The sequence below is a fragment of the Magnolia sinica genome, chromosome 18, assembly GCF_029962835.1.
Source record: "Magnolia sinica isolate HGM2019 chromosome 18, MsV1, whole genome shotgun sequence".
Lineage (NCBI taxonomy): Eukaryota > Viridiplantae > Streptophyta > Magnoliopsida > Magnoliales > Magnoliaceae > Magnolia > Magnolia sinica.
The window spans coordinates 17,690,912-17,763,000 of NC_080590.1; the positions used below are offsets into that span (position 1 = coordinate 17,690,912).

The window sequence follows — 72,089 nt, forward strand, 5'->3', positions numbered from 1 at the left end:
GGCTGTCATTTGACTGCAAAAATATCGTTACTTAAATAGGGATCGTGAGATATTTATTTATGGTAGTAACAAGAATATGGACGGTTCATATTATCAGACCCTCTCAGTATGTGGGCCTCTGTGGGTGGGACACATGCTGGATCCTAAGTCGCGAAAGTGGCAAAAAGTCTCCTTTCGGATAAGATCCAACACTATCAGCGCTGTCTCATTGCCCCGCTGTAGGGTATAGATAATAACAAGGTCGATTCAGAAGAACCGGAATGCGGTAGAGCCATCTCTCTATGTTACAGGCGATGTTTCAATCGGGAGTGTCCATCAGGTGGGACTCATAACGTAGGGCCTACGTTTTGAAAATCAAGTCTATCTGACAATCTAACGCACCAATTTTCATCATTTTCAGGCATTTAATTTTGATAGTCGATCATTTTCCTTTGCTAGCATCACTCTGAATTCCTACTTTTAGAAGGTTAGGATCATCAGACCTATGTGTAGCTTGAACCATCTTCCATCCATACTAAGTTCCGCTAAATGGACAGTCCTGATTGATGCATCAACCTGCCATACGTAGTTTGGAGTCATGGATCTACCACATTCAGGTTCCACCAGCTCTGCTGCAAGTCTCCCATTGTAATGGGAATGTCCTAAAGACAGGAGAATCTTTCGAGTTAGATATGCAAGGAAAAAGGTGCTTGGCGTGCTTGGAACCGGTGCGCGTTGGGTGTAATTTGATAAACTGCGGCGACACACACCTACACGTACAGATGGCATCTATCTAAGATCCCAGACACAAGGAATAGTGGGTCCCATTATGTATGGTGCGTATCCGAAGAAACAAACTGATCGGACAAATCTCAATCATTTGACTTCAATTTTTATTACGGCCCCATTCTCTCCATAACAGTCTATTTTATTGCCACCGGATGCCCAAGTTCGTATTTTGATCAAAATCCTCCATATAAGGTGGGCCCCACAATTTTTATTGCCTAGGTTGAAACAAATGCGCGCACCGTAGTTTAGCACGGGTGGTTTAACACGTAATTTCCACGTAAACGACTATCCTAGCTATTTTTATTTCCAGGAAAGAGAAATCCACGTATTTTGATTTCTTGTCCTGCTCTGTTGGGTAGGAGTGAAGGAGAAACTATTTCGAATTTGGGAAACGTATGGCATCACATTCCCTCTCTGGGAACACTTCACGTGTCCTTTGTTTTTCTTTTTCGCAAGCTCATAATCAACGGTTGTGCATGGTAGACCAGAAAGCATCAAAAACTGTATACTACAGGAGGGAAATGTCCAATGATCGGAATGAAAATAAAAAAAATAAATGCACGGATGATTCTATTGTGTGAACGTCTTTGAAGGGTAATAAATCCACAGGCTGCATGCTACAGGTGTATTCAGACTATTTCTAAACTTGTTATGCTTGCTTCCACACCTCATTACAGATAAGTCCAAATTTGAAAGAGATGCAAGAAAATTCTCAAGAAAAGAGATACAAAATAAGCTTGAATTCAATTTCATGGCTTCCATATTTTCATCGTGCATTCTTCTCCATATGTCACAACCAAATTCCTGTGAGGGTGATGGGTAATGCCAATCGCATCCTTCTCATGGACCTGCGCAAAAGAAAGCCAACAGCAGAAAGACAGGATGGTGACTTCAGCAAGTTATCTAACCTTGAACAGAAACCGGTACTAATCATGGGAAACAAAGCTGTTAAATCTGCAACAAAACAAGCTAACGGCACACAGAAGACACGTAGAGAGAGAGAGAGAGAGAGAGAGAGAGAGAGAGAGAGAGCATATTTAGGAATGGAGGAGAGAGAGAGAGAGAGAGAGAGAGAGAGAGAGAGAGAGAGAGAGAGAGAGAGAGAGAGAGAGAGAGGTTAGGTTCAACCATATTTGGAAAAATGATTGAGAAGGGCAAGACTTAAGACTTATTTGGATCCATAGTTCTGCCCATGATCCATCCGTATCCAACCAGATTTAGCAGGGTATTGAAAGACGAGGGGACACCAAATTAGTTCTTTGCAGACATGCAGGAATGAGATAATCAGGCAAAGTGGAAATAATGGTAGGGCCCTTCAGAAAATATTAAGAATCTTTCTCTTCTTTTCGTGGAAGATAAAGAGTGGAGGATTCGCAAAACACAATCATTAGTGGAGGATTCGCAAAACACAATCATGCCAGCATCATTGTACCAGGCGGAACCTTGAAGACTTTCAACAACTCAGGGGTGGCAATGGGCTGGGATGGCAAGTCAGGGTTCCTAGCCCCAGCACATTACAGGTCACGCTTGGGTGTGTAATAGAGACCCGTGGGTTCAATGTGGGCCAGATTTCAAGGGCTGATTACTAAAAAGGTCAGGCCCAGACCTACATTCTGCAAGTTTTCTAAGCCCCAACCCAGGTCCAAGAGCAGGCCCATCTATGATGCTGATGTATGGTTTCGGCTTGCAATCAAAGGACCAATTACTAAATAGGCCAGGCCCACACCTGATTAATAATCAGGTTAAGCTTGGCCGTACCATGGCCTCCTACCTTTTTTTTTGTTTTTTTTTTCTTTATTTTTTTTTTTTTACATGAACACACACCCCCACACACTCACACTAGTGGAATTTCACCACCTATGGGTACTCGAACCCTTGACCAGGAGTTGAAACTCCTGGGAGTCTACCACCCGAACAAGAGCAAGGACCCTACCATGGCCTCCTACTTAATAGTGGATGAAGTTAGAGCTAACTATAACAGATAGGAGGCATTTCAACTCGTTCAACAAGCTAGAAAAGAATCAGTCAAGACTCTTGACAAGTAAGAAAATATGACCCAATTATTGCAATTTCAAAACCTTATGCACCACAAGTTAGCCAGGACCACCTACCTTGATTACATGCTCAAGAGCACCGGATTGGTGGCTGTAGCAATGCAAATAACTGCATAATAGTAAATAAACCTATCAGGATTTGACACGCAAGAGGGAAAACTTCAAAAAAAAAAAAAAAAAAAAAAAGGACTACAATTAGCCAGTACTTGTCTTCAGCAACGCAGTAAATCCATTCTCCTTTCGGGGAAATACAAGCTGCAACATAATCTCCACCTTCTCTCCTACCAGTGGAGAAGCTCTTTACAACCTACAACCAGAAGCAATCAGGAAACCATTATAATCAAGAAACCACAAGAGCATTGATCAACCAAATGCAATGCCTCATGACTGATGTGATACAGCAAAAAAAAAAAAAAAATCTGGAGAACAGAAAATGTGGAGCCCAGTGCAACAAACAGTAAAGAAATCAGATACTGATCAAAGGAAAATAGTAAGGAAATCAAACTACATCTATGAGCAAACCACTGGAATATTCAACATTTAAATAAAACAAAGTCACAAATTATTGCATTTTAACAAACATTGATAAAGTCCAACCAAATGTCACATGAAAAGCAAGTAAAGTTGACTTGTTCAAGTCTGCTGAGAACACAATTACCTGCCCTTGAAGCGTCATGAGGTATATTGTTGATGATTTGTTACATACTATTATGTGGTCTGTATTTTTCGGGAACAGATGGACAGAGTTCACAGATGCATCAGCTCCCTGATAATCCAAAGAGAAAAATGTCTTCAATAAGGTTTCAGGATCAACAAATATGTCCCAACCACATGGAAATAGAACAGTGGATGGACAAAAAATAGAGGCAGCCAAATGTGAAGAAAGATGTGTTAAAGTCTAACCCTTAAATTTGGTGGTGGTTTAAATGTCTGTAAACAGTCTGTAGTCTTCGTATCCCAGACCTGCACCAAGTAACCAATTTGAGCACAGATGCAAATTGTGTTGGGTAATGCAAGAATACCGTATTAGATATGAAGATGACAAGAAAGTTAAAGGAGGTCATAATGTAACCAACCTTTACAGTGCAATCACTGGAAGCAGTAATAACACGATTTCCATCATTTGTAAAGATTGCATCATTCACATATGATGTGTGGCCGCGGAACTCTTTCAACATCTTCCCAGACTTGAGGCCATGGATTCTGACATTAATGATCATCAAACACTTAGAGATCAAATAAATTCCTAGCTTAGATATCCTGCTGAATAATAAATGTTGTGAGTCGTATTGATGGCAGATAGAAAAGGAATGATCAAGTCAACTGCTGTAAAACTTCCATATTTTATTATATAAATAATAAACATCCACTAGGAAAATCAATGAAGAGCAATAGAAAAGAATAAAGGGAAAATGGGATTATGGGAACAAACAATGGCAGATAATAATAAGATATTATTCCAGAACAAGATTGTTAGATCTGATAAGGATACTGTCAAATTAGTTGTGAGTCACACCCAGGAAATTGAACTCATGACATATCACTGACTTCCATCCCCGTGTGTTCGATGGTGGAGCTTATGATTGGTTGGAATGGTGGCATTTCAGACCAACAAGAGGCAAAGTGATTTGGAAATCTCCCAATCATGATCATGTGAGGCATATGGAAACAGTGCAACAGGAGAATTTTATATTATCGCAATTCCCTTCACATCAAGCAAAGGTCAAAATGAAGTTTATGCTGTGGAGATATGATATCATTGCTAAGGAATTCAAGGGTATGGTTGCATCTAATATGGAGAGAAGTATGGATCTTTTCTTTCAAAACTACCCGAGTCCTGACGAGCAATGTTTGCAGTATCGGTCGAATGTGTCGTACCTTGGGATATGGAAACATATCGGGTATCTCATGAGAAATATCAGATGTATCGCGTAATGTATTGCTGTTTTTGAGAAACAATGGGGAACATTGGGAAATTGGTTGAATTTTTCAAAGAAACTTCAAGGGATGTTTTTAAAAAAAAGACATCATTACACACTTAGAACTTAAAAGACTAAAAAAAATCAAGACACAAAATAAGTTTTCTTTGTATAGAGTACTAAACTATGTGCCGTTAGATGGAAGTGATGCAATTGCGTTAAAAATCAATTCATATAAAATAATAAATAAAGAAATCAGTAATATTTCTATAATTTGTATCACTAATTAGAACATTCAATGTACTAAATATATCCAACAATATATGGTGCATTTATTTTTTTTAAAATATTTTTTAATTATATTTTTATAATGTTTTAAAAAATTGATTAACTTTTAAAAAAATAAACAAGTATGGTCGATGCTCAGATCAGTATACACACATAAATACAAATATTATGCATACAAAACATCTTATCAATCTAATTATTTTTAATAAATTTTCAACATTTTTAATTAAGAATTCTTTTTAAAAAATTTAAGAAGTTTCGTCAATCTGTAGATCAGCCTCCAAGCACTCTAATGTGATTTTTTTCAAACTCTAATTGCAAGTTAAATGGGGAAAATTGAGAAAATTTTGGATTTCCCCAAGGTCAAAACCTTGATTGAGCATGCAAAATCATGAATTATGAACTTCATTCCCATGATTATTCCAAGGAATTAAGGAAAAAAAAAATTGTTCAAATCACAAAAACTCACCAATTTGGATCGAATACCAAACACTCTTCAATTTTGATTCCAACCACCAAATCCCCTTTCCTCTCCAAACAATCAAAAAGGAATGGTCAATTTTATTTTTTTTTAATGATAATGAGTGGTCAAATTTTCCTTAGGAATGTAATAAAAAGCAAAAAAAAATTAAAAATTAAAAAAAAAAAAAACATTTTTTGGAATTTTTGCCGATTTTTCCAATTTTCTCACAAAGACAACTAACACACTTATGGCATCGTCGATACATTATGATACATTATGATACATAGCAATACATTGCGATACATACCGATCAATGTTATCAAATGGCATACATGATCCCATGTGACCCAAGGGGGTGGTGCGCTTATCTGATGGCACAGCCCTGGGCGCCCTAAACTTTTTGTTTTTTTTGAAAAATAAAAAAAGAAGGAAAATTGATATATATATATATATATATGAAAATTTATGTAAAAAGACTACAAGTGTAGGGAATTGTTTTTATAGCTTTATTAGAGTATTGGACCATAACAAATTAACTAACTACTCAAATGAATGCATATATTAAAACATGTGTAAAAAAAAAACAACATATAAATTTTATTGATGTCATTTTAAGAAAAAATGAGAGTAGTAGCGTGTGAGAGAGAGTAAGAGAGTTAAGAGACTAGAGAGACTAAGAGAGAGAGTAATAGAGTTGTGAAAATAAGGGGGTGAGAGTGACCATCTATAGGCTAAAAGTAAGAGAATGAAGCAAAAAATAAGTCTCAATAGTCAAAAATCTAACCTTTAGGAGGTTATGCCATTGCATACTGTGTGCACAGAAGCATAACCGGATAACAATGTCTTATGTAGTTGCATTCTTTGCTGTGCGACCGATAAGCCCCAATGGCACAGTAACTGCATATGCAGTCCACTCGTCCCAAATGGCATATGTAATGGCCTAAGCGCTTATGCGATTACATATGACAATACTTACAGCAATACATTATGATACATTGCGATATATCAACCGATACTAGGAAGTTTCCCATCTAAACCCAGCAATATATCGCTGCTGTGCAATACCGTTCATATTGGCCAAAATACTGCAATCATTACTGACAAGAATATTGAACAGCAACTGCCTGTCTGAGTGGTGGAAATCGAACGAAGTTGGAAGATCCCTTTGAACTCTAGCATCTCAAGTACTGGTGTGATACACGATTGTAGAGGTATCATTTCTTTGGTGATGGAGGGAATTGAGATTCTAATCCGTTGAAATTATTGGCCGTTAAAGTCAGGTATCTCATCATTTCAAGATTTTTTGTCTGACTGTCGATACTGAAAGGTGATTCAAAGACACTATTGCATGGTTGGCCAGTTGGTGCCAGGCCCCTTGGAAGCAAGCTTTTCTTGTCGACGAAATTGGGAATAGTGTCAATTCCCTACCTACTATCTTTAGGAATGTGACAGAGTGGTGATTTCCCTGACAGATGTTTTAGCCAAAGGGGATGTTAAGATCCATGCTTTAGATTGGATCCAACTATCATTGCCTTGATTGATAATCATTTCTTTTCATTAAAACTTTGTATTATCTAATTCCAAAAAAAATAATAAATAATAAATAAATAACTCTAGCGTGTCACTATTGAGGTTCTATCCTCATAAGACCTCAATTACTCAGTGAAAACTGCAATTTGGAACACCGTACGAAAATGATTGAATGGTTAACTGATTAACACATCCTTTAAACAAGATCTTTCATATTTGTCAACACTAGGGAGTCAAGAATAACTTCTGCACTTTGACTGCTATCCTCTTTCTACAAATAAGAAATCAGAAAATACCAAAGGATACTTACATGGACCAATGATGCCTACAAAGAGAAGATCTCAGCGACATATAAAAGTTAGCAAGTTAAAATGAGGGATACTCCAAACCATTGTTCGGAGTATCCCCGATATTATCGATAATATCCCTGATATCATTCATATCTCCAGCTCGGAGATACCAATAACACTAGTAGTATCCGAAATTCCGGGCATTGGCGATATATGAATAAGTATTGCCAATGTACTGCCAATATTTTTCGACTATGGAATCGCCGACACCAAGTGTCGCTTGTATCACCAATATTTTTCACTATGTAAATTCCAGATGTCGCTTGTATCGCTGAACGCATCAATGATATTTGGATAAAATCACCAATGTATCGAAGTCGCCAAAAATTTGTTTAGTAAAAAAAATTCATTTCAAATTTTTTTATGGGTACATGGTTGTATGATGAAATGCATGTTTGTATGGATGGATGGATGGATGTGTGTGTATCTTTGTGTGTGTGTGTGCATGTGTGTATGCACGCATGCATGGATGGATGGATGGATCATGCATATGTGTTTGTATGTATGTGCATGCATGGATGGATGGATGGATCCACCATTTTCCCCATGTTTCCCAAATGCTTCCCTAAGTCAACGATATATGCTTTTAGGCCCTATTAATGGGAAACTTATTATTTGACTCCTAAATATGCAAATGTACGTCTTTTTTGCTATTATTTTATTCTTAAATATGCAAATATGTGTATTTTAGCATCTCCTAAAGTAACAATGAAACATTCCACTCCCTGAGTCAGCGTTGCATGTTTTTAGACCCCCATTAAAGAGAAACTTATTATGTATGTGTTTATTTGTTTTTCTTTTTTTGCAATTATTTGAGTTGTAAATGTGCAAATATGTGTATTTTAGCATCTCCTGAAGTTTCATTGAGAAATTCCACCATTTCTTCATGTTTCCCCAATGTTTTTCTCAGTCAGTAATACACTTACAAATATCGGTGATATCGATACATGTTTCTGTATCCCCAGCTAGCGATACATGTAATGATACCAATACTACAAACATTGCTCCAAACCTACTGCAGAGTTATCCTTTTCATTGGTCATTATTAAACCTCTGCTTATTGGGTTGCAAATTACATCCGTGCATTCCGTTTAGGCCAAAATTTTCAACCTAAATAGTGCTCCAACATCAGGAAGGTCATTCCACCCTAAAATAAGCTCACTTAGAATTGGTATAATCATAAAAGGATAGTCTACACCTAATAAGATGGAAGTTTCAAATACATAGACCTAATAGAATGGAAGTTCCAAATATTTCTCAATAGATAGACAAGTGTCCAGAAAAATAAATAAAACACACACGTACGCACAAGCACGCACAGAGACGTAGGATCAATCAAAACAATCCAACTTTTACAGACAGAAGCAACACACATGAAATGGTTTAAGTTAGACATGTGGCCCAAAAATGGAGAAGCCCAGAAATTCTAAAATGAGTACAAAAGAAATATGTGAAATTATCATCATAGTCCAAAGTTAGCTAAGAGCAATAGATGAAACATTGGTAGTTATAGATAAAAGAGACGTGAATTTGTTCGGCAGAAAATAGTTAAGAGCAACTGTAATTTCAACAAAAAGGCTGCCAATTTATTATTATAGGTACTGAAATGCCCTTGATTTTAAGAAAACCTTGCAGTACTGTCAAAGGATGTACTTAGTAGCTGGCTTCCATCTCGAGAGAATACAATACTAGTGACACCCTGTGAATGCGCACGCTCAAGCCGCCGCAAGCACTGTCCTGTCCTTAAGCGCCAAACCTGAAAAGTTATCTAGATATTATCATCCCAACATGTACCGATGTATAAGCAGTAAAACCAACCCATCGAATTCATAAGTGATGCATCCATGACCATATAAGATCTCAATCAAAGGATGCATCCACATCCAAACCCAAGTGGATCAAGAAAGAAGTTCCCTGTAAGCCATTAAACTTAAGAAAAGACTATGTAAATTGCCTACTTACCTTAATCTTTCCATCCTGTGACCCAGATGCAAGCATCTCTGAATCTCTACTAAAATCAACACAGAGGACAGCATCATCATGCATCATAAAAGCATCCTGCAAAGTTCCTGGTGTGTAAGTCCACACAACAAGTTTGAATCCCACGAACCTAAAACAAACAAGATGAGAAGCTAGCAAAGACCACTATTTTTTAATTGGAACAGGCAAGTGTTTGGATCAAGACACTGCACATCCCACTGAGTACCAAAATATCTGCAAAAAAGATTGCTAAAGAGAGTATAGGTATTAACAATAGTTGCTTAAGTATTTAATCGGCTTCGACTAGAATCAATGGTAGTGATATTGGTGAAGGCATACATATTATACCACCATATTTCCAAATATGTAGTCTTTGGTGAACAGCTTATAGCCCGATTTCTATAATTGGACCTCCCAAAAACAACAAGCATTGATCTGCAGCCGATTACTATGCATAGAAATGTCAACCCATACAAAGCTAGAATCATCACCATCATCTAAGCCTTGTCCCAACTAATTGGGGCTGGCAACATGAACCCTAGTCCGCCGTGCCACTCTATCAAGGTCCATATCCTCAGTTAAACCATAGTTCATCAAATCTTTTCTTACTACCTCCACCTATGTCCTTTCAGGCCTTCCCCTTGCCCTTTGTTAACAAATGTGGAACGTGGGCCGTACCACTTTACAACCTATCTAGACCTTGTTTTTTAGTTATTTCTTATTGTTATTAGTTGTTTATTTTTGTTTGGGATGTGTAGGGTATTTTCGCTTTTTGTTATTAAGGGTATTCTTGTCATATTGACTTTTTTATTATTAATATAAAGGGGAAATGGTGGGAGTCCAACCCTAACTAACCTTCCTCTCTTCTCCCAACTTTCTTTCCTCTCTTTTCTTATCCTCTCTTTAATATGTAATTCTACATGATATCAGAGCATCCTTGTTTCTGATCTAATCCATTTTTCTCCCTTTTATCATATAGTTCTTTTTCCTTCATGTACTTTTGGTATCACCCATCCCTCTTGTGATGAAAATCTTTAAAGAAATCTAGGGTTTCTTTCTTTTTGTTGCGTCGGCCATTGTAATGGTTTGTGCATGAGAAAGGGATGAAGTGTTCGTGAGCATCACCTCTTGTGTTGGGACATGTGGACATGTGGGCCGATTGCCTTCATCGAATGCCATGTTCGTAATCATTGGCCCTTGTGATTGGTTAGAACATGTGGACGCGTGAATTAGTTATCCTCTTCAGGTGTAGTGTACATATCGTGTTAAACATACAAGTTGGGTATTCGATGATCACCAAAGGTCAACCTATGTTCGTATAAACTTGTGGTATATATTCTAGTCCCTTGTCCATATGGAAGAGAAAAGTGATTCAAGAACTAGATTCATAACTCCATTTGATTTTTTAGGCGTCCAAATAAACTCCATTAAACTAAAGGGAACAAACTATCTCCAATGGTCCAAGTCCATCCAAGTCTTTTTAAATGTCAAGGGGAAATTAAAATACTTGACCATTGAAAAGCCCAATGATAGTGCTAGCACATATAATCGATAGATCCAAGCAAATGCTCAGATTATGATGTGGCTGTGGAATAGCATGGAACCTTCCATTAGTGCGAATGTAATGTTTCTGGATATTGCAAAAGAAGTGTGGTAATACATCTCTAAAGCATATCAATTATTTGAGAAAAAAAAATTTTGAGCTTCAACATGAGCATTGGGTGAATACACGAAACTCCTCTCGTTGCTGACGTTGCTTCTCCAAATCAATAGTAAAGGGTTGCTACACATTCAGCTCCCACATTCCTTTTAAGTCTTTTGTCTATTAGCAAGATTACCAGATTTCTTAACTGTTTTATGACATTTTATCCTTCACAGTGTCTTCCAAGATCTAAAGACAGACAAAGATTGGTAGAGGACATGAACACGATAGGTTGTACTATTTTGACCATGAAGTTGTGGGCACAGCAACACAAAAAAACCTCTCCTTATCAGTGACACCATCTCAGTCACCCATCCTTAAAGATTCTCAGAGATGTTATTCCTTATCGTCTATGTCAATTCTGAAGTGTGCAATGTGTGAGCTTGGTAAACATCATCGTGTTCATTTTCCATCACGTGTGGAAAAGCATAGTTCAGTTCATTTTTCTTTAATGCATCCAGATGTTTGGGGACCAGCTAAAATTTCTAATAGATCAAGGTAAAAACATTTAGTTACATTCGTTGATGATTTTTTTAGAATGACTTGGATCTATTCAATAAAAACAAATTTGAATTATTTTTTATTTTTAAGACCTCTCACATGTTTGTGTTTCGTTCAGATAATGCCAATGAATATGTCTCAATCTCGTAGGCTGTATTTTAAAAAAAAAAAAAACAGGTATATTGCATCAAACATCATGTGCACATACCCCATAACAAAACTTTGTTGAAGAACGGACAAAATGACACCTGCTTCTAGTGACTCATGCTTTATTACTTCATATGAATGTTCACAAAAGTATTTGGAGTGACACAATACTCATGAAGCGTTTTTTGATAAATTGAATGCCCTCGACAGTTTTAATGGGTATTGATAAATTGAATGCCCTCAACAGTTTTAATGGGTATTGATAAATTGAATGCCCTCGACAGTTTTAATGGGTAAATTCCATCGTGAAGTTTTACTCCTAGATACCCCGTTGTTTTATTTGGCTCCTAAAATTTTGAATGTGTATGATTCTTTCATCAATTGGAGTTTGAACATGATAAATTAGATCCTAGAGCTATCAAATGTATTTTTCTGAGGCACTCGCAAACACAAAGAGGTTATCATCAATACAGTCCTCTTCAAAGACAATGTGTGTGAGTTACATTTTTCGAGTCAACTCCATTCTTCTTAAAAGAAAGTAAATTTCTTTATGTGAAAGATGCGTCGATACCAGTTGTTGTTGGAGAAGACATAATCCAATCTTCTCCCTCTGTTGACTCCTCCATTCTCATTGTGCCTCTACTAAAAGTCCATTTACGAAGATAGATGGTGTAGCCAACCATGATGTGTCATCCACCATATCCTCTTCCAAGTCTAGTAATTTAGTGACTCTCCAAATAAGTTTGAAGTTCTTATTGCCTCGAGAAAAGGTAAGCGTACGTTTCCTTTCAATGCTTATCTCCTACTTTCCGTAGATTTTCCCTATCCTTGTTTGCTCATTCTTTTTTTTTTTTTTTTTTGGGAAGATTGACAATTTTATTCAAAAAAGGTCATAGCCTAAAGAATACAAAGAATGAAAGGGGGGAAAAACAACTACATCTCAAGCCAACTGACAAGGAATTGAGCAATAACCCTCAATGAAATTGCTCAATCCATTACATTCATTTTAGCCCAACTAAAGACCTCTGAAACTCGCGTCGCCCGATTCTTGAAGCATTGATTGTTCCTTTCTGTCCAAAGAAAGCAGGTCCCTAACACTAGTCAAACTCGCCAAACTTTTTTCCCCACCTTCCCTATATTGCCATCATGCCATAACAAGGAGAATTGATCAATAGACCTCAGCATGACCCAAACTTATCCAAACAATTTGAAAAGGCAATTCCACAACCTATTTCCAAACAAACAATGAATAAAAAGGTGATCCAATGTTTCCTCATCATGATAACACATTCCACAAACATTCAGAAGAATCATCTCTCTTGTGAAGGTTGTCCACTGTTAGCACCTTATAACATCCCACAAGCCAAGCTAAAACCGCAACCTTTGGAGGAGCACTATACCGCCACACATATGCTGATTGACTAACCCCTTCTCTTCTATCATTGCAACTAAGATTATTGAATAAGTATTTCACCAAGAATATACCAGGTTTTTCTTTTAACCATACCAACGAGTCCTCTTCTTATAACACATAACACAGCTTGGAAAGCAGAACCAACAAATTAACCATTTCCTGAAATTCTTCATCATCTAAATTCCCCCTACAAGGCAGATCCCCAATAACTTCCTCGCCTTGCATACTAAAATACCTTTCAACTAATAAATTATCCTCTAAAGAAATCATTGCCAAACGAGGGAAAAGCACACTCAAATTTTGCTCTCCCACCCAGTGTTCGAGTTGTCGGTATCGCTACAAGTTTCGCTGATATTATATCGTTATCGCCAACAATATCGCTGATAACTGAAAATGCGAGGAAAAATAGGAAAAAATGGGGGAAATGGTAGATTTTTTAGTAAAACTTTAGGACATGCCTAAATACATATGTTTGGATATTTAGGAATAAAAAAATTTACAAAAGAATGTATTACATGATAAGTTTTCATTTAAGGGCCTGTTTGGATTAGCGTATTAGCAGGCATTGTATGGTATTAGGGGTCCTGATTTGACTTGTATCATGTTTAGATTGGAATTGAAATGCTAAGAATACCACGTGCGCGAATACATACAAAATCTAAAAATTTCAAATGGCAGTAGTGTTGTCATACGGCTCTGTTGCCAGGCGTACTCTCTCTTCAATGCAATGTAATATCGTGCGAGAGAATTCCGAGAAACACGGAAGCTTTATCTCCAGGGGGAGAATGGCGAGTAGTCTACACCAGCAGCTCCTACACTCATCACCGCCATTGTGCATGCCGCCATCCAGTGACTGTTTCTTCCCTTCCGAAGGTACTGTTCTAGTAACAGCGGCCAGGATAACCTCCTTAAGGAGGTTGCAGGTTGCAAATCGGTCATTCGCACCACCTACCTCCAAGGCGGAAGGGAGATCATACAGGTATCCTCATCTCTCTTCCGGTTGGATCTGCAATCGGTTTGGAAGTGTAACCATGAGCCGATTCATGGTTCAATGTTGCATCACCCTCTTCGTTTGCAAAAGCCCCTTTTGCGCTGATGGCGTGTATACGATCAGGCGTATACACCCCTATCTGTCAACCCCCTATTCCCTATCCAGTTATGCCTATACCGCTGATGGGTAGAAATTGAGGAAAATATCAAGTCGTCGAATCCAACTGGGGATTTTGCAAAATCCGTCTTGGAGGGGTGGAGTATTGGAAAGGACGGGTGCATGCGACCTAGAATCAGGTAGTCGATTCTGTCTGTGGGTTGCAGAAATTTTGAAATTTGGAATGCTTCATGTTTATAAAAACCCACAGTCGTATAATCTTTGCAAAACATTCTGTATTTGGAAATATTTCTATTCTCCTAAGGCTCTCCATCTACCGGCTCGATATGTCTTTGAGGTATTACTCTTCTAAAACCCTTTTTCTGTTAAAATGCACTCTTTCGTATATGTCTACCATTTTCAGCAACAAAGTCCTTGTTAACTGTTATGCGAGACCAGTGTAGGATTTCCCCTGATAACATTGTTATATGCCTAGTTACAATTACAACTGCAAGGTTATATGCGACTATACTGAGATTTTCAGTGGTAGCTTCATGCCTTTCCAGCTTTAAACTTCTGGCTTGTTAAAATAGCTTGATGCCTTTGCATCAGTGTGCGGTAACAGAGGCATGATTCAGAAGGGTGATTGAATAGATGAAAGGTCTTCTGAGAATATATTTTCCTTATTCACTATTGTCTACATTTCTATATCAAGGCATGCGTGCTATCAGAGCACGCATTTTTAATTGTCATCTCCTTAATCAAATGTTTTAATCGTCAAAACAAACCCTAACCCCTAAAACTAATCATGCGTCGATGCAGACATTAGAAGTCTTACAGCTCTCAGTGCAAAATTTCCAACTCTCTACAATATTCACTTCAGAGAACAGGTATGTGAATATTGATTTCGATATTCCCATGTTTATCAGAATGTATGACGTTCATTGACAGGTAATTAAATCAAAATAATTATGTGAATATCAGAAACTTTAGAAGATACATGTAAACAGTAAATCAGGTGCTTCAAGTAATCGATTATGATCAGCTGGTTGGATAAACAACTGTAAACACATATTCAATTTTGCATAAATAACTGTAAACAGATATTCCGATTTGCTTAAATAACTGAAAACACATATTCATGTATGGTTACATAACTGTAAACAGATAGTGACATTATTGCTTAAATATTTGTAAACCAATATTCATGCATCAAAAAAATTCTGTCGTTGTGACTCATGCTAGTAGACCATGAACTTGGAAGTTCATGATTGGATGTGTAAGTGTAAACAGATTCATTTATGTTTACATAACTATAAACAGATATTCATGATTCAATATGTCTACTGTATGTTTGATTCATGTTTCATTTAACTGTATTCAGAGATGCATGCTTCGTTCAACTGTAAGAAGAGATTCATGCTGAATTCAACTGTAAAAAGAGATTCATGCTTCATTCAATTGAAAAAAAAAAAACTGTAAATAGATAATGATTTGGTTTGCATAAAGTAGTTGCATCACATACTTTTCAGCTTCTCTGTTGTGACTGTTAAATATCATTTGCATATTTTTCTATAATTTTTATTATTCATTGTAATGATACAGTTCAGATAAATTTCATCTACAATAATCTTATGGCTTCCGATAGCAGAGAAAATAGTGATGAAAGGTCCTCTGCTAGTGAATGGACTGAGAGTGAAGTAGCTGCAGCATTAATAGTCATTGCAGCCTCTGTGTGTGTAATGGGCGTTGCTGAATATTATCGTCGTTACTGTATTAAGGCAAAGCAGACGGATAGTCACATTGAGAGGGATAGATTTGTCAATTGCATAATAAGAAAAAGTGATGTTGATTGTCTTGCGCAGCTGAGAATGTGCAAGGATGATTTCTTCGAATTATGTTCATTGTTGAGAGATCGCAAAATCCTATCCGATACGAGGTGTAGTATGGAGGAACAGGTTGTAATGTTCTTACATACTGTCGGACACAATGTATGTAATCGTGTGATTGGTCATCGATTTACAAAATTTGGTGAGACTGTAAGCAGACACTTTACTAGGGTGTTGGATGCTATTATCGGTTTATATCCAGAATATGTGAAGTTTCCTAGATTACACACACCCAAAGAAATATCTGACAATCCTCTATGGAGTGCATACTTTCAGGTAATATTATACAAGTGTTGAATGTCGTAGGTAAAAATTATACGTGGTAAAAGGAAGGAACTGACATGTGGCACACGTTTGATTGTAAGACTGCATCGGGGCCTTAGATGATACCCATATCCCGGCTTATTTGCCAAAAGAAACGAGCTCAACTTTCGGAAATAGGAAAGGATTTGTCTCAAAATGTTCTTGTTGCATGTACTTTCGATATGAAATTTGTGTACGTGCTTGCTGTTGGGATGGTTCCGCATCCGATGCACGTGTCTTACAAAATGCATTAACCCATCGCCCTGACTGTTTTCTGATTCCTCATGGTAATCATATATAGGGGGTGTTTCTTTACATTTTAAGAGTTTATTTATGAAACATATCTTGTAATGTGTAGGAAAATATTATGTCGTTGATGCTGGATATACACATTCGCCCGGGTTTATAGCCCCCTATCGAGGTGTGCGATATCATTTGAATGAGTTCCGGACTGGAAGAAAGCCTGCCAATCAAAAGGAACTTTTCCATTATCGCCACGCCCAGTTGCGAAATGTCATAGAACGGTCTTTTGGGCTTTTAAAGGGCCGCTTTCCTATCCTACGTACTCCTCCTCAGTTCAAGTTTAAAACTCAAGTTAAAATTGTCATAGCTTGTTGTGTCCTTCATAATTTCCTTCGTGTTAGTGGTAATGACGAACTGGCTGAGGTAGTAGAGAACAGTGGAGATAGTACAGAGGATGTTTCATCATCCCCTGTAGAGATAACTAGCATGGAGGAAGGACGAGCTTTATCTCGGGTGACGGATCGCGATCGGGAAGAGTGGGCGAGAAAAAGAGACGAGATAGCTGAGAGAATGTGGAATGACAGTCTTCCACGCATCAGACAACGTATTTAGTTTTCACTAATTATGTACTAATCTGCTATGTTTATAGTAAGAATATTTTAACTCATTTTTACTTTTCGTGTGGATGCTATGATGAGATAGACTGTAAACTTTTTATGTTCCCTTATGAATCATTAAATTTGTGCATCTTCCGAATGCTCCTGTCATATTGCTATTAATTTGTTATGCTTGTACGTCAAATGAATTTCCTAAGGAACACCACGAAGGATCCGAGGAATAAAAACGTCAGTCATCACCTTCAAATAGGGGTGGTCATCTAGCCATAAGTCCAAGATCACCAACACAACCTCTTTCAACTCCAAAAAAAAATTGCTACGTCCTCAAGGAAAGAGCCATGACCAAAGGGTATATCTACCCCGAGGCGTAGGATAGCCTCTACTTGTAAAATAAGTAAAATGGTCCGACATTATGGACAATTCGTTGGTAGATGCCTTGGTTAAACAAGTCAATCTCGACCTTAAGAGTGATATCAGGTTTAAACCCGAGGCCTACAAGGGAACCATCAAAGAAATCCATGATAGTTGTGACATTTTACTTGAGAATAGTCACATATCTAATTGTTTGCGGACCTTGAAGAGGTTGTATAGGGCTATAAAGGACCTGCTCAATGCATCTGGTTGTGGGTGGAACGAAGACAAAAAGATGGTTGTAGCTACTGATGATGTCTGGGATGGATATATCGCGGTAGGATTTATGAATTTTTTTTCAGTTCCACAAAGTTCTAGATTTCAATATAAGATGTTTAATATATTGTCTTTGTGTGTACAGTCACACCCCTATGCTGAACAAGTGCATGGAAAGCACATTGACGGATGGGATGACTTGGCGTTTATATTTGGCAATGAATGTGCACATGGTTCATTTGCAAGCACGGCTTACTCGCAGCCGTAACGAATTGAATTCTGATGACGACTCTGATGAGGAAGCTTTTGATATTAAATGACTCTCATCCGATGATGAGGATGATAAGAGGCCTACTCCCCGCACTCGCGGTGTCGATCGATCCACAAAAAGGGCTACGAGATATGAGAAAAGCCCAATGGAGACAACATCAGGATCTCGTCATAGTCGCACAGATACAACTAACAATAGCCGTCATAGGAAGGGTAAGCCGAGCATACAAATAGCGGATAGGATGGGACAAGTGGCAGAAGTTGTAAAGACCCTGACTATAACTATGGCACAAGGCAAGAGCATGACGCATGTGCAGCGGCTCCTGGGATACTTGAGGACGTGGATGGTCTTAGCAATAAGGACCAGATTCGGGCTGCAAGGGTGTTGCAGTCCGATGTAGCAAGTGCTGGGTATTTTATGAAGATGGGACACGAAAGAAGAAATGAATGGATAGAAAAAGTTATCCTTCCTCGGAGTGGCCAGGAGTGAATTTGGGTCACTTATCATATATTTTTTTACGATGGTGTTTTGGACATTACTTTCTTTTTGCTGGATGGGTGTGGTTACTGTTTTATCCAGGCCATACATAGAGCAGTCTTTTGGGATTTAACTTTAAAACTGTGGATGTTTAAATTGTTGTTGGATCAGCAATTCTTATGACAATCTTTACCTTCCTATATTAATTGTGTTGTATATATGAGAATGTTGTAGGTTTTAATGCAAGTCAAATGGGTCATGTTACAGGTTTTAATGCAGGTCGAGTGGATCATGCAAATCGTGCATGGTTTATGTTGGTCAGTAGGAATTATGGCAGTTATGCGTGGCCATTAAACTATTCCAAAGTCTGCTTATAATGTTGCAGGTTTAACATTCTTACTGCTACACTTCTGGCCTGAATCATCTTGCTAGTCAGGGAGTTTTGGTTCTCAGATTTGTTCTGATTAGAAGATAATCCTACCATTTTTTATAATGATACAGTTCTGCTTCTCAGGGACTTTTGGTTCCCAGATTTGTTATGGTAGGCAGATCATCTTAACATATTTGTACTGATATAGTTCTGCTACTCAGGGAGTTATGGTTCCCAGATTTGTTATGGTAGGCAGATAATCTGCACATATTTGTGCTGATACAGTTCTGCTACTCAGGAAGTTATGGTTCCCAGATTTGTTATGGTAGGCAGATAATCTGCACATATTTGTGCTGATACAGTTCTGCTACTCAGGGAGTTATGGTTCCTAGATTTGATGACGTAGACAGATAACTTTCCTATATTGCTATTGATACAGTTCTACTAGTCTGGGAGTTTTGGTTCAGTTGATTTGTTATATGAGACAGATAACCTTGACAGGTTTTGAGTGATACAGTTCTACTAGATAGGAAAATCTGGTTCCCAGATTTGTAATATTGGTTCAGTTGTTTACTACTACTAATAGTTGGTTTGGATAATATTAGCACGTTAATGTTGAATTACTGTTTCTGATTCACAGCATTTCTGATACACTCTTGTTTTGAATCTTTCGGTAAGTACTATTGACTTAATATCACTGAATTAGAGCGCTTTGAATTAGTTTCATACTGATATACTTCTGACCTCGTTAATCTAACATACCATCACTCTCATTTGATGATGTAGACAGATAACCTTCATATATATGTATTGATATAGTTCTACTCATCTGGGAGTTTTGGTTCAGTTGATTTGTTATGCGAGACAGAGAACCTTGACAAGTTTTGAGTAATACAGTTCTACTGGACAGGAAAATCTGGTTCCCAGATTTGTAATATTGGTTCAGTTGTTTACTACTACTAATAGTTGGTTTGGATAATATTGGCAGGTTAATGTTGAATTACTGTTTCTGATTCACAGGATTTCCGGTGCACTCTTGTTTTGAATCTTTCGATAGGTACTATTGACATCATATCACTGAATCAGAGCTATTTGAATTAGTTTCATACTGATATACTTCTAACCTCGTTAATCTAACATACCATCACTTTCATTTTGCCTGCTTCTTATTCAATTTGTCAAGATATTTGCTAGACATCAATCTCCTTTTGCGCTGACAAACTGTATGTTTACCAGTTCCAGGGAAAATGAAGAAGAAGTTTTACGTGGTGTTCATGGGAAGGAAACCCGGTATATACGAGTCGTGGGAAGAATGCAGTGCACAAGTTCACGGATTTGTGGGTGCAAACATAAGTCCTTCACGTGTTGTGAAGATGTCATGATTTCATGGAATCAATACAAGGTTGGTTGATACACTGCTAAACAATCATAAGTTTTAAGATTTGATAGTTAAAGCAATGATTATTAAATCTTACCAGTATCGTATTAACAGAGAATATGCTTTGTTTACTATATCATTTAGGCCATGGCCATCGATAGAGTAGCCGAAGAAACACCTGGAGGTCGGCATGTTCGTGCATCAACTCGTCCCACGACGATGGACAGTGGGACGTGTGTAGCTGCACCCATAGAGCGAACCGTAACAGGCGACATTGGTTCAGAAGATGACAGGCATGAAAGAGTGGCAGCTGATGGTGTAGGAAACGAACCAGTCATCGATCGTCCGCTTGTTGGTTTGCTGCTTGGTCTGTTCATATTGTTTGCGGCTGGTAGGGAGTTTATTTTGTCGTTGTTTACGTAACTGTCCAGAGAAGCCGATTTCAGTTTGAGTCTGAATCTTTTTAAGTTTTGGAAGACTGTTTTAAAGTAGTTTGTTAAGGATCATAATGGCGTTTTATATATATATTGGCAACATACTGTATGTACGATTTTTCCAATTACTTTCATTTTTGTATGAAAATTCTGATCAAATGTGTGATGTGCATTTCATTTATTTCCATTGCATATTTTGCTGTGAATTTTATTTTAAAATTATCCTTCAATTTTTTCCAATAGACGGTGTGGATGAGCGCTGACCTCATCGTGGGGTCCACAACTAGCCCCCTATTTTTCGGACGGATGATTCTCACAAGATGTTCCTGCGCTGGTAACCCAGGTGGGCCTTACTATCATGTTACTTCGTAGATCAGAGCCCTCCATCGGTTGCGGCGATTTTGTAACACTCAATATCGGTAGGTGGCCCTCACTAACATGAACCCTATTGATGGTTGGATAGGATTACTCAATATCGAACATGTTGGACGGCTAGGATTAATGATATCAACTGACAGTGGGCACCAGCTCTTCTGAAATGGATGTCGAATTTCAAAAAAATCATTCCGTACAGAAGCTATTGTATGTTATACGACGATACAATACGCAGGCCTAATACGTCGTATCCAAACATTGAATAGTACAAGAAATTGTATATTTTCCCGAACAATACGTCCTATACAAACATTGAATAATGGTATGCTGATTAGGATGTATTCTGAAAATCTTTCAAAGTATACATGAACAGTGCCCGAATACAATACAATACACCCTAATACGTGAATCCAAACAGGCCCTAATAGGACCGAAAAAGCATGCGTTGCCGTAAGAAATTACTTCAACAATAACCAAAATGAGTTTATATAATACAAATGCAACTATTGTACAATAATTAAGATATGTAAAATTAAATGAACTCACAAAGCATACCTTTTTTGCCATCCCTCATCCCTACATGGAGTGATGAGGTGGCTTGTAGTCATCGTCTAAATCTTGATCGTAGGACCCACCTCAATGTATGCATTGTATATCCACGACGTTCATCTATTTTGCCAGCTTATTTTAGGGTGTGGACTCAAAAATAAAGTAGATACAAATTTTGTGTGGACCACGCCATAGGAAACAGTGGTTAATGACCATTAAAAACCTTTTGTGGGCCACATAAGTTTTGGATCAAGCTGATATTTGTTTGTTTTTTTTCCTTTTCATTCAGGTCTATTTGGCCTTATCAACAGGTTAGATGGTCAAAAAATATTACCATGGACCGTAGGAAATTTATAACGGTGGGCATTCAACCACTATTTCCTGTAGTGTGAAAGACCTGTAATTTATATCTTCTTAATTTTTTTGATCACGCCTTAACAAGTGGGCCCTACAGGCACCCACGCCACTGGTTCCGGGGTCACACCCAAGTCACACTCTAACGAGGATTAGGTGCAAACTCACACAAGACGGTGCAACCCTTAGTGTGGGGACTACCTTGATGTATGTCTTCTATATCCATGCTGTCCATCCAATTTTTAAGATTATTTTAGGGCATGACCCCAAAAAATGAAGTAGATCCAATTCTCAATTAGACCCTACCTTAGGAAGAAGTGGCGATTGTCCATTAATGGGCCACAAAAGTTTTGAATCAAGCTGATATTTATTTTTTTCCTTCATCTACGTTCATGTGACCTTGTCAACATGTTGTATGTCAAATAAACATCACAGAAACATTATGGTGGACCCAAGGATCACGTGACCTTATCAACAGTTGTGTACCTTATCAACACGTTGGATGTCAAATAAACATCACGTGACCTTATCAACAGTTGTGTACCTTATCAACATGTTGGATGTCAAATAAACATCACATGACCTTATCAACAGCTGTGTATCTATACCGTCCATTCATTTTGGCAGATCATTTTAAGGCATCGGACAAAAAATGAGACATCCAAATTTAAGGTGGACCACATGGCAGGAAAGAGTGGTCATTGAATGGCCACCATTAAAAACTCATCAGGAGCCACAGAAGTTTCAATCAAGCTGATATTTGTGTTTTCCCTTCATCCAAATCTGTGTGACTTAATCAAATAGTTAGATGGCAAATAACCATTACAGTGGGCCTTAAAAAAAAATTAATGGTAAGCGTTCAATCACCGCTGTTTCCTTTGATGTGGTCCACCTGAAATGTGGATCTAACTCATTTAACGACTCATGACCTAAAATGATCTTTCAAAATAAATGGATGGCGTAAATGAAACACATTACATCAGTGGGCCCTAGAGCTGTACACGAGTCGAGTCGAGTCGAGTATCGCCCTACTCGTACTCGGCTCTTAACGCCCGAGTGCTGCTCGTACTCGGCTCTACTCGGCCGACGAGCATGGACTCCCTGCTCGTACTCTACTCGCCCGAGTACGAGCCGAGTACGAGTATTAAACGAGTCGAGTCGAGTCCGAGTTTTCGAGGCGAGTTCGAGTACGAGTAGAAATCGAGTCGAGTAGAGTGCGAGTTTTTGAGGCGAGTTCGAGTCAATTGGAATTCGAAGTTAAACTAAACAATAAAAGATATAAAATGCACATAATTTATGATTAAAAAACTTTGATAATTACATTAACATATTTACATTACATTGTTCACTTCAAAATGACAATTTATAACTAATAACCTCCATAAGAGGAGTGTCTTCCTGTATTGTCATCTGATCCATCGGAACTGCTATCTATTTTTTCATATACAAATTGGTTCACTTCCTCTGAGTCAGAAGGCGAAGAGATTTTTCCTTCGTGCTCTTTTACACTTTGAACTAGATTTTTCAAACTTGCTTTATGTGAAGAATTGTATGTAGTACCCAATGCCCTATAAAATTCACCGAGAGAGTCAGAAATTTGAATTTGTTACTCTTTTTCTTTTTCTTGTTTGTCGTACTCGAGTAACTCGACCCTGTTTCAACATCGTATTGTCTTTGACTCAAAAATCGCTGAAATCTAGAAACATCTTTCATACTGCATTTTAAGGCGAGTTAGAATTGTTCTTCCTCCAAAGCTTTTAATCTGGCTTCCTCCTCTGCATCTTCTGTGAATGTCATTCGTGTACTAGATCCAGAAGCAGAAAGTTTGGATGGAGTGGAAGGTTTTCTATTCGAATCTAACAGAGCTTGAAAAAGAATTTGGACATCCTTAGGGGCATTGGGGCATGGTTTTGCATCACCACCTCGACATGACAAGTGTAAGCGAAAGCGATTAGTCTTGTTTACAAACTTTACGCCACACAAACCACACTTAATCTTTATTTTTCCAGACCTTGGTGGTGATTCAACTAGAGAAGCATAGTCCCAAATGTTTGTCGATGGCTCAGATGACGACATATCTACATTCAATTTTTTATTTAAAAATCAGAATATTGATAAATAAATTGAACTTGATATAGGAACAAAAGAAAGCAATATAAATGTATCAAAAGTAAAAAATAAAAGCAAATGAACAAGCATATGTAAATAAATATCAAAGATTAAAAGTTTTCCAAACCACATTCCAAAAGGACCAACACTTTCGTGTTTGCAATTACAATGAAATAATATTACAGATCATTCAACATTCAACCAAAAAAAATTGCAAAACCAAAAATAATTACTGATCTGTAGGTAGAGACTCGTCACGAATCTCAATCTCCTCGTCTTCATCATCATCATCATTCATATCTCCTCCCCATATTGGGCGCAACCAATCTTGCGTACAAATCAACGCCTCAACTGTATTTGGCGAAAGTGAGCTTCGATACTTGCTCACAACCCCGCTGATTCTGATGCCACTGTTGAAATTAGTATAGATAATATGTCCCGTGCCATCACAGATAATGTAGGGTATTTTGATTCACTAACCCTCATCTTCCACTATTCCAACACATCAAATTCGGATCGCACTACGATTGGCTCCTTGAGGTACATTTCTAACTCTGATTCTTTAGTATCAACTCTCATTCGTGCTTGTGCCAAGTATGATATGTATTCATTTAGCACATCCGGATTACCAGGTACAAAAATATCCGCATCTCTAATTTCTTCAACACCCGCTGCAGGGAAAGTATTAACATACAATTTGTACAAATCTTCAAGGGCTTGACGAACCTTAGACGTCTCTGCTGCCGCTCTTTCAGTAGGATAAAGCTTCATGAAAATAAAGCTAACCAACCCCATATTACAACGAGGATCAAGAACAACTGCCAACGACATCAACAGATGACATTCGTCCCAGTATTTATCGAACTTCGTCTTCATACCAACTGCCATTTGGCGTATGAAATCTGGACCCGCACTGGCATTTTTCTGTAGAGCATCCTTAATTTTCCAAAGAGACGGAAGAAACAGATTCGCAGTTGGATACTGATTCCCAGAAAAAATCTTCGTGCAATCGTAGAAAACTTTGAGAAATGTGTGAACTTGTTGTGCTTTGGCCCAATCATCTGTGCTCGGCAACCAAGAATACATTCTGTCACGTGTCGCGTATTCAGGAAATGCAAGCTGTAATTCCATTGCCGCATCTAACATTTCATAGGTCGAGTTCCAACGTGTACAGATATCCAACTTCAACGTTTTTTTAGATGGCACATTCAAACGTTGGATGATGTCATTCCATACACTCAGTCTCGATGGTGACCCCCTTATATATTTCACACTTTCTCTTATGTTCTCTATAGTGTTGTCAATTGCTTTCAGCCCTTCTTGTACAATCAAATTTACAATATGGGCACAACATCTGACCTGGAATATTTTTCCTTCAAAAAATAAATTTCCTGTAGCCTTGAACTGGTTACGTAAGCATGAAATGACACTGTCATTTGCTGAAGCATTGTCTAAAGTTATTGCTGAAATTTGCTTCTCTAGACAACTGTAGATGCAATCTGAAATAAGTAAACCAGTATGTGGAGGAGGAAGGTGTTTGAAGTTCAAAATTCTCTTGCATATTTTCCAATCTTGATCAACATAGTGAGCAGTTAATGAAATGTATCATTTTCTTTGATTGGATGCCGTCCATAAATCAGAAGTCAAAGCTATTCTGGTCACTAAAGCCAAAACTTCTTTCAGTTTCATCTTCTCCTTTGCGTACATCTTCATGCTGTCTCTCTGCACTGTGACGCGGGAGACATTCTTGGCCCGAGGGTTAAGGAATTGACAGAAAGCCCTAAACCCTTTACTTTCTATCATTCTGAAAGGTTTTTCTTCCAGAATCACTAATCTAGCATACCACTTATTTAGCTTCTCTTTGTTAAACTTATGAATGGACACTATGCCTTGGGAGTCGTCCCCTTCTGACTTCGTAAATGACAGCATCTGTTGGCCGGGAGGAGGGAGTCTTGCTTTCTTAGGACACGTCTTCACATGTCTAATTAGATGTGTCATAAATCCTCCTGGAATCTTACTGAATAACCCTTTGCAGTGATTACACTTTATCTTCTGTACACTGTTAACTGTCATATCTTCAAAATCATCCCACACTGCTGATCTCTTCTTCTTCCCTTTGCATGCGGTTGACGTGTCTGTCTCCCTCTACTATTAGAGGAGATGTGGCCGATGCACCCATTCCAGGGGTATTTGGGCTTTCGTCTTGACTAGCCATCTATAAAATAAAGTTCTCGATATGTTATACGACTATACCTAGGGGCTAGGGTCCTAGATGGCTAGACCGACCGCTAGACGGGCATAATTACTTAACTGTCTAAATCAATCCAAAGTTAGATAGATTGTAATGCTTCATTTTCCAATTTAAATGCTACGCTGAAATTTCGGCAGCATCTCCCCTTATCTCTTCAGAATATTTTAATCTTGTATTTGATTCCCATGTCAATCATCAACATAAAGTGTGGACATTTGACAACGGAAATAAATACATGAAATATATCCAGAGAGAAAGAAGAGACGAAACCAGAACAGGCATATGCATTTAAATTGGAATAAATGAAGACATTACAATCTATCTAACCCTGAATTGTCCAAAAGGGACAATTTGAGAATTTCTATGCATCCAAGAACACACTGAATCTATGTCTGGCAACATAGAAATCCTCAAATGGGCAACCGATTATCTTATACTACAAGTCTACAACTAAAACAATACAAATAATTCATATCTATGCAAACAATAGAGCATGCTGAAATTGACATTTATCATCTAGCTAACTAATAACAAAATGTCAAATAAAAAACCAAAGGCATCTTAAAGTGGTAGCATTCAACACTAACAGTTTCATTAATTGTTAGCCCTATCCACTTATTAAGTGGATCACATTTAAAGATCTTTATAAACAAAAGCTACTCTGACTTTGATAGGCCCACCATGATATTAATTGAAGACCCACGATAGGCTTAGAAATAAACAAACAAACAAAATGATGACTTGTAAGTTGTAATTGAGGTGGGCCACACACTAAAGTAAATAATTGGGAGTGAGATGTTCACCTTTGATTAAAAAATTTCTATATTAACAATTTCTAACATATGTTAAACAATTTCTATATTAACATATCAGGTTAATCCCAAAACTATATTTTAACCATACAGGATCAAATTGAATATTTTGACCTGGGCCCACATGGCCAATTTGAGACCGAGGGCAGGCTAGGAATTTTGATGGCCAACTTGGTTTGACTCATATACAATTTTAATTCTACCTAATGAAATTCAATACCATTTAATCTGCATTCCTATCAGTATGGATCCGGACTGTCCTGGGTTTGCACTCTCACGTACATCAAGTGATAGGACTGTGTAATTTACCTTTTCAAATCCACAACCCTGCCCTGTGTACAATGATGAACGGCGATAATCAAGAGTGGGCTACCGCCTACCGCGATGAACTGAGGTTGTTGCAATATATTTCGTACCATAGAAAACCAAGTACATGTAATGTAAATTATAGTTGGAGAAAAGGAAAATCAACAATGAGACCAATACAGTCAATGATACAACATGTATGCACGAACTCTACGTGCATCGTTGTCTGAGCTTTTGGAGTGAGTCCCACGTTCATGATTCAGACAATTGATCTAATGGCTAAAACATGAATGGTGGATGCACAAGCATCTTCTATCGTGGAAAATCCTAACCCTTAGATCTGTGATCCATTTTCAGTCAATTTAAAATGCCCCACTTTTATATTTGTACGCTAGAGCTGTACATGAACTGAGTTAGCTTGGTTAATTCGGTCAACTCGACTCGGCTTAGAACTTAACTCGAACTTGAGTAGGCTTAGAACTTGACTGAAACTTGACTCGATTCAAATCAGTTCAACTCGGATCACATTCACTTAATATAAATATTTACAAAATATTTACATTCACTCAATGATACAACATGTATGCAAATGGAAACTGAACTTAGCAATTCACCATGATATCAAGAGAAAACACAAATATCAGGTTAATTTCAAACTATATTAACAATTTCTAACATATATTAGCAATTAAAAATTAAAAAAATAAACCCCATACGGCCACACCTTACCGGGCGAGCAGAAGAGGGACGACCGGCAGCTGCGTGCAGGGCAGGGCGATGACGGACGACGGGACGAGTGGCAGCCTGGCAGGGACGAGCTGCGGCACACCGGACGAGTGGAGAGAGAGGGAAGAAAAGGGACCGCCGGCCGGGCGCTGGGAGAGGGAGAGGAGAGAGAGAGAGTTTTTTTCGAACCAAGCACCGCCGGACAGGGGATAGGGGCGACTGGCGAGTGAGAGAGAGAGAGAGGGAAGAAGGGGGGCGGCCGGACGGGCGCTGGCCGCTGGGAGAGGGAGAGGAGAGAGAGAGAGAGATTTTTTTGAATGCTGGCTGGGAGGGAAGGGTGGCGCTGCTTGAAAAGGACGGGTGGGGCCGTGGGGCGGTGGGGTTAGGGTTTGGGGCCTGGGCGCTGTGGAAAATGACGGGCGGGTAGGGCTTATATACACAGGTACCGAGTCGAGTACCGAGTCGAGTACTTCTAGACTCGTACTCTACTCATAATCTAAACGAGTCGTGGAAACCCGTTCGTACTCGGCTCTAACTCAGACGAGTCGAGTACGAGTCGAGCATTCCGAGTCGAGTCGAGCGAGTACTCGAGCCTTAGTCTGCTCGTGTACAGCTCTAGTGGGCCCACAGAGCAACAAGCACTTCACGTCTCATGTGCGGTCATCCCGTAAAAGGGAGCTTCGGATGCGAGAAACCATTTTGGGGAAACCATCTTCCGAAGCCCTCGAATCCCTCAAATCCCTGAAATTTCTCAAATTCTCTCCAAAATTTAGGAAATATCCACCCATCTATGTAAGATTCTTTGCCAAAAATGCCGCTCCTTTGAAATCTTTCATTTATTTGAAGAAAAAATAAAAAGGAAAAATAGAGGTTTTTTTTTTACATACGGAAGAACAACGCACGGATTTCGACAATCGATCGACTGGTGTGCTACCTCCAAATTCTGAATCCTCTTTTAAAGGTATCGAAAATATTCTCTTACATGGATCGGAATGATTTTTCATTTTCTTCATTTTTTTCAATTTTTTTCATATTTACGCACTCCCGAAATTTTCGGTGGGTTAGCTACAGCAAATTTATCGCCGATAACTTTATTTATCGCCGACAATTGGAAGAGATACGAAACTAGGGGGTTTCGGTATCGCCATCTTGGCGACACCGATAATATCGGCGTTATTATCGATTTTTTGCCGACAATTTGAACACTGCTCCCACTCATATATCCTCCCAAAACCTAAATCTTCTTACCATTACCCAAGGAAAAACCTATCCCTTCCTATATTTTATTTTTTAACATCGCAACCAACTTCCAGAGAGATGAACCCTATACAACAAAGAGGACCAAGTCCACCTACTCCATTCTTCCACCCATATTTCCTATCAACCACCACCACTCTCCACAGACTATGAAACTATCCTCTTCCACCCCCAAATCTCCAAACCCATTTGCCTAACAACGTGAGATTCAGTACCTCCAATATCCTAAGACCGGCTCCACCCCATTTTCTCATTCTATTCCCAAGTCATACTATGAACATTGTTACATACGAGGTGAAAGCATGCAATGGAAGTGGAAATGGTTACTCATTATCAAAATGAGACTTGGGAACTCAACAATCTACCAATCAATAAACATGTTATTGGTTGTTTGTAGGTGTATTGTGTACACCATCAATTTTCACACTAATGGTACAGTAGAACGTTTGAAGGCTCACTTGGTTGCAAAGGGATATACTCGGACCATTTGTGTTGATTATACTGAAACCTTCTCTCATATTGCCAAGTTGAACTCTAATCATGTTATCCTCTCCATGGTCATTAATCATGGTTAGCCTCTCTTCCAACTAAACATCAAACATTACCTCTTCATAGTGATCTCGCAGAGGAGGTCTTATATGAAACAACCACCTAAGTTTATTGCTCAAAGGGCGTCGGGCAAGGTGTGTAAACTTAACAAGATGATTTATGGGCTAAAGTAATCACCAAATAAATGGTTTGACGCATTCGGTAAGGTTGCATTAAACTATGGTTTTTTTCAAATTTATGTTGATCATTCCGTCTTTGTCTGAAAAGGCACCTCAGGTCTTGTTGTGTTAGTGGTGTATGTTGAAAATATTGTTGTTATAGGAAGTGACAATAAGGGAATTAAGGAGCTTAAGAAGTATCTTCATATGAATTTGCTCACAAAAAAAAAAAAAAAAGATTCTTAATCATCTTCGATACTTTCTTGGTATAGAAGTTTCCAGATCCAAATAAGGAATTACTCTATCTCAATGGAACTATGTTCTGGATCTACTCGCAGAAACAGGTGTTCTTGGTACTAAGCCAGTTAATACACCAATGAACCCGAATCACAAACTAGTTGGTGATCAAGGTGATATACTTAAAAACCCAGGGAGGTAAAAGATTGATTGGGAAACTCATCTATTTAACCATCACTTGACTGGCCATGTTTTATGTTGTGAGTGTGGTGAGCAAGTTTATGAGCTCTCCAAGTGTACCTCACATAGATATCTTAAAGAAGCATCAGGACAAAATTCTATACAGATAAATCAATCATCTTCAGATCATAGGGTACTCTAATATAAATAGGCATGTTCTTTAACAGATAGATGGTCTTATAGTTGTCTTATTGAATCTCCGCTTCAGTTTAATTTATATGCAGCAATCACACAAAACTCCACGGGTGCATCTACACTTCATCCACCTAGCTCTAATTCTACAAGCAATATCCTTCTCAATCCCTCCATTGTATGAATGATCAACCCAAGATATTGACAACGGTCATTTTGGCGTACTTCTTGGTTAGGAATCATAATTATTTCCTCATTTCCACTCCTATATTTGCTAAAGTTGCATTCCATATACTCTGTTTTAGATAATTTATTTTAAAACTTTTATGTTCTAAAGCATCCCTCCATAGTTCTAACTTTACAGTTCCCCATCTCACCAATCAAAGCTATCTTATTCACAAACAACATACACGACAGGATTTATTCCTGTGAATGCTTCTTTAACTCATTCATGACTAATGCAAAATGATAAAGGCTCAATGTTAATTCTTGATGTGAGCCTATAGTAATTGGAAACTCACTTGTCTCTAATAGTGGTCATCACATTTGTTATTGCTTCCTCGTACATATCCTTAATCATGTCACATATCCTCTCTGGTGATTCCTTTCTTTCCCAACACCCACCAGATTATCTCTTTGGGGATCCTATCGTTTGCTTTTTCTAATCAATAAAGACTATAGAGATCCTTCCTCCTCTCCAGCTTTCCCCATATTTCTCCATCAATTGTCGTAAGAAAATAGCCTCAATGTTTGCCCTTCCTGGCATAAATCCAAATTGATTTCATCATACTTTTGTATCATGCCTTAATTCTTTGCTCAATCACTCTCTCCTGAAGTTTCATAGTATGACCCACAGGTTCAATCCCATGACAGTTAGCGGCTCAATTTATCTCCTTTATTCTTTAAATGGGCACCACAGTACCTTTCCTCCATTCATCTAGCATTTTCTTCAATCTGATAATCTTATTGAATAACTTTGTTAACCAAAATAAACCAATAGCTCTCATGCACTTTCACAGGTCATTTCATGTCTACATCTTTCGCAAAGCTTCTTTCACCTTTTTGTTTTTTTTTTTTTTTCCTGAAGATTAAAGCTTCTTTCACTTCAAATATCATAATCCTACAAAAGGATCTAGTTTCCAGCCTCATTTGAATTTATGATTCCTTCTATTCCTAAGCTCTTAGAGTGATCATCATTTAACGAGTTTTGGAGATGGCTTCTCCACCTTTCACTGAACTCATTGTGTCCTTTAACCAATAGCATCTGACCAACACTCTTAGTGAACATGATCTAATTCCCTGCCCTTTCTCCCTCTAATCTTTGCAGTTCGAAAACATTTTCTCACCTTCTCTTGAATTTAATTAAGGTAGAATATGGTGGGAAAAACAAACAATTTCTTATTAACATAGCAAAAGAAAAAGAAAATATACTCAAAGGGGCCAGGAAAATGTTTTAGAACAGAAACATACATGAAAGATTCATAAACAGTTAATCCGATAGTGATTGAAAGCTTTCAATAGACTAGACAGAACAACTTGGGTGAGGTGCAAGACCATAATGATTAAGGTCCAGTGCTCAAGAAACAAAACTGACAACGGCTCAAATACACTATCAGCAAAATTAGTATGATTGACAGATAGTACTTCAAAGCATTACTACAAAAACCAATCAGTATCACTATCCTCTAGAATGATACATGAATCCTCGAACTGCACCTCTCCTGCTTTCAATTCCAGGCAAAGTGTCCCGTATCGGTATCGGTTGGCGTAACGGTGACCTCCAAAACCGATACGGATATGGGGTCGTAACGGCGATACGGGGGCGTAACAGCCCGTAACGGCGTAAAAAAATTTTTTTGCCAAAAAAATATAAAAATATATGTATTAAATCCGGAATATTCTAAGCATTCCAAATATGCATTCATTTATAAATTGGAACATGTTTATGGTGGTGTAACGGTCCACTCTTTGGTGAGAAGCTGTATCGGACTGTCTGATTAATTTTTGAACCAGGTAACCTGAATTTGACTACAAAATGTATATATTTAATTTTCTAAATATCTAATTTATATACTTAACAATTTAATATCTTTCTCCCAGTAGTTCTTTAAAAAAATGAAATTAAATTCAGGTAGATGGCGTTGCCAATTTCGGGCTGACTTGGAGGACTAATCTATGCCCCAAATTAGCCTCAAATTCATGCAATTTATTGTCATTATCCCACTTATGTATTGGTGGACATTTATTGGATAGTGAATCATGAAAAAAAAATCAAAAGGCCCTATTTTAAAAAATAAGAGTACACCAAATAACAATTAAAACTATTCAAATAATTTGATTTTGGCATTGTGAGTTAGCAATTGCAATTTATAATTTAATTGGTAAATTTTAAGTTAATATGTCTTTGGTACAATTTTTTAAGGCCCCAAATTAGGTGGGACTCGGATTGTGAAGTGTAGCACACATGTCAAAGTTTTTTGGGCCCCACGCATGATGAATGTGTTATATCTAAACCGTCCATTCATTTGACGAGATCGTCTTAAGGCTTGACACGAAAAATAATACAGATCTAATTATCAAGTGGACCACACTGCAAAAAGCAGTGGGGGATTGAACGTCTACCATTGAAAACTTTTTTGGGATCACATAACTTTTAGATCAATATGAAATTTGTTTTTCCTCTTCATTCAGGTCTTTTTGACCTTATGAATAGATTGGATGGAAAATAAATGTTATGGTGGGCCTATGAATTATTTAACGGTGAAAATCATCATTTCCGCTGCTATTTTTGGTGTGGTCCATACGATCTTTGGATACGATTCATTTTTTAGCTAATGCTCCAAAATAATATTTAAAAATAGATGAACGGTGTGGATATAATAAATACATCACTGTGGCGCCTATAAAACTTTGATCTCCTTTGAACCGTTCGTACAACTCGGAGCTTGAGGAGTGTCAGCGCTTGTCTCAGCGTGACACGTACCTACTGCAGCTTACACCTGCCCAAAAAAAAAAAAAAAAGGAGAGAGGGAAACCGAAAAGAAAAAAGAGGGAAAGAAGAGAAGAAAAAAGAGGGAAAGAGGGAAAGAACAGAGAGAGAGAGGAGAAGAAGAAGGAGGAGGAGGAGGAGGAGGAGGAGGCCGCAGTCACAGCAGGGCCGCAGCCGCAGCAGGCCGAGAAGAGGAAGAAGAAGAAGAAGAAGAGAGAGAAGAAGAAGAGGAAAAGAAAGGAAAAAGGTAAGGGTTTTTTTATTTATTTTCTTTTTCTTTTTTTTTTCTAAGGCCCGTAACAGCCGTTACGGGTCAGTAACGGCCGTTACGCCCGTAACGGCCGTTACGTGTACAAAAAAGGGACTCGGCCGATACGGCCCCGTATCGCGTAACGAGTACCACCGTTACCGTTACGTATCGGCCGTTACGGCCGATACGTAACCGTTTTGGGACACCCTGATTCCAGGTGCTTCGGAGGACAAAAAAAAAAACTTATTTTTCTCCCTCTGATTTTCATTCAGTGAAATTGTCATCTGCCAAGAAGAATATTTGAATTCATCACCTTCCATGCAGACAATGCCATCTCTTTGCTGGCATCTTAAACATGCGCCTTCAAAGTGTGACAAACTTTTTTAAACCCATCCCTTTTTTTTAAGGAAAAACAAGCATTTTCTCATAATTGACATAAAAAGGGGTTAAAAAAGCCACTCGAAGGACCAGTAAAAGGTTTTGGAACAACCAAAAATTCATGAATCCACTTTTGACTAACAAACTTTTGGATGTCCTACAATAATTAAAGGTTTCAAGAGACTAGATAGAATGACTTCTGGGGCCCAAGACCATGACCAAGAAGCACAGCGCAAATAAGGCGGACAATGAAAATCCAGCTACTCAAGAAACACACCCAGCACAAAGGCTCAAATAACTTTATCATTGATACATTCGTGTCTGACAGTCTATCAGGGTACGTCCGTATGACTGACAGGTAGTACTTCAAGGCATTAGTATCACATCTAATCGTTGTCGCTAGTACTCTATGAAGATACATGAATGCTCTAAATGCACCACTCCCGCTTGCAATTCTAGGTGCTTCTAGAAACAAAACAGCTTATTTTCTATTTCTGATTTTTCACTCAGATCTGTGTCCTCCAAGAAGACATCACTTCTATGCCACAACTCTGTTGGCATCAAGGATTGCATGGAAACATTAAAAAGTGTGACAAAAAAATAATTTCACCCAAACCATATGGTTGCACAAATATTCCTTGATTTGCCAACTCAACAACAATTCAGTTCTCTCTAAGCAATAGAAGCCATGGAGAAATTAGGAGACCGTTCTTCTAAGAACATACATATTATTGAATGCTTATCCAGAAAAGATAAGGGCATATCACTACTGTTCGAAATAGCTACAAATACCTTACAAGGAGAAACAAGAATAGCAGCAGCCACTCCTACAATATTCTACCAACAATAAATCCACATGTTGCATGACTTCTATCCACAACAATCTCATCATTTCACAAAATACTGTGCACTTGTTCTGCAAATAATGGTCTGAGCATCACAAGCCCATGCACATAATCCTTTAGAAAAATTTTAGGAGATTCATGTTAGTGGAAGTTCTAGTTTTATAAAGATAGGTGTAATGTTTTATGGAGACGAGCCCCTGCAATGAAATTTGGTAAAGAAATAACAGGTAGATGTAAAACCAACTAGGATATGACAAGCTTAAAAGAACTCACATCAGCCTGGTACTGAAGATCCTTCTTGAGCTTCCCACTAATGTAGTCCCAAACCTAGCATTGCTCCAAAGTAAGAGAGCATGCAATGAACCCAATACAACCGCATGAATAATAAGCATATTTTCAGTCAACTGTACCTCAATAAATCCATCAACTGAGCACGAAACGAGGTACTGACCATCCGGTGAGAAACGAGCACATTCTGGGTGACTCTTTTTTCCAAACTGCAAAGAGCCATGTCAAACGAAACATGTGAATAAGATAAATTTTCCAAAGGCTGAAGTATGTTTAAGCATGCTCATTGTATATATGAAATATTTATTTTGACATTCTTTAGAAAAGATCATCCAAAGCACCACATAGCAAGATCTTTTTTAATCGATAAAAAATTTATTAAAATGCAAGGCCCAAAAAAGGCAAAGTGCATAGCCCCCCCACCCCCCAAAGCACAAAAGCTTAGATTACCAAATTCCAACAGTAACCATGCCATTCCATGCCAAATTCCTCTACCCCACGAACTCCTCAAGGACAAGCCAAAGAAGAAACTCCGCCCACTCTCAGTCACCTGGCTCAAATTTTCACATTTACAGTTCTATTATTTCTTTCCTTCCAAATGGACCAGATCATTGTTCAAAGGCATAAATTCCACAACTGCAATTAATGAAGTGAAATTGTAAGGGCACATGGATCCCATGTTCCCAGGCCTTAAAATCAAGCATTAGACAGGGATGATCATTGTCATCTGAGCCTTCATCAATTTGGGGTTAGCTTTTAAACAGTAGATGGGCAATAGTTTTATGATTGGCTGCCCACTGGACATCAAGCTTCCTCTTTACCTAGGCTCTGGAAGGGGCCACTAGCGCTGCCAATAGATCAGGTTCGGGTTGGATACTGGTGTACCCATATCCTAACCCAATGAAGGGTATCGGATTCAGGCCCTACTAGGTATGGATCCTGAATCAATTCTTCTTCTTCTTTGAGAGAGAGAGTGAAAAATTCATTAAAAGAAAAAAAAGGAATATTAAGGAATAGGGAACAAATTCCCCATGCAAAGAGAACGACGGCTCACTCCCTCTTTAGCTAGGGTGTCGGCAACATCATTTGCCACTCAACTGACATGGACAAATGAAATGTTTATCCTACACTGTGATGACCACTAATTCCCCAAACTTTTGATACAACCAAACAAATGTCAGCACTATCACACAATTGAACATGCAAGCACTGTCAGTTTATGCTTGTTCCCCAATTTTTTCCGTCTTTTAAAACATTGCGTAGCAGCAGCATGAATCCAAGCAACAATTCTCACATTAGTCAACAGAACTATTGCATTCTATGGCAAAATAGGAGCATGCAGTTGCACCATTTCACATTCTTGGAGAAGATGTTAAAAGGAGTAAAAGGAGACGAATATTACTAGTATGTTACCTTGATAGTGTGCCCAAGAGTGGTCGGGTACATTTCATCTTCATCTTGCTTCATTGCAGCTGTTCCTCGAAAGAGGTCAAACTGTGTGCCTGGGGGCAGCAATCCTGGAAAACCCAAAATCGAGATGCGTCAGAAAAATGGATGAATTCACATTAATCATTCAAACATCGTGAAATGCTAGTCCCAAGAGTGATCAAGGAATTGTAACCTTGGTGCTGCTGCCACTTCAGAGCCTGACCAATCAGAGCCATTAAACGTGATGGTGGCACCACTGTAACTTCAGCGGCCAGAGCTGGAACATTCCAAGGAGAAAGTTTTGATGACAATGCAAATAACAGGAAGACGTCACATACGGAAATGACATATATGAATGTTACCAATATGCCTACTTGATGACAAATCCAGCAGATGTAACAAATAAATCAACCTTGAGGTTCAACACCCATATAAACTCACAAATGTAAAATTACAATTATTGACATACGCAGATAAAAATTTCAGATTAATGATAAAATAAGCAGATATTAATAATTAAAAAAAAAAAAATGTTTTCTATCGAAATTGGATACCAGATTTTCTGTTTCACCATCTAGGTCAGCGTAACCAGCTTATCCAGCATTTTTGAATACAAGAAGAGACTTGTATTCCGAAAAGAGATAAACAACTCAAGCAGGGGACTCTAAATTTTTATGACTTTAGCCTCAGGCCTTAACATCTTAAGACTGGTTGCATACAGTTCATTTACAATCATCCATTTGTTTACTCATTATATAAAAATGTAGCACTACTGGGAAGATTGAGCCTTGGGTCAGCAAAGGACACAAAACACAGAAACAACTGATTTCCCTCATTAGGGAACAACACCCGGAGCAACAACAGCAACAGCTTGGAAGATATACTTCACATAACAATCTGAAAGTTATATAGGTAAAGAGTTTTAGCCATAACCATCTGAAAGATAAATAGAAAAAAGGTTCTAGCAATAACCATCTGGCAAGTGGCAACTGACATCATCTATTGCCAGTATTCTAAATAAAGAAACAATGCTCCGCAACAGAAAAGAATACAGCCATGGAAAGAAGTTGCAACAAAACAAGAATCAACATTTTTAAAGATGAAATGTCAAAGATAATATTTCATTGCTGAGTAATCAATACCACAGATGATGATTGCAGAGAGAAAAATTGAGAAAATAGTGAAATAGAGAAATGAACCTTGAGCAATCTGTGCACGTCGCTTCTCCTTGGATGCTTCTTGATACGCCTGTCATGCGGCTTGCAAGCGTTAACAAAGCCTTACAAACATTATTAGCAATATGTAGTACTACACATCTTGAGTGACTCTTATCAATTTCTGCAAGCACGCAAGGTAGAGCACATTGAACAGTAATGAAACCTCATTTCTCCTGGACAAAACTCAGGGAAAATACTACATTATATCACGGAGATCTTGGTGCCAAAAAGTATACCAAAAAACAAGTCAATATAGAATTACATAGCATGATATATTAACTACAATGGTAGGTTTGAAATAGACATTGAGAAATGAAAATTAAAGCATCAGGCACTAGCAAGTTTAAAAGAACATCACAAGCCCATGCTTTCCTTGATAAAGATCAGGTATTTGGACCCAAAAGCAACCAAAATAGGCTTTCATGTTCAAAATATATATATTTAAGGGGCTGCTTGGTGCCATATTCCCCTATCATCACAATAGCCACATCTACCACAGTTTCTCCAAATGACATATTGGAGTTACTGCAGTATTTCACAGGAAGTAACACCAACCCTGCAACATATTACAATTTGGCCTCAACCTACATGTTATTTCGTTGTGGCACATAGGGGGTGGGGCAATACCACAGTATTCCACTAATGCCCCATACAGCTCCTAAAGTAAACATCCAATAAGAAAAGCACAGAAGAAGCAAAAGAAAGTTTTTTTTCTTATTGAGAGAGAGAGAGAGAGAGAGATGAGAAGAAGCAAAATAGAGTTGGAAAACAAACACAAAAATGTGTACATGAAGAGCTAAATAATACATGATACATGTCTAGTCAAGACCAACAGGCAGAATCCTTCAAAATTGAAAATTGAAAACCAACAAGCAAACCTCGTGCGGGTCAAAGTACGTTCGAACTAGGAGATGTTCAAGACGCAAATATCTCTCAGGCTGCTCCTGTTTCATGACGCCCATTGCCTGAGTCTGTCTTAAAATAGAACGTGCAGTATCCAATTCTCGAAGCTCGATCATTTCTAAAACTATCTGTAAAACAGAAATAGAATACGAAAAATGCTTACAAACACATGCTACTTTGAATAAACGTGCTAGAAGAAGCCCTCCTAAACAAAATACTTATGAAACAGATGCCACGGATTGAAGATGAATGATGAAATCAAAGAAGAAAATAAGCAAAAAAGTAGTAGTCACGAAAATTATTCTTGAGAATCTTCCACAGGTTAATTCCTTTCTATATTTATAAATTTGTTAGTTTTCTCAAAAAAAATAAATAAATAAATAAATAAATAAAATGTAAGTTCAGCATAATGAAAAGGTTAGCATGCTTGTTATCTCATTGAATTCAAGGAATACAAGGAGGCGATAACAGCTTGCTTCAAGCCCTTGATTGAACAAGAAAAGCACTATGGACTTCAATCCATTGTCTCCGGAGTTCCTAAGAATGACATGTTTGAAGCAAGTGTAGCGACTGAAGAGGAATCCACTATTGGCTTGCTTGATGAATGCATGATCAACAACTTGATCAAAAGAAACACCAATGAAAATGGATGATCAACCATCGAATGAGACAGTCGAGAAGATTGTAGGATTAACAAGTATGGATGATTTGATAATCGAAGAAATAGATAATTTCATGATCACCATGGTGCCATCTCAATGTCAATCAAGGCCCACAAATCAAAAGCCAACCATGGCCAAAGGACCACAATCAGCATCTAGAACATGTAGGACCACCAAGATACCAAAAAAAAAAAAGGCAACATATTTTGACGTCATATTATGCACAAGCTGCCTGTCAAGCATATAGGTGTCCACCGTTAATTGTCAGCAAAATCGAAGAAGACGGGCAACAAACAAGGGTCTTTCTTTGTAGGAGATTATGACCACCAATATAAACTGGAGGATGAGTTTCTTCAAAGCTAGGTAGAATTGATGCAACCAAATGGCCATCCAAGCTAATTGATCAAGATTTGAAGAATCCACCCATATCCCACAAGTGTGCACAAGAAAAGGCCCACTTTCCTTTTTTAGCTTATCTCTAATTTCCTTTTCTTTCATATCTCTATGTTAGGAAATAAGTAATCTTAGATTTCTCTTGTTCAAGGACTTTCTTATTTTATAGATTCTATGTTAGGAAATAAGCATTGTTAGATTTTCTTGATTAAAGATTTTTCCTGTTTTCGCAATCTTGGCTAGCTAGGAATCCTAATTTTAGATTCCACAGATTATGTTGAAGATTGTAAGCACTCATTATAAATAAAGCTCTTAGGCCTATGGAATAAGACAGTTGAATGGTTTTCTTTTTGAGTAAATTCTCTTGTTTCTCTACAATAGTTGTTGAAGGAGCAAGTGGTCTCTAGTATAAGACTAGAGGATTGTTGAGCTTGCTCACAATCATTGCATTCCTTTCTTTTGTGATTTAAATTTCCATCTGGTACGTTGAATCTCATCGCAATTTGTTTCTTCCATGATCTAGTTGCATTACACATCATAATAAAAAGTGGAGTTTGTACTCTCAACAGAGACCATTCTCAGTTTCTCACCATTTACAGTATTGGGTATTTTGATCAGTTTCTTAAATCCAATATGGTTGCATTAAAGTTGCTAGTAGGTTAGTAACTTAGCTCAAGATAAATCAGCAAGTGCTTTCAAACAACCCCTTAAAACCCAGACTGAAACCCAGACCATTTTTTTGCGGGCAGTCTGGTTCGGCCACCAGTCCAAGTAGTCAGACCTATTGTGGCCCATTTTGGACTGGAAATCTGCTTCATCTCATAAAATTAAACAAAACAAAAGGAGGAAAAAAAAAAAAAAAAAAAACATAAATAATGATAAATAAATTAAAAAGCACAGAATCAATTAATCTGCTGTTAGCCTAGTGGTTAGAGTGTTTATTTTCAAGTAGTGGGTTCAAAAAGCCTTAACTGATGTCGTTGTTTATATATATATATATATATATATATATATGGGAAAAAGTACTATGTGCTCGAGCTGATGGGACCATCCCATGAGGTAACATTCAGAATCATTTATTGGGCCCATTGAGATGTGATTCACAAATCCAGCCCATCCATTGTGTGTGTTCCACTTGATGAGGGGCAGACCAAGTTTCAGCCACATCCAAAACTCAGGTGGGCCCCACCAAGTGCTTTTATATATTTTAGGCATGTCTTCACATGGTTTTAGATGGTATGGCCCACCTGAATTCCATACATGGCTGATTTTTGGGATATCCCATAACCTAAAGGGGACCTGTCAAATGCATGGTCACACACACACACACACACACACACACACACACACATATAATCCACTTAACTCTCCAGGTTTTAAGGTGGCCCAACCAGTTTCAGTGATCAATTCCGTTCCAAACCAGTCCAACCAAACCCTGCTTCAAACAGATAAGAAGAATAACCAAAAGAAACTAGGGTAATAATGTAAGTACCTGCTCATACAAGTCCTCCAACTTCTTCCTAGGAAGCTTAAGCTGTGCTACTTGAGGCAATATAACATCCCATCTTCCACTATTGATATCTGCAACAAATGTTTCAAGGCTATCCACAGTATTCAAAGATACCTGACACTCGCTTTGCAATATCTGGAATGTTTGGTGCAAAGAATTTTCTTTGCAAAACTGGAGCACAATCTTAATGACACTGCAAGAAAGAAAAGAAGGTATTAAATCCAACTTTCTTACCTTCCCAAAGTTTAAACACATTTATGGAAGATAAAAAACTAAGATCAACATTGCAATATATTAAGAAATTGAGGTAATATGATGACACATCCAACATTTTCTTTATATTTAAGACAGAAGTAAACATTGAGCAAACAATGATATAAGGGTTCTAATGAACCATAAAATAATTCATCATAGATATCATAGCCATACAGAATTGCCCTGGCATAATGCAATTCAAATCAACAAAATAACTGCCCCTCTCAGTGAATATCTAAATCCCCAATCACCAGCACCTACAACTTGGTATGCCTCCAGAAGTACCTTAAGAACCAAGGGTAGGCAGTATGCTTTCCTGCCAAATTAATACTTGAAACAAATGAACTTGTCATTCCAAGGTGGAAAATTGGCAATCACCCATTTGTGTCACACCAATACTCTGTAACCTCAAAACAAAGTAACCCAGGCCCATCTACAAATTCAATCAAATGCCAATTTGGGATACACGTATGAACTACCTCAAGTACCTTCAATGGTTGATAACTTAGAAGTTCAAACATATGAACGAACAATTATTCACAATTAGTCAGGAAGGAGAATGGTGGTGCAAAGACAATGGTGCATATTGTCAGGAAAAACACACTAGCATCACTCGCATAGGTATAGTGGGTGGGTTAGCTTTCGCTAGCCAAAGGCCACGTGGGGATGACTTGCCCAAGACTCCAATGTTAGTTTTCCACCATTTAACAAATGGTGATAACTCTAAGACTCTCTAAATGTGCCCATGGCATAGTTGTACGGCAATCCAAAAAATTGCTGACCCATCTATGAATGGAGCATAATTGAAATTTTCACTCAAAAGACAATAGTAATAGTCTTTCCCTTTAGATTTGGTCCACTCCCTTTTTTCTTTTTCTTTTTTGAGAATTAACGATATTACATTAAAAAGAAGCAAAACTACAAGAAAAGAGATAGAAAAACGGAAACCAAAGAAAAGGCTACGCTGAGATAGCGTAAACCATTAAGCAAAAGAAAAGTAAAATCCACTCCCCTTAAGGAGGCGTGTATCCGCGGGGATTAGTCTCACTTCAAAAATGAGGTGGGGACACCCTGTGTCTTCAAAAAAAAAAAAGGAGGCGTCGTACATGGCCCATTCGATCACCAAATTGAGGGCTTTGAAGGAAACTTTCTCCACGAAGGAGGAGGAGTTGCGAAAAAATCTATCGTTTCTTTCAAGCCAAACTGACCACCAAATGGCAAGTATGACCATTCCCCAAATCTACGTTTTTGTCTTCCCTATCCTGATGTCGTGCCAGGTTTTGAGCAACAGATCAACTGACCCTGAGATGCACCATTGGATGTTGAACCTTCTGGCAAACACTGTCCATATGGAAGATATGAAAGGGCAGTGGATTAGAAGGTAGTCGATCGACTCCGCATCCTTCATGCAGCATAGACAAATGTTGGGCAGGACCATCCCTCTTTTCCTCAGATTGTCGACAGTCAAAATCCTCTTGTTGGCAACTAACCAAGCAAAAGCTAAATTTTTTATTTTTTATTCTAAAGGGGGGCAAGATCACTGTAAAACGATTTGACTGAAAATCGTGAGGACTTGTCCGTTCTCCATATGATTCTGTCTGCAGCGATGGGGTTAGGATTAGCTTTGTAAATGCATTCCAGCTACTTGGCGTAGTCGGAGATCTCCCAGTCTTCAAGATATCTTCTACAGCAGATGTCTCAAACCAACTTTCCTTCTTTTAAGGAGAAACATTCAGCCACGGTGATGTTTGAGTTGGGAGCCAATCTGTATATAGTCGGATAAACGTCTTTGAGGGGTCTGTATCCAACCCAAAGATCCTTCCAGAATCTGATCCTGTTGCCCTTACCGAGCACAAAGCCGACACCTTTAAGGACCTCTTTTTGAAGGTGAGTGATGCTCTTCCAGATAGTCGAAGCCTTGTACTTAGACGACGGATTCATCCACCAGCCCCCGTGCGAACTTCCATATTTACACTTGATAATTGAGTTCCACAGACTGCCATCTTCCGAGCCTAACCTCCAGATCCATTTCCCGAGCAGAGCCCTATTCATGCGCCTGAGATCCTTGGTGCCTGCTCCACCCTCTTGGTGATGCTTGCATACTTGCTTCCAGTTCATCAGATGAAATCTCTTCGAGTCCTCTTTGTTGTGTCATAGGAAGTCACGTCTCAGCTTGTCGATGGCTGACAGAACGAAGCTTGGACATTTAAATAGAGACATGTAATATACCGGCAGATTTGAGAGGGCAGACTTTATAAGAGTCAGGCGACCACCAAGCGAAAGGAAGCGGCACTGCCACTTGGCAAGAAATTTCTCAAATCTGAGAATCACTTTATACCAAGCCGATTTAGGAGGCGCACCTAACCCCAGCGGAAGACACACATATGAAGTCGGGAAGGAATTTGCATAGCAACCGAACCGGGCAACAAAGGCTTGGATTTCTTCTTTGTCCGAATTGACCCCGAAAATCTTGGACTTTGCCATGTTGACTCTCAGGCCCGAGACCACCTCGAAGCAGTGAATGGCGGTGCGGAGGTTGTCCATTTTACCGAAAGAGGCCTCTGAGAAGATGAGAATGTCATCAGCAAACTGAACATGCGAAATCTGATCGGGCTTTCCTTCAATGTTGATGCCATGCCTTCTTCCTGCCCTTTGTGAAGCATCCTAGAAAGGGCCTCGGCAACAATTAGAAAGAGAAATGGGGATAAAGGATCCCCCTACCTGATGCCCCCGTGGCTCTTAATGAAGCCTTTCGGCGAGCCATTGAGGAGAATAGAGAAGAGAGGGGAGCGAATGCATTCAGCAATCCACCTGCACCATCTGTCCCCGAAGCCCATCCGCTTCAGCATGTAGAGAAGAAACTCCCAATCGACGTGATCATATGCTTTCTCGACATCCAAACTGCAGAATATGCTTTTACCCATTTACTTTTACCCATCCATTTGGCAGCTATTAATCGCATGGTTAGGATTGATTGATCAATGTGATTTTAGATATAGGCTCCATCCATAATGGGACCTATAGTTTGGATGGTCTAGATAGCTGTACATTAGTGCCACATGTCAGGAGCATAAGTGTCCACCATTTTTTAATGGATGCAAAACTAACATAGGTAGTCTAGCCCTTATCCATAATGTCGTTCCCCCAAACGATGTCCCATATACCTACATGGCATACGCTGGTGTAGTCCTATTCTTGCAGGGTTCAATAACGCCATAACCAATGAAAGTCCATGTTCTTTTGAAAAAAAAAAACGAAATTTTATTTTTGTCAGCCTTGGGAACAGGGTTGTTTCTAAGGGGATGAATTGTTACGAATCTATGACTCAGGATGAATTATCTACGCTTGGGGTTCTATTAGCAAGTCACTGCGATAGGTTTAGCATAGGCAGAATGGGTTGTTGGTTTTAATGTAAAGGAGGTTAGCCCCACTCAAACTGGCTCTTTTGGTCAATAAAATCTGTTCTCCTTTCCATTTTTATTTTATTTTTTGGGTTCATATTGCATACACCTGGCGGGACACCATGACTTAAAACAGCAGGGAATCATCACCATAGTATGGACATTCTGTGACAGTATAAACAGTCATTTAAAGTTCAATGTGCATGAGTTACATAAACAAAGCATGATGTGAAAATCCGCCTCATGTGTTTGTGAAAATGATTCCTCTCAAAATGCGTAGAAACAAGTGTATATGCTAAAAATACGAAATCATACAGTTTCGACTCTGAAATTAGGGAAATTCGACAAGAAAACGTTAAAAGATGGATAGAAAGAGGGATTTGGGCAGAAGCTTACTCTCGAGCTTCGATTTCTAGGGTAGACATGGTCGTTCTTTGTTGCTTACGGGAAGAGAGGAATCCGTTTGGCGCTCGCAACTTTCCGACTGTCTCTGCAACTCGCTTTCTCCGCCAAAAGAAATTCGAGTAGAAATTGAAAGAGAACAGAGTGGCAGTAAGAGGGACATGGCGCTTAAAAGGGTTGTCGTAGATGGCATGGCGCCCTAGGTGGAGTTAGCCAATAAAGTCCCTGTAGAAGGAAGCTCTGTGGGGCCCACTGTGGTGTCCGTGAGGAATCAATTCCGTCCATCAGTTTTTCAACTGAGAATAGAACGGGAAATGAATATTTTTAGGCAGATCTAGAACTCATACGGGCCACGCGAAAGGAAGCAGTGGGAATGGAAACGCTGACCGTTGAAAACTTCGTGGGGCCAACAAAGTTTTAGTTCAGGATAAAATACATGGTTTCAGTTCATCCCAGTGGGAATAACCTTATGAACGGTTTTGATGACATATGAACATCGTGATGGGCTCCGGGAATGTTTCAACGGTAGACATAATTTTCAAGCTGAGCCTGGGATCTACCTAATTTTCAAGCTTTCAATCTTATTGTGAGCTTAAGAAACTGACGGACATAATGGATTTCTCGTGAAAATCATGATGGGCCCCACAGAGCTTCTGCCCATAGGAACTTCCTGTCCGCGGGAACACAGGAGATTCGTGGCCGACCTTCTCGGCACTTGCCCTTTTTTAACACGTGGTACGAGATCCAAGCCTTTCATTGTGCGGGTCCCACTTGTTGCATCTTGAAACATGAAGAAACTGTCTAGCGCCAAGCAATCCAACCAACCAGTAAATAGGCCACCTTATGGATGGGCCAATAATAAAATATTGAAGGGGTCGGTTGCTTTACAGCCTGCATGCTTTTTTTTTCTAGTGGTGATCTAAACATTTCTTAACCGTCGAATGGTTGATGGCTAAGATGCGAAGTTACTGTGGACTGTTGTTTACCATTGGGGTCGCCGCTAAGAGGGTTTGTGCGGTTTCTCAAATTCACAGCGGTCCATTGAGCATACAATATCACTTGAAATTACCACCAAAGGCTGAAGCGGATTGTGTGCTGACTAAGCGTATGGAGTAAATTCTGTGGGGCCCATGTATTTTATCTGCTCCGTCCATCCATTTTTTACCGGATAATTTTACGGCTTGATCCCAAAAATGAAGCATATCCATAGCTCAAAAGAAACATTGTGAATTGAACATCTACCGTTGAAAATTTCATAAGGGCCACATAAGTTTTTGATCAAGCTGATATTTGTGTTTTGGCAAATAAACACCACTACAGGCTCTAAGAAGGTTCCACTCGAACTTTAGATATGCTTCAATTTTGAGCTCAACTCCTGAAATGAGCTGGAAAAATAGATACCACCCCGTACATTCACAGTGGGGCCAATATAGTTTATTCAATACAATAGCGTGGTAGGCAATTCCATGTCCAATAGTTTTATCCTAATAACGTAAATATGTTAAGTACATGGTGAAAGATTTTTTGTTAAAAGTTGGGTGTAAGTAATTTCAAAATAAAAAAATGTGATTATTGTCCAGGCTACAATTAATATTTAAATTACAAAAAGGCACCAAATAACTTAAATTTTAACTGAAAACAATGTTAAGCCTATTTTATCAGAAAATCACTCCTCACTTCACTTCCTTAGATCAGAGATTTCATGTAACCCTACCTATAGGAAGCTTCATAGGGCACGCTATGATGTCTTGTGACGTCTATTCCATCCATTAATTTCACTAACTAATGTTGGATATAAGTAGGGGTGTACATCGAGTCGAACTAAGTTGAGTTAGTGACGCAGGGGAGGACGTGAGGTCGAGCACTGTCTTCCTCAAGAGGATAACTATTCCAAATCCACGGAACTTCTATGGACTCCTCACAGAGACTTCTCGAATCCACGAGGAAAGAAAGCAGAAAATAGAAGTAAATTCTAATAAATTCCAAATTGATTGATGAATAATTGATAATTCCCTAATGTGTCTCCTTACACCATTAATATAGGGAAAAAAAAATAAACTAAAATTCGTAATTACCAAAAATAGCAAAATTCTAACTCTAATAAAAATCCTAATTCTAATAAAATTCTTCTAAGGCCTAATTTCTAAAAATAAAAATTACAAATAAACTTTCTCTAGAAGAGTCCTAGTATAACTAAAAGTTATTTCTAAAAGGAAAGAAAATCTAAAGCTCTAAAAATATTTAAAAAATCGGAATTACTAAAAATAGTAAAATTTTTCCAAAAATTCGTTTTTGAGCTGAAAGCGCGCCTTTTTTGACAAAACGGACAGATGCGACCCACTTTGTGGGTCGGTTCACCTCGGATGGCCCATTTCAGTAAAGATTGATAGGTTATGCGCCCCGTAACGATACCCGGATCAAAAGTTATAGTCAATTCACGGTCCATCTTCTTTTGGCTCAACCATGCTAGAAACGTGTCTGTGACAGGTTCTACATCAGCTAGCCTCAACTCGACTCGGCTTGAACACGGGCTGACCTCAGCTCGAACTCAGCTTGACTCGGTCCTCGAGCCTGACTAGCTAGCTTGGCTTGGTTCGATCAGCAACTTGGGCCGAGTTCGAGCCGAGTTCGCTATTGAGGCATTTCTACAAACACCTGAACTGCAACTTCAAAATTCTATTGTTTTACAAACAAAGGCAATAATTTTACGGGTATTTAATCAAAAACCTTCAAAGTAACATAAAAACCAAAAAAAAAAAAGAAGGAGAGAGAAAAAAGGTATTTGTTTAATGTACATACCTTGCTTCCACCAACCAAACCTTCCTTCCCGCCAACAACATTTTGTTGAGTCATTTTATCAAACAGTTGGTGAGAACATCAATGGCAAAGTAACCAAGTCACCGAACTAGTTTGATCCAAGTTCGATTCGAGCTGGATTCGATCCGAGTCGAGTCGAGCTGGGGCTTGCTCGAACTCGGTTCGAAGTCATTTTCAAGCTCAAAAAATCAACTCAACTCAGCTCGAACTCAACTTCTAACCGAGTTGAATCGAGCTTTTTTGAGTCGAGTCGAGCGAGCTAACCAAGCTAGCTCGGTACGTGTACACCACTGGATATAAGTCTAAAATTAAGATATTTGAATCTTAAGTTACACAACAAGAATCATTGGGAGTAGGCATAAAAATTTTAGATCAGGTTGATATTTGTTTTCCATTGATCCTGATGAGCAGAACCTTGTGAACAAGTTAGATGATGAAAAAACATAACGGTTGACGCATGATCTATGAGCATTATCATTCCCAATGTTCTCGTGGTGTGCCCCACATAATATTTTGATGCACTTTATTTTCAGGTTAGTCCTAAAATGAATCAGAAAATTTGACAAACAGGGTGGATGTCACATCAACATTGCAACGGGCACCGCAGAGCTTTTGCCTTCTAGGTACATGGGTTTACGGAAAATTCTCGTCATTCTCTCTCCCTTCCTCCCTTCAATCTCTCACCCCCATGTGTCACCCTTCTTCCATCCATTTGTACACTTAGTTTGAATAGTAATATTGGCACAACATATCTTAGGTTTGTCGTGCTAACATGGGGCGGCATACTTATTGGACATGGTGGCACATAAAGTCGTCCATCCACATCAATGAATTGTCATGACCGATGTGACCTCACAGGTATTTATTTAGTCTATAATTTTAATGGGAACAGGCATCTTGGTCATTTAAATGAATTACTTTAGAAAGTTACATGAGATTTTATGATATTCTTATAGCAAGACAAATGATAGTAATAGGTGGCTAACTGTAATTTATTATGATTAAATGTTTGAGTGTAATTTTCTCTAAATAAAGTATTGGTCAAATTGGAAGGGCTAAGCCGAGCTATTCATAATTGTTTTTGCATTGAGGATGGGCCTAGCCCTCATGCCAATTTTATCGGAGTTGTTTACACCCATTTTCGGTGTCCTGACATGGTCCAATAGAAAATAATCACATGTTGACATTATGTGTTTGACATACATACATAGAAGTTGTACTCACACCCAAAAAGATCTTTAGTTGATCTTTTTTCAGCATTATGTGATCTGTTATTAATGTGATGGCACAGACCCTTACGCATGCCAATAAGGGGATGAATCATTGCATGCCACGTACCCATTTATTAAGCAACATACCTGGCATAACTATAAAAGGCCTTATCGAGAATTAGATCTAGCCATGAATTTGACAATGATATTATTAGTGAGGTCATCTCTCATAGTCCTTCGAAAATGGGAGATCTTCGTAGAGACGTTTGGAAAATCAGCAGCATTTGAGAATTTTCTAAATATCATGAGATCAGACCATTGTCCAAGCCAATCTAACCTTGGTTCGGACCTAAGTCGTGAGAGAGAGACAAGTCGGCTCGATCATGACGCTCTCCATCCATTGATTGGAATAAAAGAATGGGCGAGATTAAGTTCTCAATGAGTTGCGATCTGATTGAAATCAAGAGTTCGGGAGATTATGATGTGATGAATCATATTCATTTATCCATTTTAGCACTCCAAACCATCATGCAGTGAATGTCAAAAATGCGGGAGGTAGTTTGATATGGACCGTCCAACACTTCGAAGTTGACAAGATGGGCCATCAACAAAGATGTTGAGTGGTTGTGATTGATATGGGTCTAGCCTTGGCCTAATTGTCTTCATCTGAAGAATCTTGACATTCTCAAGCTTGATCTTTAGTGAGCCACGAATATCTTCGGAAAGGATCAACCATGAGAAGAAGATTCAAGAAGTAGATGATTCTAAATCTAGCTGGAGTCCTTTCTTTTTAATGCAAGGCGTCTATTCTGGATCAATCAATTAGATTCGTATATCCAGAACTGCGACGTGTGCGCGAATGATTCATAAGTAATAAGAAAACCAAGCAAAGGGTTTCACCGCGTCAACAATTTATAAAAGGAACACATGGAGAAGATTTTGAGGCCCCACATCAAACACACATATATACTTTGCATTTATATTTACATAGTTTAATCTAGTTTTAACATAAATAGACACTACATAGTAGCTCCCACTTCAGTGTCTTAGGAGTAGAAGTAAATATCATTAACTTTAAGTTGTAGGATCATGTTCGACTAAATTTCGATTTGGTTCATCATACCAATTCGGTCATATCCTGCTAACCACCCACATCGATCGTCTGTTTCAATAAATGAATTGGGTATTTATCTTTTATTCTATTTTCATTTATTTATCTGATTGATTATTACCATGTCGATCGCAATGGACCATACATTTTAAATATTTATAAAATTGACATTGTTTAGCCTTATTTTGTTTATCTATATATTCTTATTCATTTGAAAGGCATACACACCTAAAGATTACCAAGAAAAAAAAGTCCTTAAATCCATAGACTCGCGCGTATTATCACAAGGCAAAAGGAACTCATTCAGAAAGGCTAATCCCTACCTTTTCACAAATCGCCTAAATGAAACACAAACCGATGGTTGAGTGGATATCCCGGTCCAATCACCAATCTATCCATCTCGACACGGGGGATATCCTTAGAAACCGGAACCGTCTAAACATACAGACAGTTCACATTAGAACCGCGGTTCGTCGATTCAAGCGTATAATTGTGGTTCGTAAACAATGGAACCGCAGTTCTTTTTTTTTTTCATTATTTACCTTTATTTTTTAATAGAAATGGGGTCAATTTTGTCATTATCATAACAATATAATCTCAATCGTCTTCAATAAATCCAAATCTCTCAAGTCATTACTCTCTCTCTCTCTCTCTCACACACATCTCTTAGTCTTGCACTCTTCCTCTTCTCATGTCAACAACAAAAGTATATTATCTACCTTCTTCAGAAATCAAACTTTGGATATACACTACTTTTTTATCGTCAGCATGTCAATTTTGTAAGATGATTAATATGGATGAGGATGGTTGCGAGGGATTGAATTCAATGTTGGTGGAGAATTCAATGTCAGCTCATTTCTTTTGTTTTTTGAACGATTAAAATGATGAAATTGATATACATTTAAATGTTAATTGGTACATGGTAGGATGGATTGTTTTTGTGACTTTATAAGACTATGTTTTTAAATGAATAGATTGATTGTTGGCATATTATGTATTTTTTATTTCTACAAATGTGTATGTGTACACTCCATGCCCACTCCAAACTTTTGGAACTTTTCAAATTTAGCGCTCCACCACTCTCGCTTCTGGTCACCTATGGGAGACCGACAATTCAATCAAAACATTTGAGTCAAGTAGACTCTAGCATGCCAACACTTCTTACCTTCACACAAACAATCAATCCCAGCCCTCGCCTACACATGTGGCCTTGTTTGATATAATTGGCAGCAATATGGGTCATCCATTGTAAGACTCCTATCAGGTGGGCCACACATGATCATCGGTTCAGATATGACCGTTGGATTATTTAGATTGAGCGATTCAGTAGGCCCCACTACAGTTGTGATAATTGTATATAGGTTTGGGGTGGGACGCTTGAACTGCAGTTCTTATACTTGGTTATTAAGTCAGATATAGAAGCCTACAGTGCGGAGACCCTAAAGGGAGAAGTGTGATGGGTAAGCTTCTAGCCCTCTTTCCTGTAAATAGATGTCTTGGTCCACTCACAAACATAAGCGAGAAAATCCTAGTCCCATTGAAGGTTCTCCTAAATGTGTAAGGTGAGGAAGATCAAGATTCCTATTAGCAAGATCAAGATATAAGAATGTCTTCCCAATCAAGTACGCTTTTAAGTTATGGTTTTAAATCTCCATTATTGATGCATAAACAATTCATCAATTCCTAAATACAGGTATAACATTTGGTATCAGAGCATCTATGCATTGATCTTGGAGTTTTTTTATTTACAAGATTGGATCTCTTTATAACCAGAGAGCACCGTCGGAACCCTAAAGAGATCGGAATCCGGCAGTAACTTGATGGGATGAATGAGACTATAAGGGTGGCTATAGCAGTCAGACCTTGCACAAGACGCAGCCCTGTTTATAGCACTTGCAGCCATGCGTTCACAGAGTTAAAACCACATTGTTTTCGGCAGCCATTGCCATTAGATCCGACTGTGGTGGTGAGTACTTCGAAAGGTATGACGAATCTAGGCGTAATCCAATGCCATTTGCTAGATACCTACAAGATTGTGATATCGTCGCCAAGTATACCATGCTTGGTATTCTAGAGCAAAATGGTGTAGCGAAAAAGCGTAATCGCACCCTCAAAGACATGGTGCGGTCTATGATTAGTAATTCAATGTTGCTAGAAAATTTGTAGGGTGATATGTTGAAAACAGCTGTGCATATCCTTAATACAGTCTCAAGTAAGGCTATAATGAAAACTCTATATGAATTGTAGACAAGGCAAAATGCTAGTTTACGATACTTTCGTGCATGGGGTTGCCCTACAGAAGCCAAATTGTATAACCCACATGAGAGAAAGCTTGACCCTAAAACGGTTAGTTGCTTCTTTATTGGATATCCAGAAAGATCCAAAGGATTTAGATTCTATTGTCTATCATATTCCATGAAAGTCACTGACTACGAATGCTAGGTCTATTGAGAATACTGAAAATAGTGGGAGAACGAACTTAAGAAACACTGTGCTTGAGGAAGAACTGATTGTGATTCCTACCACAATCATTCAAAGTAGCGTGGTTGTCTATTCAGCGGCGGACCCTGAGATCCTTATGGATGACCATGTAGAGCCTCAAATACAACCCACTGATGAGGAAACAGAAAACCTAATTCAAAATAATAAGCCTCTAAGAAGATCACATAGAGAGAAGATCTGCGATTCCAGATAATTACATCGTCTATCTGCAGGATCATGACTTTGACATTGGGGCTGAAAAGAATCTCATATCTTTTTTATGAGTTGAATAAAGTGCAAATTCTTCTCAATGGTTTGATGCCATGAAGAATGAATTGAAATCCATGAAGGACAACAAAGTATGGGACCTTGTTGAATTGCCTAAAGGGATTAGGTTAATTGGTTGTGAGTGGGTCTTCAAGACTAAACGAGACTCTAAAGGCAATATCAAAAGGTGTAAAGCCAGACTAGTTGCAAATAATTTCAATTAGCGTGAGGGCATTGATTTTAAGAAGAATTTCTCACCTATATCCAAGAAAAACTCCCTGAGGATCATTATGGTTCTTGTGGCTCATATAGATTTAGAACTACAACAAATGGACGTGAAAACAACGTTTCTCAATGGAGACCTAAGTGAGAACGTATATATGTTGCAATCAGAAGGTTTTAAAGCCAATGACTCAGAATATCTGGTCTGTAAGCTCAAGAAGTCCATTTATGGGTTGAAACAAGTATCACGACAGTGGTACCTAAAGTTTCATGAAGTTGTTTCTTCATATGGTTTCATTGAAAACACTGCGGATGAGTGTATATACGTGAAAATCAATGGGAGTAAGTTTATTATTTTAGTATTGTATGTTGACGACATTTTATTGGCCAGTAGTGATATTGGATTGTTGCATGAGACTAAGAAATTTCTGTCTCAATACTTTGAGATGAAAGATCTTGGTGAAGCATTCAGATTAGCCGGGACAGATCATGTAGACTGCTTGACTTGTCGTGGAGGGCCTATATTGATAGGGTTCTCAAAAGGTTTAACATGCAAGGTTGTGCTCCTGGCCAAGCACCTATTGTAAAAGGTGACATGTTTGACCAATTTCAGTGTCCTAAGAACGACCTAGAGAAGGATAAGATGAAAGATATTCCGTATGTGTCAGCAGTAGGGAGCATCATGTATGCTCAGGTCTGTACGCGCCTGGATATTGCTTTTGTGGTTGGAACGTTGGGCAGGCACCTTAGTAATCCAAGAATTAATCATTAGATAGCTGTTAAGAAAGTATTGCGCTACCTGCAAAGGACAAATAACTTCGCACTCACGTACAAAAGATCTAATCGTTTGAAACTGGTTAGATACACAAATGCAGATTTTGTGGGCTGTCTTGACAGCAGGAAATCCACCTTAGGATATGTATTCATGATGGGTGGAGGATCCATATAATGGAATAGCGTAAAATAGTTGATTACAACATTTTCTACCATGGCAGCAGAGTATGTAACTTGTCATGAAGCCACGAGTTCAGCGATCTGGCTTCAGAGTTTTTTTATCTGGTTCATGGGTTGTGCAGATGATCCCGAAACCATTGAAAATCTATTATGATAGTTCGGCTGCAGTTAACTTCTCCAACAATAGCAAGTATTCATCGAGGTCAAAGCATATTGACATTAGTATCTTATTGTGAAGGAAATAGTTTAGAATCATCATGTGTCTGTAGAACTCATCAGCACGAGGCAGATGATAGCGGATCCTCTCACTAAAGGTTTTCCTATCATGCTTTTTGAGGAATATTTAACATCTATGGGAGTTGTAGATCTCAAGGATGTATTTCAGTAATGGGAGTTTTTCAATTTTGATCCAGTTAAATACAGACATTTCAAAGATCTCTTTTATATGCATTGATGATACCATTATTTAATTTATATCTTACTTCTTCTTCATTGTGCACTTCCAGTTTTGAGTAAGTAAGAAATTGGTTTGTGTCTTGGTGACACATTCAGATGGACCACTTGAAAATAGGCACGTGTGATCACATTAAATGTGCAATCTTCACACCACACCCCATATCTTTGATCCATGTCGTTGAGGCTATTAGTATTCGTGACCATGTTTCGTCGTACTTCGAAATGTATAAATATTATGTTGACTACCACGATTCAATATATGTAATCTTGATGGACCGGATCCGACAAGCGTTGCTCATAACTATCCAACGGTATTGTTTTGAAATTCAACAGAGCGCCCATTAGGAACTTTTAAAAGCAAACACATTTTTCAAAATTATTTTCACAATTAAAATAAAATATTTTGTTTTCCTTCAGATATCAGTGTAGCCCAAGTGGGAGAATGTAAGACTCCCATCAGGTGGGCCACACATGATCATCAATTCAAATATGACCGTTGGATTATTCAGATCGAGTGATTCAGTGGGCCCCACTATAGTTGTGATTATTGTAAATAGGTTTGGGGCGGGACGCTTGAACCACAGTTCCCATACTCGGTTATTAAGCCAGATATGGAAACTTACGGTGTGGAGACCCTAGAGGGAGAAGTGTGATGGGTAAGCTTCTAGCCATCTTTCTTATAAATAGATGTCTTGGTCCCCTCACCAACACAAGCAAGAAAACCCTAGTCCCATTGAAGGTTCTCCTAAAGGTGTAAGGAGCGGAAGATCAAGATTCCTGTTAGCAAGATCGATATATCAGGATGTCTTCCCAATCAAGTACGCTTTTAGGTTATGGTTTTAAATCTCCATTGTTGATGCATAGACGATCCGTCAATTCCGCAATACAGGTATAACATCCATTACCAATGATAGAGGACTCTTCTAGAGGTTAGGTACCTGTCACACATATGAAATTATACATGTGAATCGTGTGATACCATCAAACATATTGATTTTGACATCTTTAATCTCTATAATTTTACATATATTATATTCAATCATATTAACTGTGTTGTCATCACATAATCAATATGTGTAAAACGCCCCAAATCTAAAATCCATCAGTGGTTCAAATTCTCTTGTGAAATCGCAAATGACAACAGTTTCCATCATTGAATAAATTACATTTCTTAAATAGATTTTCGTGGAACCCTTTAAATTTAATGTTTAGTGATGTGAATGAGATTTGAATTTTTTTAGCTTTCCTTCATGGCCTAACTTTTTAAAAAAAATGTAAGTAGCCATTCTTTTTGTAATTGTAATACTTTTTTGTTTAAACTCTTTTAACTTAAATCTTGTCGGATATTTCTTACTAGTACCTTGTTTAATATATCTTTCTCTAATCATCATAACATCACGAGAAGCATTATGAGAAGATCATTTAAGTGTTAAATGACTTTTCAGTAAATATGTGGGCATGAACTGATTCAATATTTAGATTTAGATTGTTGTTGAGATTCATAATCAAAGTATTGCACAAATCTAACAACAAATAGAGCAAAAATGCAACTTTTTTTTTGTCATGAATTTACACGGAAAACACCTTCACATAAATGATACAGGCAAAATAAAAGAACCAAAACAAAATCTTAAAAGCAGAGAGAAGAATAAGAGACAATAATCACAAATATTTATACAATTTTACAATACACCTATAGCAACACGGTAATGAAATGCAGCTTTTTGTTTCATTGATACAAGGAGAAATCAAAAGTACAATATTTACCGTTTGAAACCATCTTCCATCATATAAGGATTATCTTATCAAAGAATCATAGTAAGAATTACCCTCTCTTTACATATTAGGGCTGTTTAGTGAGCCGAGCTAGCCCGATCAGCTTCTACGCCTGGTCCGCCTCAGGCCAGGCTTGGGCTAGAGTATCAGGCCTGAGGGGTGCCGGGTTTGGGCTTAAAAGCCAAGCCCATTTTTCAATTGGGCCGATCTTCGATTTAATTGTCCAAAGCCTGTTAGTCCGGCCTGGTTGATACTTTTTTAAAAAGTCCAAAATAAATAAAAAATAAAATCTTCTCCAACCAAAAGATGAGAAGAAGTTGATTTCTTTCTCTTTTTTGGATTAGTTTTGGAAGACTGCTAGAAGTTGTAGAGATTTTACGCTGAAAAGAAGTTTGCCGATAAGTCTCCAAACATATATACTTGTTCCTATTTTATGAATGCTTAAACCTGAAAGATTTTAAACTAAGGTGACCAATTTGTGCCCGAGTGATGGTTGCTGGATTTTTTTTTTATACCTTTTAATATATATATATATATATATATATATATATATATATATATATATATATATATATATATATATATATATATATATATTTTACACACCCCATACACTCATGCCTTAGTGGGATTTCACCACCCTTGGCCGGGTGTTGAAACTCCTAAGAGCCTACCACCGGAGCTGGAGTAAGGATCCATGGTTGCTGGATTCGCTATCAATGAATATCGAATATCTGATGACTAATAATATTACTGATAATATTGTATCTGATGACTAATATTACTGATAATATTGTATGTGAAAAGGGATTGGGAAACTGCTCGTTAAAATTTCCAAACGATTTCTAGTTTCGGGATTGGGCTCGGCTCAAGCTAGACACTTTTGGTTTGTCATTGGCCCAGGTCGAATTTGGACTTTAGTTGAACAACACTGGCTGAGCTTGGATAGCTTGGCGGAAGTGGATTGGCTGGTGTACGACTCCACCGAACCTGGCTGGTGCGAGCTCCGAGTTTTACGTCAAAGTAAATCAAAGTTACATAGGCCTCCCAATGATGTATTTATTATATCCACACCGTTCATCCATTTGGCAAGATCATTTTAGATTATGATCCCAAAAATGAGCCATATCCAAGCTCAAGTAAACCACACCACAAATATCAGTGGGATAATGATTCTCACTGTCAAAACATTCATGGGGCCCACCATAACGTTTATTTTCCATCCAATCTGTTCATAAGGTCACACCAGCCTGGATGAAGAGGAAAAACAAATATCATATTAATCTAAAACTTCCAATGACCCCCAAAAGTGTTTCAATGGTAGAAGTTTAATCCCCCACTGCTCTTTACAATATGGTCCACTTGATATTTGGATATGCCTTTTTTTTGTCTCCAGCCTTACGACCGGGTCACAAAATGGATGGACGGTTTAGATATAACACATATCTCATGATGGGACCCATAGAACTTGGTGACGTCAACACACCAGCCAATCCTCATCCTAGCTTGGCCCAGCCTTAATCCTGCCGGTCGACACCCCTATCTGCTACCTTTTTAAAAGCATGGTAGTAACGTCTCTTTCTAATCTGCTTCCTTTTTATAAATAATGTGATAACGTAGAGCAATTTCTTAAAATTTTTTAAAAAATAGGTTTCACACGTAAGTAATGGGGGAGACTCTTATCTCGTGTAATCACTTGCCGTCTCAGAATGCTCTACTTCTGGATTGGTTGACGCGGGACCCGCCTTCTAGAATAAAAGCTTATCATACAAACCTTCTAGAAGAGCAGGTAGTGCATGTTTCTCCTCCTTCCTGGAACTGACGTTAGCCAATTTATTGGACCTTATCACCTTCGCTTCACGTGCTTATAAATAGTTATAATCATTCAGCTATCAGATAATGCTCGGTGCAGCGATTGCACAGTACCATTTGGATTTTCAATTCTTACAAATCCAAACCGTTGATCTTATGGCTCAATGTAAGTTATCCATGTACTAAAAAAATCTTCTAACATGGACACACCCCAAGCCCTTGAATATGCGAGCAAAAAGTTAGTGCAGCAACGGTCCCAATCGACTGGCAAATGACAAATATTTATAACCGTTCTCTCAGATCAGAACGTTCTACCACACCTGTTTTAAAACACCCAAGCTCTGCGGGTCACCATGTGATATATGTGAAATCTAATCTGTCTATCGTTTTGATGACTATGATGATTTTCACCGTACATATAAAATATCAGCATAATAAATTTAAAAAACCACAGCAACCGAATACTAACAACGTAGACCTAGAACCTCTGAGTTCATGCCTTGGATCAAGCTGATTTTTATATAGTCCCTTAGTCATGGTGAGTCACACCTAACGAATGGGTTTGATTAAAGATACATGCCACGGTGGCCCCACATACAAACCTATGATTAGCATTTCATCTGCTTTGTTTACTGTGGTATGGCGCACTACAGCAGTGGATTTGGCTGATTTTTGTCCTAGTGACCAATATTCTAACGGCGCACCTGATGGACGGAGTGGATTTTACGTATAAAACATGACGGGCCCACAAGACCAAGGTGTTTTACACTTTGCGTAAATAAGTGATATTGTACATAGGCGTTGGCGTATGGTTCATCCAATGCGAGTGGCATCAGTACCGTATGCATCCCCGGGCCGAGCGTTATACGGTTATGTCATGTTTAAAACATGCGGGGAGCAGTCTCTACCCATTCCACCTACTGCTGCATGGTGACAAAAGCATCAGCAGCGGTTTGTGAATAATAAAAAAAAAAAATAGTCTGCCCCCTGCCCGTCGCGCTGTAGGACTGTGGGGGTCATTCTACAGTCCACGGAACACATGGTTATGCAAATGGTGAATCTGGACCGCCCATCTACCTAGAGGCACTATATTGTTGTGAAAAATGTGTTCGTATACCGAAAAATAAAATAAAATAAAATTATTTCGTTTCATTAGGATGAATCATGTAAAAATATATACCGTCCTTAAAGTGTGATTCACCCCCTTATCAATTGTTGATGGGTTACAGGAGAATTGCTTCCAGGACAAGACAAGCCTGTTTGGATCTGACTTGCAGCAATCACAATGGGTCCACTTAGGAACAATTCAATGTAGCAGATCGTCTAGCAAAATCAAACAGTGGATGTGTTTTAACAGTGTTCTAAAATAAGATGCTATGTTGATAATCTGTTGGAAAGGGGGAGGTTTGTGTTTGAGATGATGAAATTTGGACCAGAATGGTCCGGTTTATATAAGCGTCAAGGAGTGGACTATTGCTAGGTAGCCATCAACGATTCAGAACGTTTGAAAAACGTTTCTGACCGTTGATCATTAATTTCAGCCGTTTCTGGTTGTTGAATCGGAAGGCTTGACCATTGGATGCCCAGTTTATTAGTAGACCCATCAAAGACCAATCTAATTGATTTGTGGGAAGTGAGCTAATAGAGATAAGTAACTTATTTGAGATAAGTAAATTTAGTTTATGATCAATTATAATTAACTTTTTTATTTAAAGTTACTTAATCACATCAGTTAACTTTTTTTTTTTAAATTATTATTAAAAATTACTTAATCACATCAATTTAATAAATAGAAATCAAAATACAGTACTTAAGGTATAAGTAGCTTATCTTAAGTAACTTCCGATCCAAACACATCCTAAAGGAAGGAATACAATGTTCAGAAAACAAAGATAGTTGAGAAAAGAGGAAAGAAGAGAAGGTAATGTTTTCCTTTATCTAATAATGCATTAGGTTGGAGTTTTTGACGCGGGGATGAATATGATGAGGTCGAACATTGTCTTCCTCAAGGATAATTACTCCAAATTTGTAGAGCTTCGACTTCTCATAGGGACTTCTCGAATCCACAAGGAAAAAGCAAGGAAAATAGAAAATAAATTCTCTAAAATTCATAATTTGATTGATGAATAAAATAAACGAGTAATCATTTACGCCAGCCTCAGTGGCGGATACAGCATGTTCCAACAACCAGGTCTGGTTACCTACTAAAATGGAAAAAACATGTGTAATGTGACAACTTGGCTAGGCAGAATCACGTCTCTATCCCTCTCAAGAATGGATGACTTGGATTACATGGTCACCCAAACCTAAAAATTATACTGGGCCCGTTTGAATGGGACCACAAAAGGGGTGTTATGCAAAAATGGCTTTCATCATTATGGTCTGTCCATTTTCGGACCGTTGTAGATTTTAAGGTAGTAGTCATTTTCAAAAATAGCTGACCATTTTGGATTAATGATCCGATCGTTCTCAGTCGCCTATAAAGTCCTGCCTCATTTCAGATCCATCGCACCTAGGTTCCTACTAAACCGCTCGCACCGTCTCGCAACGATTTGCGGAAGGTCGCAAGGGAGCAACCACTTTACAACATGATGCGCACGTATGAAGTGCGCCACTACAGCCACATCGCCCATGCTCGAGCATGTGTGTTTCACTGCTACACACTAAAAACACGCAACGATTTGCGTAAGGTCGCAAGGGAGCAACCACTTTACAACATGATGCGCACGTATGAAGTGCGCCACTACAGCCACATCGCCCGTGCTCGAGCATGTGTGTTTTACTGCTACACACTAAAAACACGCATCAGTGCTACACACTGAAACACGCAACCCGAGCGTCTAAATATCCAAAGCTTCAAGTAAGAATACTACACACATATGTACATATAAACCCCAAATCTTCTTCTATCATTTCCGATGTGGGACAAAAGCATATACCACACTTTTCCATTTAAAATTTCAAAAAATCGTCTTGGCGGCAAAATTCCAAAATTATGAAAAATTTAAAATTTTGAATTATTTTTTAAAAAAACCACAAAATTCAACATATATTGGGCCAACCAGAAAAGATTGATGCAGACTTTGAAATAGAAGACAATTGTTCGGCTAAGAGTAGCACGACAACAATAGTGAAACTCAAGACGGAGTTTGGCACATGGTATTAAAAGATGGAATTGTATTTGGTTCGGTGCAAACTTTGTCTGTCATTTGGAAATGATGGAAAGGGTTGAGATTATATGGGATGGAATTGAAATTGGCTCCTTCTTCCGATTTTGAAACGCACTATATGTAGCCCTATATTGATGCATTTATTTTATCTATGGTATCCATCTTTACCTACTCTTTACACATGGCATTTTAGTTATATATGTGTACAAGTGACTGGCATCCACTGTGAATTTTGGTTAGTTGAATATGATTCCATAGTCCACCAAACAAAATTTTGCTTAATCTAATGTTTTTCACGTAGAATTTATTCCAAACATGGGAATTAGTTGACCCAAATACCATGGTATTTCCATACATGCAATTACTGTGCAATAACAGTTTTAATATCATCTAATATAATTAGATATCATTTAATCCCATGAATCAAACAAACCACTAATAGATAGGCTATATTTGACTTCTATATGGCACAATTTGATTGGTCATTATTGGTCACGTGCTGCCAGACAGGTCACATGCATGCCATGTTTAAAAATGTTTAGTACGGACATGATAGTTGAACGTGGTCCAACCAAATCCCCCTGGGTCACTATGATATTTCTGGTGAGCGAGCGGATTGGGTACTTCCCTACGCATCCCCACTTGCTGTATGGATTTTATCCACACTATCCATGCATTTTATCATATCACTTTAGGTTACGATCCAAAAATGAGGCAAATCCAAGGTTTAAGTAGACCACACCATAGAAAGCAAAGATGCTAATTAATGATGCCTACAGTTGAAACTTTCATACGGCCCACCATGATGTTTATTTGCTATCCAATCTGTTCATAAGGTCATAGAGACTTGGATGAAAGGAAAACACAAATATCAACTTGATCCAAAACTACAGTGGCACCCAAGAGGTTTTCAACTGTAAGAGTTTAATCCCCATTTCGTGGTCCACTTGAACCTTGAATCTGCCTCATTTTTAGGCCCATAACATAAAATAACATTGTAAAATGTATGGACAGTGTGGATAGAATCTATACATCATGGTGGCCCTCATAGCCTTAGCCTGAGTACCCCATCTGCGCCCAATGAATAACAATGCTTTTATATTAACAATAAGTGAAAGGTTGAGAAACTTTGGCCAATTTTTTCACAACCATACATTTGTGTCAATTAATTGTGGCTTACTTGACTAATGGAAAATTTTGATAAGAATTCTATGTAACGGTAGCCTTTTGATGGGTGGCTTGGATATATCACTTATCTACCTGGCATATATGGTGGCGTGTACGCCCTTGTACTTGCGTGTAGAGTTTGCAAAGCTCTACTCAGCCAATAACATGTGAGACTTAAAATGGACCAAGTCTAGCCTGGCATCGACCTGAATTGGACCCACATTTGAGGTCCACCAAATGGATCTAGGATTCTATCGACTCCAAATCGGCGGCAATGAAAAGATGCATTCATTGCTCGCTCAATATCATTCATGGAGCATGGAAGCGCATCTTAAAAAGATGGGGATTGGGTACTACCTTGGCTTTGAATGAGCCCAGCAAAAGTAGGGGGGTATGAGGGCTTACAGCGATGTATAGGGTTTATCTACAAATCTATCAATTTTGTGGTATTATTTTAAGTTATAAAATGAGGTAGATCAAAAGATAAGTATTACACACCTTAGGAAGCAGTTGTGGTAACAGCGTCCACTTTCGAAACTTTCTTAGCATCAATTATAATATTTATTTTCCATCTAATTTGTTCATAATGTCACGCAGGCTTGAATAAAGGGAAAACCCAAACATATGCTTGATCCAAAATTCCTGTGGCCCCTAAGTAATTTTCAACTGTAAGTGTTTGATCCCCATCATATGACTAAGAAATTTTCAATAGTTGGTGTTTAATCCCAATCACTCGGTCCACTTGAGCCTTGGATATGACTCAATTTTAACCATGTAATGTAAAATAATATCATAAAATAGATGAACAGTGTGGATAAAAACCATACATATTTGTGGCCTGCCTGATCTGAACTCAGGGTAGGCAAAGTAGTACCCAACCAGCGGATTAAGTACTGACAGGTTGAGTAACGAGACTGGCCATCGAAGTGATGTCATCAAGTTCTATGGCCCCGACAATGATATATGTTGTATATCCACATCGTCCATCCATTTGGAGAGATCATTTTAGAGCATGAACCAAAGATTGAATCAGATCCAAAGCTCTAGTAGACCCCACCACAGAAAACAGTGGAGATAGTGATGCCCACCATTCAAATTTTCAAAGGGTTACAAAAGTTCTCAATCAAGCTGATGCTTGTGTTTTCCCTTCTTTCATATATGTGTTAACTTATGAACAAGTTAGAACCCAAATAAACATAATGGTGGTCCTTAGTAAGGTTTCAACGGTAGGCATCACTCTCCCCACTATTTTCTGTGGTGGGGTCCACTACAGCTTAGGATCTCCATTTATATTTAGGTAATGCCCTAAAATGATTTGTCAGGTCATGCCCTAAAATGATTTGTCAAAATGGATGGAGGGTGGGATACAATAAATAAATCATTGTGAGCTTAGCGGCGTCATAGCAAGTCTCGCTACTCAACCCGTCGGTAGCTAATCCACGTCCCTTAAAATATTGGAATAAAAATCAAGCGTGCTGATTGGCTACATGTAACAGGACATCACTCACCATCTCACGCCGTCGAACGTGTCGGTGGTTGACAAAATTCCAGAATACCTGTAAGGAGAGCTTTGAACTGGGACCGTGTGGGTGGGCCAGAGCTTGAAAGTGGCACCAATAGGATGACCATGACCATCCAACCGTTGCTACTTTTATAAGGTGAATGTGGAAGATGCTGGTAATTTTTCTATTTTTTATTTTTCGACTATTTCCTTGTAACCGCCCACTTGTACTCCATCATGCTTTCAAACGCATGGCAATTACCATGCGTTCTAGCTGTGTGGTGCCATGCATGGAGTGCATGTAAATTTCAAGCGGTGAGATTTTTAGGGCACCATACACCACGGTAGTTGTCCTGATCAATAACTCAAGTATGACACATCACAAGAACAATATGTTGAAAATTATACAGATTAATATAATTTCTATATAATATGGAAACCGAAAAATAAAATTAGCTTGAATAAGGACAGGCTGAAGCACGTATGAAACGCTGTCCTAAAAGCGTTATTTGCCCCTGCTTAAATGGATTGAGTATGCTGATAGGTTACAGGCAAATCGCTTTTAAGATACGACGAGCCTGGTGTGGGTCTGCGTTCAGCAAACACGAAGGCCCATCAAATAGAACTCTTGTACACACTATCTGACAGAATTACAATATAGAAAAAATTCCAAAAAAGAAAAGAGGAGAGTATATGATTTTAGAAGATCGCTGCATTGGTCAGTTCTTCAGCCACTGGTTCAGTTAAACCGTTGTAGACCATACTGTTGTTCTGTTCTTCAAGCAAAGGTTCAACCCTTGCTCTCTTGTTAGAATCACTAAAGTATAGGAGAAGAGTGATGACTGTCTCAATTCGTATGGGTCTGCTGAAGTGGGTTGAGAGATGGTTTGGAAATCCATCCAGACCTTCATTTTATAGGCTATGGTAGCTGGGAATTTTGGTTCAGAGACATAAATTCCATTAAGTCATTTCTGGCTGTTGGAAAACTAGTCGTTTTATGACCGTTTTTAACTGTTGTGCATGGCCATTAATCTGCTGTATGCTGACTGTTGTGAGACAGCAGCTAGCCGTTTTCTAGCTGTTGGGCTAGCCATGCAGCAGTTACAGCTGATTTCTACACTAATGGCACAACTGTTACAGTTTCTGCTGCAACAGCTCTTTTCAGTTCCTCTATATATACTGAGGGATATCTCTCCCAATCCTCTAATCTCTCTGCCAACCAGTTACCCGTCTTATCCACTTAGTCACACCACGAAGTGCGCCACTAGTGCCTCTACAACCACACTACCTCACATGCCCACGCCCTCGCACCGAGCCTGTGACCGTGATCGAGACCGAGACCATGATCGAGCCCGAGCCCGTGCCCGTGCTCGAGCGCTCGTGCTCGCGCGGGTTTTCACTGGAACACGCAAGTCTATTATCTTTTAGACCATGTGGGTAAATATTATAATACTCTACCATTCTTATATAAACCATTTTTTCTTCTCCTCTTTTTCTAATGTGGGACTATTCCTAAAAACCTACAAAATGATGTTTTTCCAAACAACTTTTTATATATTATATATTATTTTATTATTAAAATATATTTTATTAAAATCAATATTTTTTTGCAACACAATATACAGTATGTTTACATCATTTATTTTTGTAGCCCACCTAAAATTTGAAAGCTTTAGAGCTTTGTTGTGTACCTTAAATTAATGGCGGTCAGGCGCACTTGTTTTTTTAAATTTTTACACACGCACACACACTCACCACTTATGGATACTTGAACCCTCGATGGGGTGAACTCCCAGGAGTCTGTCACCGGAGCAAGAGTAAGGATCCCAGCGATAGACAAAATACTTAATGAGTAAGTTGGATGACATGTAGACAGCATGGAGGACCCCATCTCGAATTTTCTATGGTGGGTGTCTCCTCCCCTGTTGGCCGACGTTGTTCCCGTTGGTGTTGCCTGAAAGTTAAGGGTGTTAATGGGCCGGGCTCGGGCTTGAGTCAGAATTTTGAATAGGGTGGTACCAGAATGGTTCAGAATCCGGGCCGACACCACCGATATCCCTGGCTACCAAACTCCCTGCCCATGTCATCCATCCGTTTTGCCAAACTCATATTAGGGCATGGGCCCAAAATCGAAACATATCCGAATCTCAAGTGGACCACACCATATAAAACAGCCGTTGAAACCTAGCAAGGGGTCCCTTGATGTTTATTTGCCATCCAACATACTCATAGCGTCACACAGACATGAATGAACGTAGAATTCCATATCGGTTTGATCAAAAACTTCAATGAACCTTAAGAAGTTTTCAATGGTAGGAGTTCAATCCCTTTCCTGCAGTGTGATCCACTTCAACTTGAGATATGCTAATTTTGAGCTCATTTTCCAAAATCGGCTAACCAAATAGATGAACAGCATGGATAAAAACATATCATGGTGGGCCCACAAAACCTGGTCCGGTCAACATGGATATCCATGGCGTTAGGGTCACCACGCAGTTGGCTTCCACCTAACATTGGGTGCATCTAATGAATGGTTTCGTTGGAACTGACACATCATGGTGGGGGAGCGGATTGCTTCCGAACCTGGTCCGGCAATAAGCTGTCCCACAAGAGTTCCTGTGAGGCTCACCTTGATGTATCTGTTTATTCAAGCTGTCAATCTATTTTCTCATATGATTTTAAGGTATAAGCTTAAAAATAAGTAGGTCCAATGCTTAAGTGGACCCTATCAAAGATAACTTTTGTATTTAATGCAATCCAAGCTCACTATTTAGTGTGGTCTACTTGAGCATTGTATCTGCTTATTTTTGAGCTCATACCTTAAAATGCTCCGATAAAATGGATAGACAAGTTAGATAAACAGCTACATCATGGTGGGCCTGCAAGAGCTCTGCTCAAACGGCTTATCATCCTGATCGGGGCTCTGATGCAATCTGCTTCCCATATTGGGCCCATTAAGCTCGTCTTAAGTGTGATAATTTACATGCACTCATTCCTCGTCATTCAAAATACTTATATTTACCGGGCCTCTCCCACTTTTTAAAGTTCCCAATACAGCGTTTCATTTGAACTTTCCTTAAAACGCTTTCTTCCCCACTAAGGCATGGCTCGTGTAGAACACTGGAGCCGTCCAAAAGGGATGGAACTGGGTAGAACCCCACTAGGCCCACCATAATATATATATTTTATCCCTGACGTCCATCTATTTTGACAGATCATTTAGACAGATCATTTAAGGGCACGAGTCCATAAGAATCTTGAGAATAATAATATTCAGAATAATCACTAAGTGGACAATATCACAGAGGGAATAATCTCTTGTTGAAAACTTTTTATGCCTACCATAATGTTTATTTGCCATCCAACCTTTTCATTAGGTCACGTGGACTTGGATGTAAACCTGAATGAAAGGAAAAAATAAATATCAGCTCGATCGAAAACTTTTTTAACCCATCCAAAGTTTTCAACAGAAGCCTTTAAAGCCCTGATATTTCTATGGTATGGTCCACTTGAGCCCTCAATATGACTCCTTTTAGGGCCTCATGCATTAAAATGATCTCTCAGATGATGGACAGCGTTAATAAAGCATGTGGGCCCCACAGAACCTTGACAGGACCTTCCCTCTCTAGACAGGTCGTGGTGGAGCTGTACCATGCGGCAGGCAAGCATATTATCTTCAAATACCACCTTGCCTCGGAATAAGGCTGATCTGGTTACCAGGTGGATCACAGCTGTAAAATGAATCGATATCTCTGATCAATCTCCCTTAACCATCTATTTATTTTTATACGAGTACGGCTTACACCACGATGAGACTACCTAATTTTGTAGACAACGAATCTACATGATGGGACACATATGATGAGTGGCTTGGATACTGCATTACTGTCCCACGATGCCCCTTGTGAAACGGGGGTGCCAAAAATTTATATGGGTTGGATTCTCAATCCTAACTATTCCTCCTTTTAATAGTTATAACCTTCGTGGAAAAGTCAGAACGATTTTTGAAATGCGGGCCTTTCCGTTCCATGTATGCTATCAAATCTCTTTATGATTTAATATTTAATTTAATGTTTTAAATGGATACAGTGCCCCGAACCAGACGCGGATTGCGCACACGGATTGCCTGCCGACGCTGCAGCAGCGGAGGCGAATTGCCTACCGGTAACGTGCTTTGTAGGCCCACATGATGTATGTGTTTTATCCCCTCTGCCATATCCATTTTTACGGATAGTTTAAGGCACGCACCAAAATTAAGAAGATACAAATCTCATGTGGACCACGACATTGACAATAGTGGTGATTAAATACCCACCATTTAAAACTTTTCATGGGTACAAAAGCTTTGGGTGAAGCTGAGATTTGTGTTTTCCCTTTATTTATGTGACTTGATCATTAGGTTGGATAGCAAATAAATATTACAGTGGGCTCAAGCAAGTTTTTAATGCTGGGCATTCATTCACCCCTGTTTTCTTGTAGTGTAGTTCACTTGGGAATGAGATCAAATTCATTTTTGGGCTTATATACCCTAAAATGATCTAGAAAAGTAAATGGACGGCATAGATAAAACACATACGTCATGGTGGGTCCATAGAGCATTGCCTCTTGACCACCTCCCACAGTAGGGCGGATTGCCCACTAATGGTGGAGTAGTGAGGTGGTTATTGGATATTGGCATGTGGGCCCACTATAATACATGTGTTTTATTTATGCCGCATATTTATTTGTTTTAGACCATTTTGAGGCATGAGCCAAAAAATGAAACAAATTCAAACCTCAATTGGACAGTGGGTGGCTAACCGTGATGTGTAAACTGACAATGGGTGTACTAACAAGCTAACAAAAAAAATAAAAAAAATAGAAAAATTCAAACCTCCATTGGACTACGTCCTAAGAAAATAATGGTAATTGAATGACTACGATTAAAAACTTAATAGGAACAATGTAATAGTTATTTGTCCTCCATTGTATTGATTAGGCCACACACACATGGACCTAAGGACTGCAGTTTACAATCCACTCAGTTGATAATTTCTAACTTATTAAGTTATTGTGAGATCCAATTGTCTTGATAGGTTAGCTCCACCATGAGGATTGCTTAGTGCAAAATTTAACCTTATCCACTCATCAAGTGAGCCACATGGAAGCAATGTATGACCATTGATAAATAATGTTATTTCACCATTTCACTGTACAAGGAATCCCTACCTATAAATTTTTTGAGAGAATAATCATGACTTCTTTTTGCCTATACTCCTCTTATATAGACCATGACACTAAGAGAGATCATTATATACATCCTAAATAGAACTAGACTTCAACATATACATGTATACATATGTGAAATACGCATGCAGGTGTGATACACCCACCTCAACATAATTCACTAGGATTAAAAGTAGATATAAAAATCAAATGATGGAAAGTTCAAATGAGCCATGTCAGGATTGTACATTGGACAACCAATATTTATGCCTTGGACCTGGCTTGTTATTATAAATTGATTCATTCATTTATCTCAATAACAAGTGTGGAACTTTAATAACATTTGAAATTAAGGAAAGACATGGAAATTCAAAAACTGTCCATACTAGGTTTAACAAGGGAAGTTAATAATCTGAAGATTCCACGTCGTAAAATAGCTGATGTATTGGAAGTAAGATGTTCTTACATGGCAAGTCTTATGGGAAAGAATGGATGAGTGCAGAAGTTCACATACAAGTAGTGTGTGATTATTTCTCATTTATCTACTAAGGATATGTTTGTATATGAGGAGAAGCATGATAATAGAAAAAAAAAATCCATTTACATTACTTTTGTGTTGTATGGATGGATAAGAAATTTCACCATAGTGATGATTATCCTTTTACCTAGTCAAGTTTTCAGGTACCAGATACATGATACATCATGATTGTTATCTCATAAATATAAGACTTTTACTTATTATATAAGCAAAATCTTTAAAAATGAAATCAATGCTTCAATGGAAATAAGTGTAAATTATCGATTAATTCTTGTCTATTTCCTTTCAATTTCATAAACATTTTAGTGCATAAAAAGAAAAGAAAACACATTTCCGAGGAGCTTTATGACACACATGCTACTAATGCACATGCATGAACCTTCTATCCCGTGGTAATCATTGGGTTTGGATCTTAGCTTGACCCTAACTAAACCCATTGGGTTTGGATCCTCCATAACTTATTTTGACTTAAGACGCTAGCTAAACCCATTGGGTTTGAATCCTCTATAACTTATTTTGACTTGGATCATGTCCAGACCGGACCCCTGTTCAATGGGTTGGATGTAGGGCTAAATTGTGGACATGAATGCTAAGTGGGTCAGCTCATGGTGATGTGTACCGGTTGAAAAACAAATATCAGCCTGATCCAAAACTTTCAAATATTTCTTGTGGTGTGGCCCACCTGAAGATCTGCTCGTGTTTATGTACTAAAATGAGCCAGCCAAACAAGTGGACGGAGTTGATACAACACAAACTCACGGTAGGCCCCACAGATCAGATTGCAATTACAACCACTTCACATGGGTGGTATGTCCAAACAAACCCTAATCAGAAAATTCCCAATTCGCATCCCTACCTACTATAACCATCCTCTCTATGCCCTTCCCATTCCAACACATCACCAACATATCTCTCTCTAAAGCAACTCTCATGGCATCTGCTTCTCCCCTGGAATTCACCACACACCTATCTTCCATTTCGAAAAGATGCAACATACTCGTCCCACCGTCTTCACCGTCCAAAATGATCAGACGACGATCTGTGGCTTTCGCCGCGATTAACGGCACCGCGCATCGCAAAATTGCCGAATGTCTGAGAATCGCCTATCAAGGGGCCCCCGGCGCATACAGCGAATTCGCTGCGAAAACTGCCTTCCCCGATTGCACGACCGTCTCCTGTAGGGGCTATGCCGATGCGATCATGGCGGTTGAGTCTGGCCAGGCCGATCGAGCCGTCCTTCCCGTCGAGAACACCATGGGAGGGAACACGGTCCGGAATTACGATCTTCTGCTACGCCACGACCTGCGAATTGTACAGGAGATAAATCTCTTCGTCCATTACTGCCTCCTGGTGATGCCTGGCGTGAGGAAGGGGGAGCTGAAGCGGGTGATCAGCCATCCGATGGCGCTGGCCCACTGCGGCCGGCACCTGGCCCAGCTCGGACTCGACCGGGAGCCGGTCGAGGACACGGCTGGCGCGGTCGAGCTGCTTTCATCCCGTCGGATGCTCGACACCGCCGCAATTGCCAGCTCACGTGCCGCGCTCCTATACGGATTAGACGTCTTAGCCCAGGGCTTGCAGGATGAGTCGTGGAACGTGACCCGGTTCTTGAT

The 72,089-nt window shown here is 38.7% G+C and overlaps 2 protein-coding genes across 2 annotated transcripts in view; one reads left to right on the top strand and one right to left on the bottom strand.

Annotated features, from left to right (window-relative positions):
* Positions 1-1,320: 1,320 nt before the first annotated feature.
* Positions 1,321-45,942, bottom strand: LOC131233747 (suppressor of mec-8 and unc-52 protein homolog 1). The gene is made up of 16 exons (XM_058230529.1): positions 45,783-45,942; positions 41,713-41,923; positions 39,141-39,293; positions 38,245-38,293; positions 37,239-37,322; positions 37,031-37,134; positions 35,740-35,826; positions 35,603-35,656; positions 9,335-9,430; positions 9,001-9,128; positions 3,899-4,025; positions 3,726-3,785; positions 3,481-3,588; positions 3,029-3,129; positions 2,880-2,931; positions 1,321-1,616 (listed from the first exon to the last, which is right to left on the bottom strand). Exons 1-16 carry the CDS (start codon positions 45,809-45,811, stop codon positions 1,518-1,520), a joined length of 1,542 nt encoding a protein of 513 aa, XP_058086512.1. The 5' UTR covers positions 45,812-45,942; the 3' UTR covers positions 1,321-1,517.
* Positions 45,943-71,406: 25,464 nt separating this feature from the next.
* Positions 71,407-72,089, top strand: part of LOC131232291 (arogenate dehydratase 3-like) — a 1,050-nt gene continuing 367 nt past the window's right edge. The window contains exon 1 of the mRNA XM_058228530.1: positions 71,407-72,089. This exon is cut by the window's right edge and continues 367 nt beyond it. Coding sequence (XP_058084513.1) covers positions 71,407-72,089 — 683 coding nt within the window.

Excerpts from the sequence above, each read along its gene's own strand:
- LOC131233747 (XM_058230529.1), bottom strand. The coding sequence starts at position 45,811 with ATGTCTACCCTAGAAATCGAAGCTCGAGA. Across the intron at positions 38,294-39,140 it reads CGTACTTTGACCCGCACGAG|GCGTATCAAGAAGCATCCAA; the intron begins GTTTGCTTGTTG and ends GCCGCATGACAG. Across the intron at positions 9,431-35,602 it reads ATCTTCAGTACCAGGCTGAT|GATGCTTTTATGATGCATGA; the intron begins GTGAGTTCTTTT and ends GGAACTTTGCAG.